The following is a 72,089-nucleotide window of genomic DNA, read 5'->3' as shown; positions in this document are numbered from 1 at the left end:
CCCCTCTGGTCCTCTAGTGGGTGCTGCGCTGGCTGCTTCACGGTCTGTGGGTGTATCTGACTGGGTACTCTGTGCCTGGGCCCGATGCAGCCAGCAGCTGTGTCTGCGCCAGCACAGCATTTGGTGGACTGTCTACCCATGGGTAGTCTGCACTCTGTTGTGACATCACATAAAGCGGGCCATAGGAAGTATGAAAGCCAGGCATCCAGTGGCTATCTTGCCAGAGTCTAGGAGGAAGCAGGAGGTGGGCAGTGTACTGGCAGGTGAAGAGACCCAATGTATATGCTTAAATGGGTAAATCAATCCTTTATAAATGTAGTCTAAAGCCTTGTACACACAAGGGGATTTTCCACAGACAAAACCTCGGACTTTTGTCTGAAGGCGTGTGCCTGGATTCTCTCTTGCATACGAACAGCAAGGAATTGTCTGCCAACAAACATGAATGTACTGACGTACTATATATTTTTTCAGCTCTTTAGGTCCACCCTTTGGGCTCCTTTTGCTAATTTTGCATTAGTAGAAGTTTGGAGAGTGTTGATTCATGCTTTTTATTTAGCGCTTTTCAGTTTGCGCTTTTCATTTCGTGCTTTTCAGTTTGTTTCTAAATGGCCATTTGTCAACCAGACATGTTGCTGAATCAGAGACGATAACGTGTTATGTATTATTGGCCTTGGAGTTATTGCTTTCACCCAAGTCCAGTCCAGGAACAGGAGGAGGAGGAGTTCTTGGACCAAAAATTGGTTGCTTTATTAATCGTGACCAATCATGTCATATGCCTTTGCTGCAGGAGCTCCAGGAGAATAATCCAGATGCTTTTCTGAATTATCTCCCGAAGACGGACCCCTGCTTTCACCAAATCTTGGCATTGTTGACCCCTTTATTAAGAAGCAAGACACATGCACGAGGCTTTTATTTTATTTTTTTGATTGAATAATAATGATTTGATTTGTTATATTTTCTATATTTTTGGATATACAGTGGTGTGAAAAAGTGTTTGCCCCCTTCCTCATTTCCTGTTCCTTTGCATGTTTGTCACACTTAAGTGTTTCGGAACATCAAACCAATTTAAACAATAGTCAAGGACAACACAAGTAAACACAAAATGCAATTTGTAAATGAAGGTGTTTATTATTAAAGGTGAAAAAGTGATTGCCCCCTAAACCTAATAACTGGTTGGGCCACCCTTAGCAGCAACAACTGCAACCAAGTGTTTGCGATAACGTGCAATGAGGCTTTTTACAGCGTCCTGGAGGAATTTTGGCCCACTCATCTTTGCAGAATTGTCCTAATTCAGTTACATTAGAGGGTTTTCGAGCATAAACTGCCTTTTTAAGGTCATACCACAACATCTCAATAGGATTCAGGTCAGGACTTTGGTTAGGCCACTCCAAAGTCTTCATTTTGTTTTTCTTCAGCCATTCGGTGGTGGACTGGAAGGAATGGAACCACAGTCGGTTGGGTGCTTTAAGGTTACTTTCTCTCGGGGCCCACCCAGTGGGTGTGTCACTCTTGCTGTGCTTTCTGGGAGAGGGTACTTAATATGCGGATGTCATGTGGTTCGGGGTTCTGGTCCAGATGTATGTTCTGACTCCATGGTCCTTGTCCTCCTGACCAGCCCCCAGGAAGGCTATGGCCTGGGGTGTGGATCCACCCAACTTTATGTCTCGGCGCTGGCTAGCCTGAGACAAGGAAATGAAAGAAAGGATTCCGAGGGGGTCTGGCGCCGTCTCCGGTTGTGAAGAGGCCCAGCAACTTCGTAGCTATCCAGGGGAGGAATCTTCAGAAGAAGGCCACTTACGGGTTGGCTTCTTAGCAAGACCCTGGTGAGGCTGAGGGACCTAAGGCCGCGTACACACGCGGGGACTGTTCACTCAACTTTGTCCGTCAAACAGTTTCAGCGGACAGTCCGCTCAAAATTAGCATGGACGGACTTGCCCACACACGACGAACGAACAGTCCGCTGAAACCGTGCGCGATGACGTGAACGGCACGTACGACGGGACTAGAAAACGACGTCCTATACACTGCAATGCAACCTTCGGCGTGTAAATTCTTTCTGAGCATGCGCGAGACTTAGTTTGACGAACAAGCCTACACACGGGCGGACTGTCCGCTCAAACCAAGTTTCAGCGGACAGTTTTTCGGAATTTCCGAAAAACTTTGTTCGTCAGACTGTCCGCTGAAACTGTCCGCTGAAAGCCCACACACGAGCGGACTGTCCGCCGAAACACTGTTCAGCGGACAAAGTTGAGCGAACAGTCCCCGCGTGTGTACGCGGCCTCAGTGAATTAAATCTCGTGGGTATCGCCAAACCGGCTGAAAGATCCAGGTATCACACGAGTGTTCTACAAGTTCTAGTTTCCTACATGTTCTACAACAAAGTCGGTGGCAGAGACTTATTTCTACATGTTCTACAACAATGTCTGTGGCAGAGACTTGTTCCTGATTTGAGCACCTTGTTGGTTGCTAGGCCTTGTGAGAGAGGAACTATCCAACTTCAGTGAACATCCAGCTGTGAATGGCTATTCTCTGGATTTAGTCAAAGTAAGAGAGTTCTTTATTACTGACTTTGACACTGAGAGTACCTGAACCTTTCCTCCTAACCCTCTGATCCTATACTAAGAGACTACGTTTTTTGCAAATAAAAATCCCTTTAACCACTTAAGCCCCGGACCAATTGTCAGCCTAAGGACCAGAGGTCTTTTTACAATTTCGCAGTGCACTGCTTTAAGGCTGCTTTCACACTGGGGCGGTATTCAGGCCTGTGTAACGCCTGAAAAAAACCGGCCCCTTTAACTCCAGTGTGAAAGCCGGAGGGCTTTCACACTGGAGCGATGCGCTGGCAGGACGGTGAAAAAAGTCCTGCTAGCCGCATCTTTGCAGCGGTGAAGGAGCGGTGTATTCACCGCTCCTATACCGCTACTACCCATTGAAATCAATGGGACACCGCGGTAATACCGCCGGCAAAGCGCCGCTGCAGCGGCGCTTTGCGGGCGGGTTTAACCCCTTTTCGGCCGCTAGCGGGGGTTAATAAGAGTATATTTATTAGTTTGCGCAAAAGTTATAGCGTCTACAAACTAGAGTACATTTTCTGGAATTTACACAGCTTTTAATTTATGACTGCCTATCTCAATTCTTGAGGCGCTAAAATGGCAGGGCAGTACAAACCCCCCCCCCAAATGACCCCATTTTGGAAAGTAGACACCCCAAGGAAATTGCTGAGAGGCATGTTGAACCCATTGAATATTTTTTTTTGTCCCAAGTGACTGAATAATGACAAAAAAAAAGTTTGCAAAAAGTTGTCACTAAATGATGTATTGCTCACACATGCCATAGTTATATGTGGAATTGCACCCCAAAATATATTCTGCTGCTTCTCCTGAGTAGGGGGATACCATATATGTGGGACTTTTTGGGAGTCTAGCTGCGTACGGCACCCCGAAAACCAATCACTGCCTTCAGGATTTCTAATGCCGCTTACACACGTAGCGGACTATCCGACGGACTTAGTCTGGCGGATTTCCCGCCAGACTGTCCGTCGGACTTTCCGAACGAGCTACTTGCCCACACACGGCACTTTTTCAGCGGACTAATACGGCAGACTAAGTCCGCCGTACTATCCGCCCTATTTTTAAAATGAACGGACTCGCCCACACACGCGGAGGAAAGTCCGCTCATTTTGAGCGCGCCTCCAGGTAGGCGGGGCCCGCGAAGGAGACGCCGCTGGCCCCGCCACCTGGTAAGGACTTAAAGGGGAACCCCAACGCCGAAAAAAATCGGCGTGGGGTCCCCCCCAGGTCCACATCAGACCCTTGTCCGAGCACGCTACCCAGCCGGCCAGGAAAGGGGGGGACGAGAAAGCGCCCCCCCCTCCGAGCCGTACCAGGCCACGTGCCCTCAACATGGGGGGTGCCTTGGGGAAGGGGGCCACGCGGCCCCCCATCCCAAAGCACCTTGTCCCCATGTTGATGAGGACAAGGGCCTCTTCCCGACAACCCTGGGTGTTGGTTGTCGGGGTCTGCGGGCAGGGGGCTTATCGGAATCCGGGAGCCCCTTTAATAAGGGGGCCCCCGGATACCGGCCCCCCACCCTATGTGAATGAGTATGGGGTACAATGTACCCCTACCCATTCACCTGTAAAATAAAGTACAAAAAAAACACAACACACAAAATAAAATAGTTTATTGCACAGCTCCGGTGGTCTTCCGTCTTCATGGGTCTTCTCGCCGGACTCTCTCCCGGCTTTCTTCCTCGCCGCGGCCTCTTCTTCCGACTTCGGGGGTCTTGTCCCCCTCTTCGGTTCTTCTGCCGGGCCACCGCGTCTTCTTATAGCTCTTTTACAGGCGGTGGCCCGGTCTTCTGTCGCCGCCGCCGCCTTCTGTTCTTCTCTTCAGATGTTGCCTCGTCGCTCGCTCCGCTCACAATGACGGGGACCGGGCGTGCGGCGACTTATATAGGGACATCACCGGATGATGTCCCCACCCATTATGGTGTCACAGTCCCATGCTGGGACTGTGACATCATAATAGGCGGGGACATCATCCGGTGATGTCCCTATATAAGTCGCCGCGCGTCGCCCCGGAGCCATTGTGAGCTGAGGGAGCGACGAGTCAAGATCTGAAGAGAAGAAGAGAACAGAAGGCGGCGGCGGCGACGACAGCGACGACAGCGACGACAGCGGCGACAGAAGACCGGTCCACCGTCTGTAAAAGAGCTATAAGAAGGCGCGGTGGCCCGGCAGAAGAACCGAAGAGGGGGACAAGACCCCCGAAGTCGGAAAAAGAAGGGCGGCAGCGAGGAAGAAAGCCGGGCTCCTCCGCTAGCAAAAGAGCTAGAAGAAGATAGCGGAGGAGTCCGGCGAGAAGACCCCCGAAGACGGAAGACCCCCGGAGCTGTGCAATAAACAATTTTTACCCTGTGTTGTGTTTTTTTTTGTACTTTTTTCACAGATGAATGGGTAGGGGTACATAGTACCCCATACTCATTCACATAGGGTGGGGGGCCGGTATCCGGGGGCCCCCTTATTAAAGGGGGCTCCCGGATTCCGATAAGCCCCCCGCCCGCAGACCCCGACAACCAACGACCAGGGTTGTCGGGAAGAGGCCCTTGTCCTCATCAACATGGGGACAAGGTGCTTTGGGGTGGGGGGGCCGCGCGGCATCCTAGTCCCAGCATCCTGGTCCCAGCATCCCCGCCCATTATGGTGTCACAGTCCCAGCATCCTCTGGGATTGTGACACCATAATGGGCGGGGACATCATCCGGTGATGTCCCTATATAAGTCGTCGCGCATCGCGCCGGAGCCATTGTGAGCGGAGGGAGCGACGAGTCAAGATCTGAAGAGAAGAAGAGAACAGAAGAACAGAAGGCGGCGGCAGCGACGTCAGCGACGACAGCAGCGACAGAAGACCCCATCATTGTGAGCGGAGCGAGCGACGAGGCAACATCTGAAGAGAAGAACAGAAGAACGGAAGGCCAGAAGGCGGCGGCGACAGAAGACCGGGCCACCGCCTGTAAAAGAGCTATAAGAAGGCGCGGTGGCCCGGCAGAAGAACCGAAGAGGGGGACAAGACCCCCGAAGTCGGAAGAAGAGGCTGCGGCGAGGAAGAAAGCCGGGCTCCTCCGCTAGCAAAAGAGCTAGAAGAAGATAGCGGAGGAGTCCGGCGAGAAGACCCCCGAAGACGGAAGACCCCCGGAGCTGTGCAATAAACTATTTTATCTTGTGTGTTGTGTTTTTTTGTACTTTATTTTACAGGTGAATGGGTAGGGGATCTGGGGGCCCCCTTATTAAAGGGGGCTCCCGGATTCCGATAAGCCCCACGCCCGCAGACCCCGACAACCAACGGCCAGGGTTGTCGGGAAGAGGCCCTTGTCCTCATCAACATGGGGACAAGGTGCTTTGGGGTGGGGGGCCGCGCGGCCCCCCCTTCCCCAAGGCACCCCCCATGTTGAGGGCACGCGGCCTGGTGCGGCTCGGAGGGGGGGGCGCTCACTCGTCCCCCCCTTTCCTGGCCGGCCGGGTAGCATGCTCGGACAAGGGTCTGATGTGGACCTGGGGGGGACCCCCACGCCGTTTTTTTTCGGCGTTGGGGTTCCCCTTTAAGTCCATACCATGTGGCAGGGCCAGCGACGTCTCCTTCGTGGGCCCCGCCTACCTGGAGACGCGCTCGAAATGAGCAGACTTTCCTCCGCGTGTGTGGGCGAGTCCGTTCATTTCAAAAGTAGGGCGGATAGTACGGCGGACTTAGTACGCCGTATTAGTCCGCTGAAAAAGTGCCGTGTGTGGGCAAGTAGCTCGTTCGGAAAGTCTGATGGACAGTCTGGCGGGAAGTCCGCCAAACTAAGTCCGTTGGATAGCTGGCTACGTGTGTACGCGGCATTAGGGTGCACATTTTTGATTTCACTCCTCACTACCTATCACAGTTTCGAAGGCCATAAAATGCCAAAATAGCACAACCCCCCCCCCAATGACCCCATTTTGGAAAGTAGACACCCCAAGCTATTTACTGAGAGGCATGTTGAGTCCATGGAATATTTTATATTTTGCCACAAGTTGCGGGAATATTACAAACTTTTTTTTTTGCACAAAGTTGTCACTAAATGATATATTGCTCACACATGCTATGGGCATAAGTGAAATTACACTCCAAAATAAATTCTGCTGTTTCTTCTGAGTACAGGGATACTATATGTGGGGGACTTTTCTGGAGCCTAGCCGCATACCGCACCCCGAAAACCAATCACTGCCTTCAGGATTTCTAAGGGTGCAAATTTTTGATTTCACTCCTCACTACCTATCACAGTTTCGAAGGCCATAAAATGCCAAAATAGCACAACCCCACCCCCCCAAATGACCCCATTTTGGAAAGTAGACACCCCAAGCTATTTACTGAGAGGCATGTTGAGTCCATGGAATATTTTATATTTTGCCACAAGTTGCGGGAATATTACAAACTTTTTTTTTTTTTGCACAAAGTTGTCACTAAATGATATATTGCTCACACATGCTATGGGCATAAGTGAAATTACACCCCAAAATAAATTCTGCTGTTTCTTCTGAGTACAGGGATACCATATGTGGGGGACTTTTTTGGAGCCTAGCCACATGTTGCGGGAATATTTTGCCACATGTTGCGGGAATATTACAAACTTTCTTTTGCACAAAGTTGTCACTAAATGATATATTGCTCACACATGCTATGGGCATAAGTGAAATTACACCCCAAAATAAATTCTGCTGCTTCTCCTGAGTATGGGGATACCACATGTGGGGGACTTTTTGGTAGCCTAGCTGCGTAAGGGGACCCCGAAAACCAAGCACTGCCTTCAGGATTTAAATATAAATCGCTACCAAAAAAACCTGTTAGCGATCGCAGAGATCAGGCCTGACTCTGCGAACGCTGCAGTTATGTGTTTAGTAAGTGACAGTTATCGATCGATACTGCACTTGGGTGGGCTGGGCGGAGGGGCAAAACGCAGGTGCTAGCAGGTATCTGGGCTGATCCCGCTAAAAATGCGTTTTTTTTGGAACCCTAAACTGCTGGGGATGCTAGTATAGATCTGATCAGATCAGATATTGATCTGTTCAGATACTATACCACTACGAGAGGTGTATGCTTTGCTCGTGGGTGTTAGCGGTACTGGCACTAACCTAGCGCTGCCTGGGGCGACGCAGACCCTATCTGACCCTAAAACCTAATTGATACCACCCGCCGGGTGATCAGGGGTTAAACCTTTATTGGGTAATAAATGGTGGGTGCCCTGATACTATAAAAAGCAAACTAACCAGAGTCACCCGTAACACTTATACAGTGATCACTGGTGAAAGGGTTAACTAGTGGCAATCAGGGGGTTATAACCTTTATTAGGTAGTATATGGGGGTCCCTGACGCTATATAAAAACCTGACGGGGAACCTAAATAACTAAATAACTAACTGGTGAAATGGATATTTTGATGATAGGCAACTCCTATCCTCATATTGATTAGTGGTTCCAAATTAATAACTACTGCAGTAGGGAACAGACACAAAAGATACGCTCAGCATCTTTCCAAATAACCGTTCTCCTTTATTATGACGCATTTGAAGGCTTTTATACACATGATTACGTAGGTATCACATTAATATTACAATTGTACGTTTATGGTAACAAGGGGCGTTACATAGGCAGGCTTATTCTAATCAGAACTCGAAAGAATGCAAAACATGTACTGAAAACATTATTAGTGCCGTGTGCACAGTGAGGGCAGTGTGCAATACATATAAAATAGAATACAATTATATACAGAACCTACAAATTTCCATTACAGTCTCCTCTCTTTTGATCAATATTTTGATCACTAACCATACCTGCTATCACCTTTAACCTGGAACCTCCACACGCTTAGGTGGAGGTAGTCCTGGCCAAAGAGGCAAAAACTCCATTGTGGAGAAAATAATAGCTGAACAGCTTTTTTCATTACAAAACGACTTTTCACTGTGAAAAACAAATGATTGATAAGACATATTTACAGAGTACTGGCTGTACACTCCTGTGGCCAAAATGTCCTTCTAGCTTAATTGCTGGTATGCTGACTTATCAGCATATGTAAACACAGACAATTTTACATAAAATGGAAGAGGTACAAAAGACAAATATGACTTCAACATGGCTAAACTACTTTTCAAATATATGTATCCCTTACAATTAAAGTAATTGAATCAAAAAATACCCTAGACTGTGATCGCAAGAGGGAAACAAATCAAACACAGAGATTTCTTTCATTTAGTCATAGTACAGTGTCTGGTGTGGATCCAGGTGACTTTTCCTTCAAGTTTTGCAAAACTGTACATAAAATAGATGCTGTATTGAGTCTCCAAACATTTCCTTATATATAAATGTCTCTTAACAATCCACAAGTCAACTGGCTTTAGTTTTAGATCCTTCCAAACTTTTAGGATCTGGAATTGGGGAGAAAACACATAAATGAGTTTGTCAAAAACCTTAAAAGATCAGCAACATTCTCTGTGAGATCCGAATGGAGGACTTCAGCTGCTGAGACAAAATATAAGCAAGTGAGTAACACACTCCCCAACCAAATCCCATAGGGAGAGAGTCCAACATCCCCCTACGGGCTTGATAAAATATAATAAAACATTCAGGCAAAAGTTTTCTAGTGTCTTACTCTACTTTGTCCACTACATTGTAGACAGTAGGGGGTGTAAAAATAAAACCTCAAAACTTCTAGTAAGGACTCTCCTATAAAAAATATTTCCTCTGTTACTCTCTGTAGATTCTGCACTCTGTACTTACAAACTACTTCTGATAACACTTTTTTACTGTGGCCTTTGCAGTAGCATTTGCCACTGGACATCCAGAAAACATGTCCATACAAACAAAATACATACTCGTAAGATCCTGACTTGGGCATCTGGATATATCTTTTTGTTATCTCTGGAAGGGATGTTCAGCTTTTGGTAACACCTTTGGTAACAGGTAAAACAAGAAGTGGTATATTATAAAAACAACTGTGGAGAACCCTGGCTCTATCCCACGCTCATTTACTAAGGCAGCCATAACTACTTGTGACTGATGACACGGTCCATGTGTCAAGCTGAAGGGAAAAGAGTGTCTGGCAAACATAAATGATCACCTTTTCCAAAGTCCTGTTTTGTAAGAAGTTGCCCTCTGTGAACCACTTGTGCTTCTCGTTCTGGGGTCCTTAAAGTTGAATTATTAATCCCAGCTATACTGGGCCAGAACTAGGGTGGAATCTGTGCGTTGCACAGACCCAGCAAGTGTCCAGGGCTGTAAATGCAGCATCCTTAGAGTCGCCTGGTCTGCTTCCATGTGTGAGTTTTACTGTTAGTATGGCTACCTCAGCAAGAACCTGGAAGGCTGAAAACAGCCAATCAAATTAACTTGGCATGCTTGATTGGTTTACCTGCCGAAGTAAAAACAAACTTCTGGCCCTTCAAATGGAACCAAAAGCTCTCTATATCTTGACTATCTATATAAATTTATACTCTTTTTTATAGCTCACAGGCTTTTCTAAAACATGAAGCTCTGCTTCTTGAGCTGGGGAAAAAGGATCCAATGACTCTGAATACAGAGTATCCTTCTGGGTGATAAACTTCATCCTCGGTGTAAAACCAGGAATAACACTACAAAAAAGTAAATACTCGGGTCTTCTGGGAGTGTGTCCTGCACTGGGCTCACAGCAGCTGATTCCCACGTCATCAATTTAACACATGTGTTTTTTCTTTGTCTCCAGCCTCCTCCAATAGAGGCAATATAGCACATTTTTCATTGTTAGATTTGTACATAAACACACAAAACAAATTCATATTTTGAACCTTTCATTAGACAAACACTTAGCTATATATTTGCTGTGCAGAATGTCGGACTATTAAAAATTAAATATTCAACCAAAATAATATCTGTAACTTTGTCTAATAGCAACTTTGCATAAAGCTACAGCTCTGATACATCGGAGTGAACCCTTGATTACTGGGTCCAGCTTGCATAAATATAACAATGGCTTGTTTTCTATCATGCGATTTGTGTAAGAACTCCTGTTTCATGTTTCAAAAAGACAACTTTTTCCTAGCAATATTATAATAAATGATAAGAATACCCTGCAGTCATGCAGAGATGTCCATAAATCCTAAATATTCTTCTACTTATACCCACTGCACTTACAAGGAAAAGGGGCACATCATTTCACAATCCACACATTCTGCTTTGGATTTCAAAAATAAAAATACATAAAAACAAAAGGACCAACAATATGTATGACGGACCAGAAAGCACTTGGCCATCAAAAACTATAAACCAACTGGCTGCAGGCTGCAGCTATCCTAACAGGGTGTGTGGACTTGATGTGATGGGTCTGTTATATTTAAATGTTATTATTACTCTCACATCATGGACCGCACATTAAGTTATTATCAGACTTTAAGATTTAATTTCTGTAGAAAAACTTCCTTATGTATCCCATACATCTTGGCTTTGTTAAACATTATTGCAGCTGTATTCAAATCAACAACCTCATCTTAATCTTTTTTTTTTTTCCACTTAATAAATGTAAAATTACAAAATTGTTATCTTAATCTAAACAAATTCCTTTTTTTACCAATTTCCCCATTAACCTGGATTTCATTTCCAACCAAATGTTGTCTAAACCAGTTTCAATATATCTATATTTATTAATAAAATTGTTAAACTCATATTAGAAATTAATACTCATATGATAATTTCAATATCACACACTAATATATATGCACAGATAAATGTCCTTAAAGGGGGACATATTACTCAATTTTACTCAATTTCTCTCTTTTTTTTTTAAATGCACTGTTTCCACTATCAAAAGATATTCAATTAGTGTAAGACATGGTTAATTTGTAACCTTCAATTTACCATGTTTGGAAAACAGATTCAAAAATAATTGTGATCACATTGTTTATCATTAGATTCGTTAACTCGGCACATTTTGTTATAAATGTTTTGTCTAAAAAAACTGAAATTGGCATGGTGTCCTCCAGCTTATCACTAAACTCTCATCTCAGCTACATTCTTTCAGGAGAGCACAAAGGAGGGGGCCACATCTGCGTACATGACACAAGCGATAGAACTAAAAGTTCCAGCATTCACAAACATACACAAGTATCGCTCTAAAATCGCTTACATTATTCCCATTTGTACACAACACATGCATTTCATTCTCTCTTTATTTTAACGCTTTTTAAATACTTCCTTGCTTAAATTTCTGCTTTCTTTATTTTGTTCTGATATCCTTTGCATCCAATGTATTGTAATTCCATACTTCACATACTGTACCTTCTATGATCAGACGGGCAGCTATAGTGCTCATCCCATCTTCCCTCTCTGACAACATATAAAGCATTCTGTTTTAACTCTCATTACTGTTTCTTGACTTTACTAGTTGTAGTGCCTGACCCCAAATTCAGCCCACAACTTAACATCAAAAAGTCCCTTTCTGTCTAGTGTTAATGTCACTCTTGATCCATCCTGCTCACATAAATAGCTGTTTCTCTAGCTGTATAATCTGCATGATTCTTTGTCCCTGCGGACTTTGGTGGTAACCCAGTTACCCATTGTGGATCCCTGTCCACTTTAACCATTAATCTAGGGGCTCAGTATAGGCGGAACCACATCTTCGGTTCATATATAGCGCTCCTCTTGCGCTGGGCATTTTTGAGGGTCTCTTACCCTTCATTCCCTTACTTAATTTAATGCCCATAATGACTGGCCAGTCTTCTCTACGTGTGCCTATACCCTTTTGCCTCTAAACTACTTCATCTAGCAGATGTACTACATATACTCTGTGAACAGCACTATTCTTCTCTTTCTCTATAACACTCTGATGGACAGTAGACAGTGACAACATAACATATAACCACTAATCAATACAGTTCGATTAAGGGGAGTAAAATAGGTACCCTTTGTCCCGAAAATGCCTTACCGATCAAGGAAGTCTGATAACTCAAATGTAAGCAAAAGGCTTACCTCAGCCGGCTGATTATCAGAAATTCCCGGATCGTCTCAAGCTTCTCGTTTCGGATACTCAGGGTCACCTGATAACCCCTGCTGGGCTGGCTTCGCATCACTGGCTATCCAGCATCACCAGTGACATGTATACGGTGATCGCTGGTGAAAGGGTTAACTCTAGGGGCAATCAGAGGGTTAAAATCTTTATTAGGTAGTATATGGGGGTACCTTACACTATAAAAACCTGGCGGTGAACCTGAAAAATACCTAGCTACCTAGCGGCACCAGTGACACTAATGCGGCGATCAGAAAAATGATCGCTTAGTGACACTGGCAAAAGGGGGTGAAAGGGTTACCTGGGGCAATCAGGGGGTTAAAAAATTTATTAGGTAGTATATGGGGGTCCCTGACGCTATATAAAAACCTGACGGGGGAACCTAAATAACTAACCAGCATCACCAGTGACATTTATACGGTGATTGCTGGTGAAAGGGTTAACTCTAGGTGCCATCAGGCGGTTAAAACCTTTATTAGGTAGTATATGGGGGTCCCTGGCGCTATATAAAAACCTGACGGGGAACCGAAATAACTAAATAACTAACCAGCGTCACCAGTGACACTTATACGGTGATCGCTGGTGAAAGGGTTAACTCTAGGGGCAATCAGGGGGTTAAAACCTTTATTGGGTAGTATATGGGGGTACCTAATGCTATAAAAGCCTGGCGGTGAACCTAAAAAATAACTAGCTACCTAGCGGCACCAGTGACACTAATGCAGCGACCAGAAAAACGATTGCTTAGTGACACTGGCAAAAGGGGGTGAAAGGGTTAACTCTAGGGGCAATCAGGGGGTTAAAACCTTTATTGGGTAGTATATGGGGGTACCTAATGCTATAAAAACCTGGCTTTGAACCTACAAAATAACTAGCTACCTAGCGGCACCAGTGACACTAATGCAGCGATCAGAAAAATGACTGCTTAGTGACACTGGCAAAAGGGGGTGAAAGGGTTAACTCTAGGGGCAATCAGGGGGTTAAAAACTTTATTAGGTAGTATATGGGGGTCCCTGATGCTATATAAAAACCTGACGGGAAACCTAAATAACTAAATAACTAACTGGCTATCCAGCGTCACCAGTGACACTTATACGGTGATCGCTGGTGAAAGGGTTAACTCTAGGGGCAATCAGGGGGTTAAAACCTTTATTAGGTAGTATATGGGGGTACCTAACGCTATAAAAACCTGGCGGTGAACCTAAAAAATAACTATATACCTAGCGGCACCAGTGACACTAATGCAGCGATCAGAAAAACGATCGCTTAGTGACACTGGCAAAAGGGGGTGAAAGGGTTAACTCTAGGGGCAATCAGGGGGTTAAACTTTTATTAGGCTGGCCATACATTGTACAATCTTCTTCTATAGATTTTCCAAAAGCATATAATATGAGGTCAAATCTAAACACTTTCAATTTGTCTGTTGAGCTAATTGCTGCCCGATTCTGCAGCTGTCTTTTATCAGTGTAGGGACTGAGGGACAGTTTGGTGTTTGGAGCAGGGACAGTCTGCAAATCACTAGCTACTAGGTCCACAAAGGTCCTTTTATGGGTGTACAGTGTATAGGGTTGTACACATATAATATAATTTCTTTCAAATATAGAAAGCATATATAGTGCACTGCACTGCTGTGCTGCTGACCAATTCTGCAGCTGTCGTTTCTCACTGTAGGTGCAGTTAATGACTACCTGTACGAAATCTGCAGCAGAACAGGTTCTGGGAGCTTGGTTTTTTTCACCGCGCCAGCGGCTGCTCATGCGCGACGCATGCAGACTTCTGCGGCCATTTGATGAGATCACCAAACTGGTCAGTCGCAGCCATGGCGCCATCAGTGACATGGTACCTTATGCCTTCTTTTTTTTTTTTTTTTAACCAACAAAAGTTTTATTGAGAAAAGGTATGAACATTTACAGCATGAAAAGCCGACATAAAGTACCGCAGGTACTCAATAAGTCATTCAGACATACCACTTCTGAGAGAAGGGAAAATACCTTAAAATGGTACAATACATTAAAACAACTTGAATAGCTTTAAATTCTTGAAACGATCTACAGAAATAAAGACCTCAATGAATGGAACATTTGCGTAACCCAATAATGAAGACAATAGGTGTTCATATACTCAACAATTTTCTTAACAAAAAGACTACATTAGACCAGTTGTTAGACAGTGGAGAAAGAGTTAGGGAGAAGCCCTAACGAATGGCTTAAGTTGAAATAAAAGTGGGAGTACAAGACCCTAGGAAATCAATGCGGAATATTCCGATGAATTTCTGAAATGCTGCCAGCAAGCCCAAATTTTCCAGAAACTGAATGGAGAATCTTTCGATTGGTGTATTAATTCTTCCATCTCAGCCACCTTAGAAATGCGATGGAACCAATCCGAGATGGAAGGAGGAGTACTGGATTTCCATAGGACTGGGATGCACATTCTCGCGGCATTAATGAGGTGCTGCGTCAGTGATCCTCGATATTTTGATCTCGAGATCGAGGAATGATGAAAAAGAAATTGTGCAGGAGTAAAATCAACAGAGAGTGTAGTGATTGTACAGAGAAGACGGTGTACCTCCGTCCAGAAGGGTTGGATATTGGGACATGACCACCAAATGTGTAGGAGAGTTCCCTCTTCCTGGGAGCATCTCCAACAGGTAGAGGGTACTTGGGGGAAAATTTTGTGTAACTGGGAGGGAGTCTTATACCATTTAGCGGCAAGTTTGAAACCATTTTCTTGGACTGACACATTAACAGATCCCTTATGTATATGGAAGAATATAGTTTCCCACTCTTCTTCTGACCATTGCTGATCCAGGTCTGATTCCCAACTGCTGGAGGATTTAAGAGATTTGGGATTACAGTCTGTGAAGAAGAGGGTGTAGATTTTAGATATGAGGTGTCTTTGGGGTTCTATCGTGTCGCAGAGAGATTCAAAAGGAGTGAGTGATCTAGCAAAGTCTGATTGACGCTGGTGTGATAGTAGGAAATGTCTAATTTGAAAGTATACCCATTGAGGAATGGGTTGTCTTGTGTCCAAACACGGTACCGATGAACGTGATAAAAGGTTCCCATTGTTAAAAAAGTGCTGCGCTAGCATCTCTGAATGTGGCCATGTGGAACGGAGAAAGGACTCAGACCGACCAATCGGAAAGTCTGGATTATGTCTGATAGGTGTTAGAGGGCTGCGGTGTGACGAGATACGCTGTGTTTGGCACACTGAGCGAAACACATGTAAGGTAGGAGCAATTAACGGGTGCTGTTTGCAGATCGTGGGAATGTGTTTCTGGTCCAACCAGGGTAAATATCTCGTCGGAATGGGTGTAAGCGTATTTTCCAGCTGTACCCAAGCTTTAGTAGCGTTATGTACTTTCCAGTCTACAACTCTGGAAAGATGACAAGCCCAATAATATTTTCTTATATCTGGTAAGCCTATACCACCTTTTGTTTTAGGAATTGTTAGTCTGTCGTGGCTCAATCTGGGCCTCTTTCCGTTCCACAGGAAATGGGTGCAAATCGATTTGTATGAGTTGAAAAAGGCCATTGGGACCCTAATGGGGATTGTTTGTAATAAATAAAGTAGTCTGGGTAGGATATTCATCTTGACGATCGAGGCTCTGCCAAACCACGAAAAGATTCCCGAGGACCATTTTTTAAGATCGGTTTGAATGGTTTGGAGTAGGGGGAGATAATTAAGCGTATAAAGGTTCTTAAGGTCGGAAGGTAGTTTAATGCCCAGGTATGTGATAGCCGAGCTGTTCCATTTAAAAGGGAAATTTCTTTGACATTGCTCCACTGCAGGTGCGCTAAGGGATATATTAAGTGCTTCCGATTTGCTAAAGTTTATCTGTAAATTAGAGATGTGTTTGAATGAATCTAGATCTTTCAGAAGGTTGGGTAACGTAACATGTGGTTCTGTAAGGAACAATAGGATATCATCAGCGAAAGCTGCTATCTTTTGTACTGTACCTGCCATTGACACACCTCTTATATCACTATTTGCTCGAATACGATTGAGTAAGGGCTCTAACGTGAGAACAAATAGGATGGGCGAGAGCGGGCAGCCCTGACGGGTCCCGTTGGACACGGAGAAGGCGCTCGACAGGTGGCCATTCACTCTTACCTGGGCTTTCGGCGAGGCATATAGTGCCATAACATGTGAAATAAATTTGTGAGGTAGTCCTATACTCAGTAAAGTTTCTTGCATATAATCCCAGGCCACTCTGTCAAACGCCTTCTCCGCATCCAAGGAGAGGAGGAAGCCGTGTGTATTGGAGGAGGAAAGCCAATTATGTACATTAATTACCTTATGCCTTCTTTATGGAGCGTGCATTGCGTCGTGTCATTGATCAAGCCGTGGAGGAGCAGGAAGATGAGGAAGTCGCAATGCTGGATGAATTCCCAGGGGGATACCCTATCTAAGACAAGTCAACAACAGGAGTCTGAAGAGGAGTCAGAGGAGGATGGTGCAAGGGCGGATGAGGAGGAGCAAGAAGAGCATGCTTTAAACCTTTCTGGGATCCCTGTTGTTGTGCGTGGATGGGGAGAGGAGAACGAGGAGGACGACATTATCCTGGATGATGAGCAAGAGCCAGGCCCCCACACCGCTTCCAGTTTAGTGCAAATGGGGGCCTTCATGCTCCAGTGTTTTAACAGGGACCCCCGTATAAAAAGCATAAAGGTCAAGGACCAGTACTGGGCGGCAACGTACTTAGACCCCCCGGTACAAACACAAAATGGCGGAAATGTTACCACCGTCACAGAGGCCTGTCAGAATGGAGCACTTCCAGGCCTTGCTTCGAGAAATGCTGCATTCTGCTTTTGCGTGCGCTGGCAGAGGAGGAATTCCCACTCCCAGAGAAAGATTTGTGGGTACCAATCCAACAGCGCCTGCAAGAAGAGGGCGGTTTGAAGATGTGTTGGTGATTTCTGATATGAGGTCATTCTTTCAGCCGACCCATCGACAGGTCTCAACCGGATCCATCATCAGGGAGCGCTTACACCGACAGGTGTCTGACTACATCGGGTTATCGGCCGATGTGGATGCTCTGAGGAGTGATGAACCCCTGGACTACTGGGTGGGCAGGCTTGACCTCTGGCCAGAGCTTGCCCAATTTGCAATTGGCTTGCCCCTCGTCCAGTGTCCTGTCCGAAAGAACGTTCAGCGCAGCAGGGGGGATCGTGACCGATAAGCGTACTCACCTAGCTCACGACAGTGTTGACTACCTCCCATTTATAAAAAGGAATGAGGCATGGATCTCGGAGGAATTCAACACATGTGACCAGTAGACCATGTATATGCATAACTCTATAAACAATTTATTTAATCGAGCACATGGACCTTTTTTCTACCTTTGGCTCACTTCCTTGTACAAAAAAAGCACACGTACTATATGCCTGTACACTCCTGTTTGAAGAGGTTGAGCGGTGTCATATTTTTGGGTCCCACAGTGAGTTGCTGGTATCAGTGCTGCTGTCAGTTCTCTCTATCTCGGTGCTGGTGTCGGTGCTCTCTCTCTATCTCGGTGCTGGTTTGGTGTCAGTGCTCTCTATCTCGGTGCTGGTTTCAGTGCTCTCTATCTCGGTGCTGGTGTGGTGTCAGTGTTCTCTATCTTGGTGCTGGTGTCAGTGCTCTATCTCTATCTCGGTGCTGGTATGGTGTCAGTGCTCTCTATCACGGTGCTGGTGTCAGTGCTGTCTATCTCGGTGCTTGTGTCAGTGCTCTATATCACAGTGCTGGTGTCAGTGCTCTCTATCACGGTGCTGGTGTCAGTGCTCTCTATCTCGGTGCTAGTGTCAGTGTCTCGGTGCTGGTGTCAGTGATCTCTATCACGGTGCTGGTGTGGTGTCAGTGCTCTCTATTTCGCTGCTGGTGTCAGTGCTCTCTCTCTATCTCGGTGCTGGTGTCAGTGCTCTCTATCACGGTGCTGGTGTCAGTGCTCTCTATCACGGTGCTGGTGTCAGTGCGCTCTATCTCGGGGCTGGTGTCAGTGCTCTATCTCGGGGCTGGTGTCAGTGCTCTATATCACAGTGCTGGTGTCAGTGCTCTCTATCACGGTGCTTGTGTCAGTGCTCTCTATCACGGTGCTGGTGTCAGTTCTCTCTATCTCGGTGCTGGTGTCAGTGCTCACTATCTCGGTGCTGGTGTCACTGATCTCTATCACGGTGCTGGTGTGGTGTCAGTGCTCTCTATTTCGCTGCTGGTGTCAGTGCTCTCTCTCTATCTCGGTGCTGGTGTCAGTGCTTTCTCTCTATCTCGGTGCTGGTGTCAGTGCTCTCTATCTCGGTGCTGGTGTCAGTGCTCTCTCTCTATCTCGGTGCTGGTGTCAGTGCTCTCTCTCTATCTCGGTGCTGGTGTCAGTGCTCTCTATCTCGGTGCTGGTGTCAGTGCTCTCTATCACGGTGCTGGTGTCAGTGCTCAGTCTCTATTGCGGTGCTGGTTTCAAACAGTGAGGGAGATAGCAGCGGAGAAGCCAATCAGCAGGCAGTGCCAGAACCATGGCTGAGGATCAGCAATGGACTGGCACCTCCGGACCACCGCAGTGGAGCCCTGCATCGGTGGAGGTAAGGGCCGGGCAGAGGGAGGAGCTCAAGCACAGGTTGGCACACTGGGACACTGGCACAGGACTGTGCTGCCCTGACTGTGGCACTGATCATCTCCTGTACCCCCTTCATAGCCTGCCCTGACCTTGCCTCTCCTCCATGGCCTTCATGTGCTCCTGAATTGTCAAAATTTCACAGATAAAAAAAGAATGCTTGTTGTTGTCGATCCCAGATTCACTTCAATACTTTTGTTATGTCAGTGTCCATGTTGTGGGACTATGTGTGCACAGCTAGTAAGTATTTTGTGGCTGAAAATATGACCTGGAGGTTTTTAAGGTTTGCCTGCCATTAAAGTCAATGGGGTCCCCCGCAAACTTTGCGGTTCACAAACTTTTGGCTGCGTTCGCGTTTCGCATTCACGAAACATCCTGTTGGAAGTTCGTCCATCACTATTAGACGTGTGTGTATATATATTAATTTTAGTAAGTATTACGTGGAGGAACCTGAATAAGTAATAACATTGCCTTATTTTATTGGTGATTTAATTAATTAATACCATTTGTCATAACATGTATTGTAGAACGTTGAAGCCCTGAGTCCTTGTATCTCCAATTCGGTTGACCCCACATGGGGGAAAGGGGGGGGGGGGGCAGGACAAGAGCCATCAGATTACATACAGTGAGTATCTCCTGCCTCTGTAATAGGAAGTCCCATCTCCTGGACCACCATTGGACCACTGTTCTGTCTATCATAGGAGATTCTCCTGTATGTAATCTGTCATCCCGCCCCCCTCCCTGTCCCCTCTAAGCTGCAGATGAGCATCGATCAGGCTGCACTGATGGCAATGGTGAGGCTGCTGCATTGATGGCAATGTTGAGGCTGCTGCATTAATGGCAATGGGGAGGCTGCTGCATTGATGGCAGTGGTGAGGCTGCTGCATTGATGGCAATGGTGAGGCTGCATTGATGTGGACTAATGAGGTTGCATTGATGGCACTTGTGAGGTTGCATTGATGGCAAAGGTGAGGCTGCATTGATGGGCACTGACCCTTATTTTGCTTCAAAGTTCCTTATTTAAAATGTATTTATTTTTTCCTGAAACTTCCCTCTTAAAATGAATGTGCATGTTATACACCTGTGTGTGTTATACACCAATAAATACGGTATATATATTTTAAATATGGATTGTAATAAAAATGTGGAGATTTTAACTGTACACGTTTGGTTTGATTTTTAAGCACCGTTAAAGGGGTTGTAAACCCTCATGGTTTTTCACCTTAATGCATTCTATGCATTAAGGTGAAAAACCTCCTGTCATGTACCAGCCCCCCAGTGCCCCGCCTTGTACTTACCTGAACCCTGGCTTTCTCTGGCCGGGAACAAGCACACCAGCTCTAACTGGTCCTGATTGGATAGATTGATAGCAGTGCAGCCATTGGCTGCTGCTGCTGTCAATCAAATCCAATGACGCAGGCACCAGGGGGGGGGGGGGGGGGGGGGCTGAGTCCGGCTTTCTATGTCTATGGACACAGGAGAGTGCTTCTCCTAGGTGGTTTCCTGATGCGGGGAGAAGCTACTAGCGCAGTTGAGGCACCCCAGAAAAGGAGGATCGGGGCAACTCTGTGCAAATAAACTGCACAGTGGAGGTAAGTATAATATGTTTGTTATTTAAAAATTTGAGTTTAGTAACCCTTTAAAGTCCTGGCCCTTTTTTTTCCAAACAAATATGTGGAACTTCACTCTCAATCAAGATTGACTCTTTTTAATCCTTATGCTGCAAGCATTATTAAATAGATGTGAAATATATCATATTTACTTATTTTACCTTTTTTTCCCAGCTACATCCTGGTTTCCAAACCTAAGCATATGATATCATTCATCCCAGGAGTCTTCAGGAGAGGAGGGGAGGCTTCTTCTGTCAAATACACCCTGCTGCCTGAATGCCTGAGGTAAGGACAGCTGGATTCTATGAAGTAAATGATACATGCATCATCTGCCCTTACTAAAGTTATCCATGGCTAGAAATGCTAGGCATGTTTTTCAAAGTGATTTTTCAACAAAATGTATCGCCACCCCCGAAGGAGCCACTTGAGAATGTAAGTTTGAATGAATGAATGAATTAAATACTTGTATAGCGCACAATGCGAACTGAATCGCCACTAGGCGCTGTAAGTTTCTATGTTCTGCTTCTCAACCCCAAGAACAGTTTCAGCCCCTCTGGCACACCTGGTAAACAAATGCTATTGCAAACAGTGGTAAAAGGATACCAAACTATAGTAAATCAAAAGAATTTTACTGAAAGACTTTTGCGGCAAACAAACAATAATACCTTTAAATAGGAAGTTACCTATGACAAACTCTGATATTAGGCAATTAGGAACATGCAACACAGCTAGAGCAATTCGCAGGCCCCAAATATGACCTATGTGCTTGGGTATGAAGGGGAATAAAGATTACTTGACACAGATCAGCCTATTCCCCTAAAATCCTGAGATCAAAGGTATCTGGTATAAAGTGTCTCCTGTGAAGCTCTTGGTGAAGGATAACGTAAAGGTGTCTGCATGCAGTGTCTTTATTTAGGTGTCTTTACAAGATGGGCTTCTTCCAGATCAACAGTCCTGGTGACAACAAGGCTCAAGGAAGATGTCCTGAATAGACACTTTTGGAATGCCTGACTGGCAACCTGGCAATGGAAGGCCCAGCGATGTCTGTACAGTTGAACCACACACCAGATTAGGGTTTGCAACTGGTAAAAGGTGTCCAGAGGTGAAGCTTCCTGGCGAAAGGGATGGAGTCACCATGTGATCCACGCTGCAAACTCCTCACCACCAGCCACTGCTTCTCCACCAGCTAGTCTGCCTCTGCTCTCTTCGTGGTCCCATCTCCTCTCCCCCTTGTTACCCCTGCTCTCAACTCCTCCTCTGGCCCTGCATTGTAAGCCAGGGGCTATAGTCCACCCCTAAGGATCCTCTGTGGGTCGCCAATCCTCGGGACCACATATCCCAAGATCCTGTGGTTCTTCTGATTGGTTCCCATCCCTGCCAATGAGGAAGCAGGGGAAAAGAGCAGAGCAGTCGACTGTCCTTTCAGCGCCATCCACACCAGTACAGCGGCTCAGAGAGGAGAGGGACGAGAAGAAAATCCCCAGCAGATGCTTCAGTTCAGTGTGCTTCTCAGCGTGTCTGTGTGTCTGATGGTATCGGCGGCTGGCTGGATGAGCAGAGAAACAGCACCGTCTACAAAAATAAACCATGGAGATATAGATGGGTAGGTGAGTTTGCTTTTAACTAAACACTCCTATCCTTTATAGCCAAGGAAGCTGCCATCTTAGCCTCTGTTTGACCTACACGTGCCATGGTGCTATATATGTGATCAGTTAAGACACCAGACATTTGATGGCTTTACAGTTTCGATTGAGAGCACAAGTAACTATGACAGTTATCATTCACAGCATGCCTTGACTGTAATTGTTTTGGGAAGCAGTTAAATCTATGGGTTTAGTTCAGTTCTAAAAAATATTAGTACTGTGTCGCCAATCAGATTCAAACCTACAATGCAAAATGACAGTTGCAGAATGAAAATGTCAAACTGTCTGGTGACATTAGGCCACCACTGACAATTCTTAAGGCTAACATATTGATACATTAGCTCAGTTGAGTTTTTGAACAGTTTCTTTGGAGTTAACCATTTTTGTTGTCAGAGTAAATGGTAAATAAGAGATTTTTTCTCTACATCTAATGAGAAATAAATAAAACAATAGGTTTCAGGGAACACTTTTCATTATTTACATGGCTTCATTTTTAAACAATTTGTTATATGAGACCCAGTGGTATTTTCAAGATGTATAGTTCACACATGATTTATCTGTGCTTTTTTATGCATTCATTAGTTTAGAACTTTGTCATATACACTGCCCGTATGCCATATCCGATATCTGTTGTATATGTGTTGCAAGAATTACGGTATATTTTTTGTTCACATATTAGGACCATTTGAAGTTTTCATTTGTCCTTTTGTTGCACTGAGCTATGCTTGTGTAGCACTGACCCCCGAAGGAGCTGCTGGTTTGAATTGGGCCTGCACTCTACCAAGAAACCCCACTAACTTGACTCAATCCCCTTGGCACAGCTGTGGTGCAATGTAATACAGTAAATATAAAACAATGTAAAGTACCTGTATAATACCCTCAGGATCCTCTGCCTCCACCTGGTGGGGAAAAACAGCACGCTTAACCAGAAATATTTTTACTGCAAGTATATTAAAGCAGGTGGGTACAGAGATTGCACTGCCATATATATATATATATATATATATATATATATATATATATATGAAAGATATATATATATATATATGAAAGATATATATATATATATTTCTATGTATCTAAACCTGGGAGCTCCTGCTACTTTAAAGTTATAAGTGAGGCCTCACTTAAAGTACTCTCTCCTGTATATTCTTTCTTCGCTAGCTATAGATGACTCTTCTGATATTTGTAATCCAAAGGGTAGGTAAGAGTTAGCCTAAGGTACTCCAGGTATAACTCCAAGAACTTATACACAACGCTTGGGCACTAAAGTGAAGTACGGCTCAAGCCTGCTCAATGTCAGTTGCTCAGTTACGCCTCCGTGGAACAACAGGTTCCAGCGAGGCCTGTAAGTGAGTCTAATTGTGTGCAGCAAATTAACAAATGGTGGGCCGTAACCCGCTCACCAACTGGATCGGAGTTCTGGGTGATGACTTTGATCCGGCAACTGTAGCTTGCTTCTGTAGCAGCTGGGCAGATGCTCTGTGTCACTCCGCTGACTAGATCTGGCCCCCCGATACTCCGATAAGCGTCTCTGGGTCTCGTCAATCTGATCACCAGCTCTCAGGCTCCGTCAAATCACCTTGCAAACAAGCAGGTTTGCAATCCGCGGCGACTGTCTGCAGCTGTCTCCTGAAAACCTCCTCACAGATCCGCACAGGCAGGCAGCGTGGTCCCAAGAGACCTAAAATGGCCGCTGCTGTCCCTTATATCCCCTACTCAGCATGCACTGCGTAAAAGAGTGTTCATAGGTAGGTCACACACGGAGTCCTGGGTAACGAGATCAACCTTCAGAATCCAAAACAAACAGTCACTTCCTGTACAAGTCTTTAGGTTGTTCTGAGGTAAATGATAAACAAGTGCGTTACCCATATTTGGCCACTAAATGGCTCTAGTGTGAAACCACAGTAATGTCCATATACCTCACATTAAAGCATGTATAATCACATCAATAAACCATGATGTCAATGCTACACTTGTTTGAATGCTTGCATTTTAGCTATTGCTTTTTCTGTTACAAAATAATTCAAGAGTCTTCTTGTACACATTTAGCTTTCATTGAAGAAAAATATAACGTGTATTTTATTAATTGATATGTATGCCATGATCATATATAGGGATGAGCCGAACACCTCATGGTTCGGTTCACACCAGAACATGTGAACAGGCAAAAAATGTGTGTGAACATGCGAACACCGTTAAAGTCTATGGGACACAAATATGAAAAATCAAAAGTGTTCATTTTAACCACTTAACAACCGCCCATTGCCGATTAACGGCTTCAGGGCGGTTGTTTAACTCTGAGAGGCCGTTAATTAACGGCCTCCCAGAATTCTGCTCTCGCGCGCCCCCTGGGGCGCGCACACGAGATCATCCGTGACCGCCGGGTCAAGTCGCGGCCGTTTACCACGTGATCGCTCCGTCAAATGACGGAGTGATCACTTGTAAACAAACGGGTGTCATGTTATGACGCCGGTTCCTCCCTCCCCCTCTCTGTACCAATCGGTACAGCGGAGGGGAAAGAGATCGGTGTTAGCAGCGCTGTGGGCTGCATCTGCAGTGCCCACATCGCTGCTCACCGAATTTAACCCCTTCAATTCCCTGCCAATACTCTGCAATACCCTGCAATACTCTGCAGTACCCTGCCCTTACTCTGCAGTACCCCCCATTACTCTGCAATACCCCCCCAATACTCTGCAGTACCCCCCATTACTCTGCAGTACCCCCCATTACTCTGCAATACCCTGCCATTACTCTGCAGTACCCTGCCATTACTCTGCAGTACCCCCCATTACTCTGCAATACCCTGCCATTACTCTGCAGTACCCCCCATTACTCTGCAATACCCTGCCATTACTCTGCAATACCCCCCATTACTCTGCAATACCCGCCATTACTCTACAATACCCGCCATTACTCTGCAGTACCCCCCATTACTCTGCAGTACCCCCCATTACTCTGCAATACCCTGCCATTACTCTGCAGTACCCCCCATTACTCTGCAGTACCCCCCATTACTCTGCAATACCCTGCCATTACTCTGCAGTACCCCCCATTACTCTGCAGTACCCTGCCATTACTCTGCAGTACCCTGCCATTACTTTGCAGTACCCCGCCAATACTCTGCAGTACCCCGCCATTACTCTGCAGTACCCCCCAATACTCTGCAGTACCCCCCAATACTTTGCAGTACCCCCAATACTCTGCAGTACCCTGCCATTACTCTGCAGTAACCCCCAATACTCTGCAATACCCCCAATACCCCCCAATACTCTGCAATACCCCCCAATACCCCGCCAATACCCCGCCAATACTCTGCAATACCCTGCCATAAATTGCCATACCCAGCCATACTCGATGATACCCTGCAATACCCAGCCATAGACGCCCCCCCACCCCTCACCGCCCTCCGGTGCTTCTACCAACTCGCCAGTACGGTCAAAGCCAGAATCTTTTTTTTTTTTGTATTTCAGGCTTCCCAGCCTAGAGGTGAGATGTGGGGTCATATTGACCCCCAGATTTCACTGTAAAGAGGACCTGTCACCCCATATTCCTATTACAAGGGATGTTTACATTCCTTGTAATAGGAATAAAAGTGATCAAAAATTTATTTTTGGGGAAAAAAATGTCAAACTAAAATAAATAAAGTAAAATGAACAATAAAAAAAAAAATAATTAAAGCACCCGTCCCCATGTGCTCGCATGCAGAAACGAACGCATACGTAAGCCCCGCCCACATATGAAAACGGTGTTCAAACCACACATGTGAGGTATCGCCACGAACGTTAGAGCGAGAGCAATAATTCTAGCCCTAGACCTCCTCTGCAACTCAAAACATGTAACCAGTAAAAAAAATTTAAAGTGTCGCCTATGGGGATTTTTTAAGTAGCGACGTTTGGCGCCATTCCACGGGCATGTGCAATTTTGAAGAGTGACATGTTTGATATCTATTTACTCAGCATAACTTCATCTTTCACTTTATGCAAAAATTGGGCTAACTTTTTTTTTTTTAAAACACAAAACAGTTTTTTCCCCCAAAAAAACGCGTTCGAAAAATTGCTGCGCAAATACCGTGTAAGATAAAAATTTGCAACGACCACCATTGCCCAGTGGTCAAGTGGTTAAAGGCTTATATGCAAGTTATTGCCATAAAACGTGTATGGGGACCCAGGTACTTCCCCAGGGGACATGTATCAATGCAAAAAAGTTTATAAAACAACAGTTTTTTCAGGAGCAGTGATTTTAATAATGCTTAAAGTGAAACAATAAAAATGAAATATTCCTTTAAATATCGTGCCTGGGGATCCCTTTAGTTTGCCTGTAAGTAGCACATCTTTTCCATGTTTATAACAATACTGCAGAAAAATTTAATTTCTAAAGGAAAAAATGTCATTTAAAATTGCTTGCAGCTCCCAGCAATACACATAAAAAATCATTGAAAGAAATGGTGTGGGCCCCCCCCCCCCCGTCCATTACCAGTCCCTTCGGGTCTGGTATGGATATTAAGGGAAACTCCACGGCAAAATTAAAAAACAAATGGCATGGAGGTACCCCCAAAATCCATACCAGGCCCTTCAGGTCTGGTATGGATTTTAAGAGGAACCCTGCGCCAAATTTGTTTTAAAAAATGGCATGGGGTCCCCCCAAAATCCAGACCCTTATCCGAGCATGCAACCTAGCAGGCAAGAAAGGGGGGGACAAGAGAGCCCCCCCTCCTGAACCGTACCAGGCCACATGCCCTCAACATGGGGAGCTCCCAAAGCACCCCCCTCCCTGTGTGAATGGTTATTGGATACATTGTACCCCTACCCATTCACCAAAAAAGTAAAAGTAAACGACAGGAGAGAGTTTTTGAAAATTCCTTTATTAAAAAAAAAAGTGTTCCGAGGTGTCCATCCATCTTCAATAATGGCACAGACGGTCCCTAGAAAAGAAAACGGAAAAACTCTGCCTCATCTGAAATCAGAGGACGCAGGCTCCCCCGTTTCCGTCACCGGGTGGCCCCACCCTTGGCTATGTAACAGCTGTCAAAGAGAAAATGATGGCAGTCAGCGGGACGCCTCCCATGGAGGCGGAGTTTTTCTCTTTTTTCTTTTTTCTCAGAACAGTCGGCGATGATGGATTTACACAATTGGTTTTAATAAAGGAATTGTCAAAAACTGTCTCCTATATTTTTTGACACTTTTTTGGTGAGTAAGCAGGGGTACAATGAACCTGATACCTCTTCACACGGGGGGGGGGACAGGATCTGGGGGCCTCCTTGTAAAAGGGGGCTTCCGGATTCTAATAAGCCCCCCTCCCACAGACCCCCACAACCACCAGACAAGGGTTGTAGGTGTTGTACCCCTACCCATTCACCAAAAAAGTGTCAAAAAAGTAAAAATTACAGGAGACAGTTTTTGAAAATTCCTTTATTTAAAAAAAAAGTGTCCTGCGCAGTGGCGGCCCGTCCGTAGGGGGCGCCCGGGCGGCGTCCCCCCCAAAAAAAAGTAAAAAAAAAATGTTTTTTAAAACTTCCTTATGTGCACTGTGTCCCGGCGCCGGGATTGCATGCGAGGCGCTTCATTTGGCTAAAAAGAACTCGCTCTGTGGCGCGGCAGATCCCCCCCGCTTTCAACTACATGTTTTATTTTCTTAGTTTGGATGGCAGCACAACCCCCCCCCCGGTTCTAAACTACATGTATTCTACATGTATTTTTTTTCTTAGTCTGGACGGCAGCACCCCCCCCCCCCCTCCTGGTTCTAAACTACATGTATTTTTTTCTTAGTCTGGACGGCAGCACCCCCTACTTCCGAACTACATGTATTTTTAATTTCTTTTAGGATTTTGGATGGCAGCATGATGATCGTTCTTACAGGAGGGGACATCCAATTCTTCTACAGACGCAGCCATGCTGATAGAGATTTTTGCTAGGCTCTATGGTCGTTCGGAGGCCAGGCGTGATGTTATTGCGTCACGCCCTGCCTCTGCATTTGAAAGAATGCCGCCGCCTCGACTGGGAAGCTGAGATCTTTCTTTTTTTTTTTTATTTCAGGCTTCCCAGCCTAGAGGTGAGATCTGGAGACTTAATGACCCCAGATCTCCCTGTAAAGAGGACCTCTCATGCCATATTCCTAGTACAAGGGATGCTTGAAATGAAAATGAACAAAAAAAAAAAAGAAAACAAACTTTAGAGTGAGAGCAATAATTCTAGCACTAGACCTCCTCTGTAGCTCAAAACTAGGGATGAGCCGAACACCCCTCGGTTCAGTTCGTTCGCATCAGAATCTGAGAATGGACTGAAAATTTGTGCAAACTTTAGAACCCTGTTAAAGTCTATGGGACTTGAAAGTTCAAAATCAAAAGTGCTAATTTTAAAGGCTAATATGCAAGTTATCGACAGCAATTCATATGGCGGACTACAAAATCAACAATATCATCAGATGTTGCACAATTATTTAAGAAAAAAAATCACTGAATTATACAGCCTTAGTTGGGCCTGAGGCTGGACTTATTACAGACAATTCCCTGATGGTCCTGGATACTGGCTGTACTGGCATGGCACCCCAAAGCGCCGTGAAGTTCGGGAGAAATATGTTAATTATTTTACGGGTAGGTGGGCCATTGCAATGCCAGACAATGTCTAGTTTTTATTAATAAAACTACATTTTCAGATAAAACATAGCATTTTCTTTATTTCTTGCTTTTCTTTTTGGCTGTCTCCTAGGTTATCTTATTGCACTTGTAGTGCCAAGTGGATTTTCCTTTAGTAAATAGGCCCCATTGTCACTGTAAACACAAAATTACTTTAAAAAAAATGGTATTGAGCATAGAAAGAAGAAGCCGCGCATTGTTGTATTTCAAAATTTGTACTGTGCACATTCACACATGTGCGTTTAGAAAATTTGTTAAAATTATTTTTTTTTCTCAATTTTTTTTTTTTTTTTTTTTTTTTACAAACACACATGTTTTAAAACATAACATACACAACTCTGGAACTTACAAAGTTCAACATATAAAAACTGAAGGCAATATCAGACATAAGAGACACAGGACACCGGAAATGATGTTTTTACCATCCAAGCTCGCTGCTCGTTTGTATACAATGCACTGTTGCTAGTTTTGCTAGTTGCTGTTGCTAGTTTTAAATGTGAATACCCTATTTTTTGCTTTATGTTGAATAAACTAACATCAAGTGTTAAACATACTGGGAGCAAACCACTCTGCTGAGTACCTATCCCTGGAAACAAGCTGTGGCCCTTTAGGTGATCTACAACTGAGAAGAAAGGAAAGAGGCTCCTTCCCCTCTGCCCCAGAGTGACCCCCCCCCCCCCCCCCGTTTACTATATGCTACTTACCTTGCAGCTGTAAGGTAATAAGTTAGTACACCTGTGGGGGACATTTCTCACCGAAGATTCACCTAAAGTCACTATGTAACCCTACTGATGCTACCCCACATCCTGCACCTTGCACTTTAATAATAAGTGGAATCTATACCACTTGTTGCACCTGTCCTGGAAATTTTGGCCATATGCTCCCATGTGTCCCTCAATGAATCTTGATCTTCTTACACCTGGAAATGAATCAGTCCTTACAGTCCATATGAGTCCATAAAAAGGAAAACACGGCTTGACATGTAGACTCTGTTCCTCAGGAGAGATGACATGGTGAGCTGTAGTAGTCGCTGGTCGATCTGGGATCCTCTGTGTCTTGTTCCTGGGTCGGGCTTCTTGGGCGTCTCATTGAGGAAGATGTGCTCATCTGCTCCGGCTATGGTCACTAATCCAATCAGGCAACAGGAACACCTCATCACGGCATATAGAAGGAATAGAAACAAAAACAACATGAGTAAATATACCCCTACTTCCTTCAACTATGATCCGCTGCAAAAATAAAAATGAAATGCCCCCAGATTCCAAGACCCCTAAGAGGATTCCAACCTTCACTAACTATAGCTTTGCCTTTTAGGTTTCTTAACCTTATCCATATTGGCCTGAACTTTGTCACCAGTGTCCCAATCCAGGTGTAGCAATCTTTACTTATGAAATCCCAGGAACCCCCCTTTGATTGTGGGAACTTCCTTGTAGCTTCAACAGTTACATGAAAACATCCCATCCTCAATGGATGAGAAATTGTTCAATCGTTTCATAAGCTCAAGCCCCCACTGTGTACAAGCAATTCCCTTCCAGCTGTCTCTGCCATTCTTACCTTCTCTCGCACCATCAGATCCTCATAATCGGCTGCAACATAAGATGCTGGGACGAGATTCACCAGCACACATGAACCTCTTGCCTTAGGGGAATTACCTTATAAGCTGTAGATCCACATTAATACCAAACTAAATTTGAAACACGCTTGTGGGCTACCTAGTTATCCCGATACCAAAACTGGCAAGAACCAGAGCGATTGTTAAAATTATAATTAATTTTATCCTCTACAAATGTATCGTTAAATTCTATTGACAAGTGTCTGTTTGGATTTTACTAGTTTGTCAAAACTCCTCATACCAATATGCCTATATATCATACACTGCTGTCATCGCTGGGGCACTTACAGCTCAGTGAAGACTCAGAGTAGACCCAACCTTGTGTCCTGTTCGCTTTTTTAGCTAGTTGGAAAATACACTTTAAAAATATAAAAAAAAGATACTTCTCATCCTTGTCTCATTCTGCAATCTTCTTTACAACGACCCAGTCACCTGTCACAAACTTGGCTAGAATAAGCCCTTGTACACACGGTCGGAGAATCCGTCGGAATGTGTCCTATCGGACCGTGTCATCGGATAATCCGACTGTGTGTGGTATGCATCGGACTGATTCCGTCGGAATATCCGTCGGACCCAATTTTCCAACATGTTGGAAATATTTCCCTGCCAATGGGGCCGATCGGACATACTCCGATCATGTGTAGAGAATTTTGATCGGACCAAGTGCCACGCATGCTCAGATCAAATTCCTACATCAAAGCTATTGGCTACTAGCCTGAATGTAGTCCCATCGTAATGAAATTACGTCATCACGTTCTGAAAGATCGGATTTTTTCGCCAACTTTGTCCGACCGTGTGTATGCAACAGTTTCGGACAAGATCCGACAGACAAAATCCGACGGGCAAAATCCAACAGCTTTGGTTGTGGAAATCTCCGACCGTGTGTACAGGGGCTTGGAGTAGTTAGTATCATTGGTTTGAAAAATTGTCATTCTCACCACTCTCACCCCCCCCCTTTTTCATTACAAACTGGAGGAGGACACACAGGGTTTAGAATGGTGCAGAAAAAAAAACTGTGAAATAGCCTATGATACCCTCTTATACACTTTCAGAAACTCCTTGGACCTGAAAAGATACTTATAAACAAAAGTTATTACTCTGTCCTTCCTAAACAATACAATATTCGTGTACATTGGTAAATTGTCATTGATATTCCTCAAAACCGGTAATAACTAAACCCTCTGTAACCCTTACTTTCACGTTCTTACTAAAATACAACACCCACGACACAAAGTATAATTGTTGCTAAAAGTAGGAGAACCCATAGAAAATATAGGTTTCAGGGAGATAGCCTTAAATAATTATATTATACTTTCCATGCTTTGGTCGGGTAAATTGGGTAACTTATTAAACAAAAATGTTGAAGAGTTAAAAATTGGATTTTTATATACAGCTTACCTGTAAAATCCTTTTCTTGAGAGTACATCACGGGACACAGGAGCTTCATTACATAGTGGGTTATATAGGCACCTCTGGTGATTGGACACTGGTTAACCCCAATTAAGGAGAATTCCTCCCCTATATAACCCCTCCCATATGGGAGGCACCTCAGTTTTGTAGCAAAGCAATAAGAAACCACGTAAAACCCAAGAGGGCCAGGGGTCCTGTGTCCCGTGATGTACTCTCAAGAAAAGGATTTTACAGGTAAACTGTATATAAAAATCCCATTTTCTTGATCATACATCACGGGACACAGGAGCTTCATTACATAGTGGGATGTCCCAAAGCAATGCTCAGATTGAGGGGAGGGAGACACAGATCATAATTATAGACTGCCAGGGACCGGAGGACCTAAACTGCAGCCTGCAGTACACTGCGCCTGAAGGCAATATCCTCTTGCCCTCTGACATCCACCTGATAGAATCTGGTGAATGTGTGGACTGATGACCAAGTTGCAGCCTTAGGCCGCGTACACACGGGCGGACTGTTCGTCCAACTTGGTCCGCTGAACAGTGTTTCAGCGGACAGTCCGCTCGTGTATGGGCTTCAGCGGACAGTTTCAGCGGACAGTCTGACGAACAAAGTTTTTCGGAATTTCCGTAAGACTGTCCGCTGAAACTTGGTTTGAGCGAACAGTCCGCTCGTGTGTAGGCTTGTTCGGCAAACTAAGTCTCGCGCATGCTCAGAAAGAATTTACACGGCGAAGGTTGCATTGCAGTGTATCGGACGCCGAATTTCTCGTCCCGTCGTACGTGCCGTTCACGTCATCGCGCAAGTTTTCAGCGGACTGTTCGTTCGTCGTGTGTGGTGAAGTCCGCTCATGCTAATTTTGAGCGGACTGTTTGTCAAACTGTTTGACGAACAAAGTTGGGCGAACAGTCCGCCCGTGTGTACGCGGCCTTACAGATCTGAGCCAGGGAGGCCTGGTGATGCACTGCCCAAGAAGCACTTACAGCCCTAGTAGAGTGCGCTTTCACTTGAAAAGGAGGAATCTTCCCCTTTACACTATAGGCCTGAGAAATAACCTGTCTAATCCACCTTGAGAGAGTGGATTTTGACGCCACCTGGCCCTTCCTAGGGCCTTCCAGCAAAATAAACAAGCAATCAGTTTTCCTTATCTGAGCAGTTGCCCGAAGATATATACTGATTGCTCTAACCACATCCAAAGTGTGCAAAGATTCTTCTTCTGCGGACTGTGGGTCCGGAAAAAAGGATGGTAGGATTACGTCTTGATTCAAATGGAATCCCGAAACCACCTTAGGTAGAAAGGACCTGTTGGGACGCATGACCACCCGTTCCTTATGAATAATTAGATATGGCTCCTTGCTGGAAAGAGCTGCTAGCTCTGATACTCTTCTAGCCGTAGATATGGCTACCAAGAAGACCAATTTTTTAGTCAGGAGAACTAATGAAGCCAGATGCAAAGGTTCAAATGGTTGCCCCTGCAAAGCCGAAAGAACCAAATTCAGATCCCATGGGCATACCGGAGGTTTGACTGGTGGTCTTATCCGCATGGCCCCCTGGATGAAAGCCCACACCAGGGAATGCCATGCAAATGGCTTCTGAAAAAATACTGACAGGGCCGAAATCTGCACCTTGATAGTGCTTATGGCCAAATTCATTTCTAGGCCTGACTGGAGAAAGGCCAAGATCCTGCTAATGACATACTTTCTAGGATGCCATTTCCTGAGTTCACACCAGGAAACATATGCCCTCCAGATTTTGTAATAAATAAGCCTGGAGGCCGGCTTTCTGGCATTGACCAGAGTAGAAAGGACTGGCCCCGAAAGGCCACGGTCTCTCAGAATGTGGGTCTCAGCAGCCAAACCGTCAAATTCAGACTGTGTAAAGCAGGATGGTAAATTGGACCCTGTGAGAGCAGATCTGGCCGAAGAGGGAGGATCCATGGTCTGCCTACTGCCAACTTCATGATCTCTGCGTACCACGGTCGCCTGGGCCAAGCCGGGCCACCAAAAGGACCGATTCTGTCTCCCTCTTGACTCTTCCCAGGAAACGCGACAGAAGCGGGCTCGGGGGGAAGGCATAGATCAGATTGTACTGATCCCAGGGAACTGTCAGAGCATCTGACCCCTGAGCAAGTGTATCTCTTGTCCTTGACACAAAATTGTCCAGTTTCCTGTTGAACCTGGATGCAAACAAATCTACGTCTGGAGTACCCCACCTGTGACATACAGTGCCTTGCGAAAGTATTCGGCCCCCTTGAACTTTTCAACCTTTTGCCACATTTCAGGCTTCAAACTTTTCAAATTTTTGTGAAGAATCACCAACAAGTGAGACACAATTGTGAAGTGGAACGAAATCTATTGGATTTTTGAAACTTTTTTAACTAATAAAAAATGAAAAGTGGGGCGTGCAAAATTATTCGGCCCCTTTGCATTAATACTTTGTAGAGCCACCTTTTGCTGCGATTACAGCTGCAAGTCGCTTGGGGTTTGTCTCTATCAGTTTTGCACATCGAGAGACTGAAATTCTTGCCCATTCGTCCTTGCAAAACAGCTCGAGCTCAGTGAGGTTGGATGGAGAGCGTTTGTGAACAGCAGTTTTCAGCTCTTTCCACAAATTCTCGATTGGATTCAGGTCTGGACTTTGACTTGGCCATTCTAACACCTGGATACATTTATTTGTGAACCATTCCTTTGTAGATTTTGCTGTATGTTTGGGATCATTGACTTGTTGGAAGATAAATCTCCGTCCCAGTTTTTTTTGCAGACTCCAACAGGTTTTCATCCAGAATGGTCCTGTATTTGGCTGCATCCATCTTCCCCTCAATTTTAACCATCTTCCCTGTCCTTGCTGAAGAAAAGCAGGCCCAAACCATGATGCTGCCACCACCATGTTTGACAGTGGGGATGGTGTGTTGAGGGTGATGAGCTGTGTGGCTTTTACGAAAAACATATAGTTTTGCATTGTGGGCAAAAAGTTCGATTTTGGTTTCATCTGACCAGAGCAACTTCTTCCACATGTTTGGTGTGTCTCCCAGGTGGCTTGTGGCAAACGTTAGACTAGACTTTTTATGGATATCTTTGAGAAATGGCTTTCTTCTTGCCACTCTTCCATAAAGGCCAGATTTGTGCAGTGTACGACTGATTGTTGTCCTATGGACAGACTCTCCCACCTGAGCTGTAGTTCTCTGCAGTTCATCCAGAGTGATCATGGGCCTCTTGGCTGCATCTCTGATCAGTCTTCTCCTTGTCTGAGCTGAAAGTTTAGAGGGACGGCCAGGTCTTGGTAGATTTGCAGTGGTCTGATACTCCTTCCATTTCAAAATGATCGCTTGCACAGTGCTCCTTGGGATGTTTAAAGCTTGGGAAATCTTTTTGTATCCAAATCCAGCTTTAAACTTCTCCACAACAGTATTACGGACCTGCCTGGTGTGTTCCTTGGTCTTCATGATGCTCTCTGCGCTTTCAACAGAACCCTGAGACTATCACAGAGCAGGTCCGTTTATACAGAGACTTGATTACACACAGGTGGATTCTATTTATCACCATTAGTCACTTAGGACAACATTGGATCATTCAGAGATCCTCGCTGAACTTCTGGAGTGAGTTTGCTGCACTGAAAGTAAAGGCGCCAAATAATTTTACACGCTCCACTTTTCAGTTTTTTATTTGCTAAAAAAGTTTAAAATATCCAATAGATTTCGTTCCACTTCACAATTGTGTCCCACTTGTTGGTGATTCTTCACAAAAAAATTTAATTTTATATCTTTATGTTTGAAGCCTGAAATGTGGCAAAAGGTTGAAAAGTTCAAGGGGGCCGAATACTTTCGCAAGGCACTGTATGTTCCGAAACATGTCGGGGTGCAGAGCCCATTCTCCTGGGCACAACTGCTGGCGGCTCAGAAAATCCACCTGCCAATTTTCCACTCCTGGAATGAAGACTGCAGAAAGACACAGAACATGCCTTTCTGCCCAGACAAGTATGCGATTCACCTCTTTTTGGGCCACCAGACTCCTGGTACCGCCCTGGTGATTGATATAGGCCACTGCTGTGGCATTGTCAGACTGAACCCGAACAGGGATACCTCGTAGTCTGTAAGACCACTTTATGAGAGCCATATAAATTGCCCGGATCTCCAGGACATTTATGGGCAATAGCTTCTCGATCGCAGACCATTTTCCCTGCGAGCACGTCTCCTCCAACACTGCTCCCCAGCCTGTCAGGCTGGCATCTGTCATGATAATCTTCCATGGAAGAGGAAGAAAAGTTTTGCCCTTCAGCAAATTCTTGGTTTGTAACCACCAGATGAGACTCCTGCGTGTCCCTGGGGATAGACGCATAGGAACATCCAAGGATTGGGGCTTCCTGTTCCAAGCCGCAAGGATGCATCTTTGCAGAGGCCTTGAGTGGAACTGGGCGAATGGGACAGCCTCGAAGGAGGCGACCATTTTCCCTAACAGTCTCATGCACAAACGAATGGGGGAAGATCTCCTGCCCAGAATTAGGAGCACCAGATCCCCAATGGCCAAGGCCTTTGGCCTTGGAAGAAACACCTTGCCCTGAGCGGTGTCGATGATCATACCTGGTGGCAGGCTGTAGGGACGACTTTTCTAGGTTTATGATCCAACCTAGGTGTTCCAGGTGTTCTAGCGTTCTGGTGACGCTGTGGTTCAGGCACGCTACTGTTTTCTCCATGAGAAGCAAATCGTCTAGATAAGCCATGACGGCTATACCCTGAGCTCTTAGGTGCCCGGCCCTGAGCCTTTCCTGTAGAGGAGGGTTGAGAAGGCCGTCGCCACTGCTTAGAGCTTGATGCTCCGGGAGAGAGAGCATGCCTGAATGAAGGACACTTGCTCCTTTTGACTAGAAGGAGAGTAGATTTACCCTCTGGAATATTTTGGACGAATTTGTCTAATTCTTCTCCAAACAAATGTTCCCCTTTAAACGGGAACCCAATCAAATGCTTCTTGCATGACAGCTCAGCTGCCCAATTCTTTAGCCACAGGGCCCTTCGCATGTGTACCAACATGAGGGACAAACGTGATGCTTGTTGGACAGAATCCAAAATCGCATCAATCATGAAACACAGAATATGAGGCATCTCTGCATACTTCTCTACTTCCTCGCTGGGAAGGAGCCCAAGCATCTGCTTAACCTGTTCCTTGAGGAACTGGCACAACCCCACGGCTGCGACTGTAGGTTGCACTACAGCGCTAGCGATGGAAAAGGAGGCTTTTAATAAGGTTTCCAGCTTCTTATCAGTTGGATCTTTAAATACCTGCGCATTATCCAAGGGACAAGTCAGGTTTTTATTCACGCAAGAAACAGCCGCATCAACAGATGGGACCCCCCACTTCTTGGTGAAACTTTCCTCCAGAGGATAATGCATAGAAAACCTTTTAGGAGGAGCAAACAGTTTATCGGGATGTCCCCAATCCTCATACAACAATTCATCCATAAAGGGATGAATTGGAAAGGAATAGGCAGTCTGTGGGGCTTTCCTGACTCCTAGGGAAGAAACAGAGGACGTAGCGACTTCAGCAGCAGGCATTCTGAATGTGGTACGCACCAATTCAGTATAATACTGCACCTGTTTTCTGAGCACCTGGGAGGAGGGGACTCTCTCCTCTTCCTCTGAATCATCCGACTGCTCCTGATCCCTGTCCCAAGACAGGGATCTCTCCTCATTGTCAGAAGAATCATCTGAGAGAGGAATTTCAGCAGAGGAAGGGGATCTACCCCTTTTCCTGCTATCTTTCAGGGAAGCAGAAATAACATTCATTATTCTCCCTTCAAAACCCTCCAATGTAGCCCTAAGGGAGTCCTCAGTGACATAAACCGGGGCTGGGACATTAGGAGAGGCTGCAAAACCTGACAGGGGCACTGACTCGTCTTGAGAGGCTGGCTCCAGTCTTGCAGGGGGGATGGTAACTTACAGGCACTTTTAGAACCCCTGGACCTAGGCGGTGATTTACCAGTGCCTTTGCTACCTCCCCCTGAGACCCTCTTATGAGGAGACATAGTCCTAAGCTACAAAGCAGAGGTACTAGTACCAGTGCAATCACGGTTGTGCTTAAAGTCTCACAATAAATACATATGCTTAAACTGCACAACCTGATGCTGAGTAGGTGTCTAAGTTTTGCCTGGATCCAATCCCTTCGGATGCTTACTGCCCACAGCTCCTGTGTCTCACACTTACAGCCCCCTGACACTCTGGGCTTTTTAAATCTGCCGCCTGGTGCCTGCGCAGTACAGCGCCGTGCACACTGACGTGCACGGCTCACAACAGCGATTCAGGTGATTCAGTTTGCATTGTGCGCTATTCAAGTATTTCATTCATTCATTCATTCACAACCACACTCCCCCCTCCTCCATTAGGCCGGGAACGCGCCCGGCGAGCATGCACGCACGCACACGCGCATGCATGAGGACCGCGGGATCCAGGGGGGAAGGAGAACTCCACCGGAGCTGCGTGGAACCCCCAGACTACGTGAGACCCCTGTGTTACCTTGTTGTGGCAGGGACTGCAGTGGAGACGTGAGACAGCTGGAGAATCAGGCTTCACTGAGCATTTGTACTGAAAGGCATGTAAGTATGCATCAGGCTGCTCTTACTCCCTCTAGTGGTGGAAACCAGGTAAGACATACAACTACTCAAAATGAAGAAATCCATCATATAATTACATATATAGGATTAAATTCCCTTACCTGTCCTCGCCGCAGGAATTGCTGAAACAGACAAATTCCAGCCTTCACCCATCACAGCGGGCAGTGTTAGCCAACCTTCAGGTTTATCTGGGGCTCTTTCTCGGAAGAGCCTCCTACCTGGACCATGTAAAAGACTCTGCCAGAAACTTTTGTGCGCTCTGTATAAACAGTACACCAAGTCTGGTTTTCCCAGAGCCCAGTCTTCCAATAGGAGAGGACTTACAGGCCAAACCTCGTTTCTTCGGCTGACGAGGCCCGGGTACCATACCATCTTGGGAGTCAAATATCGGCCCCGAGGTATGGATCCGGTTTGTTGTAGCCCTTAGGCCCCTGCAGGGACCTGCACAGAGCTAAAGTTTTACGTGACCAACCACCATAGACACTGGCAAAAAAAAACTGAGGTGCCTCCCATATGGGAGGGGTTATATAGGGGAGGAATTCTCCTTAATTGGGGTTAACCAGTGTCCAATCACCAGAGGTGCCTATATAACCCACTATGTAATGAAGCTCCTGTGTCCCGTGATGTATGCTCAAGAAAAAAGTTTTCATTAGTATAATTGTACCTGTAGAGTTGAGCTACAGCCAGGCATTGTTTGATTTTTTTTTACTATTGAGTTTTTACAAGGTAAAAAACTTTACAAAGTCCACAAATCTGTGGAATCCAGAATATTTTTGTAAATCCACTTCCCAGGAAATACCTTTCAGTTCCTTCCAGCGATTATCAGGGTGGTTTACATTCCAATGGACATTCCTGGCCAATATTATAACATTTAAGTAGATATACTGTATAAATCATGGAGAATCAGGCTTGTTATTTTGCTTTGCTTTAGTGAAGGATAATAAAACCAATTCTGTGAGCTTTTTTTGTTCCAAATAAATCTTTTCAGGATTTTGTAAGTTTGTTACATAAAAATAATAATAATCGGACTTAGTCAGGTGTGGAATTTAAACTGTAGTTTAGTTTTGAATCACTTTACTAATGTTACTTTTCCCACCCTAATAGAGGGGTATTAAAGATCAGGTACTCAAATTGTTAGTAAAATTATTCTAGTATCGAGGTTTATTTATAATTATTCAATACAAAAAGATTGTGAAAGTTGTTTGAAATAAGTCTACTGACATATTTAATATAGGTAATTCTTAACCTCTTCAGCCCCGGAAGATTTTACATCCCTTCCTGGCCAGAGCACTTTTTACAATTTGGTACTGTGTCGCTTTAACTGATAATTACGCAGTCATGCGATGCTGTACCCAAATGATTTGCGTCCCTTTTTCCCACAAATAGTGCTTTCTTTTAATCGCCTCTGCAAAAAAAAACATAAACAAAAAAAAATATTTTTTACTTTTTGCTATAATAAAATATCCCCAAAAATGTTTTTAAAAAACAAATTTCTTCATCAGTTTAGGCCAATATATATTCTTCTAGATATTCTTGTTAAAAGAAAAATCACAATACGTGTATATTGATTGGTTTGCGCAAAAGTTATAGTGTCTGAAAACTACGGGAAAGATTTATGCCATTCTTATGGCATGTTTTTTAATAGTAATGGCGGCGATCTGCAATTTCTATTGGGATTGTGACATTGCGACGGACAGTTCAAGAACTTTTGAGAAATTTTTGGGACCATTGACATTTATACAGTGATCAGTGTAACCAGTCAAAATTCACTGATTAAAAGGTAATGGTAGGGACGCTGAAAAAATTATAAATATGAATGTCAATTACAAATGTGAAAATTAATAATCATAAAAACACCTCAAGTCATAGCCAACCTATCACCATGAATTGCAAAAAAACAAATAATTGCAAAAAAATAATATATATGATATAAACAATAATAAATAAAGTCCCAATTGGATACTAGAACAAAAAATATATCCACAGTCCACGACAGTGATTCATTCAGTAAAAAACTCCATTTAAATCCATATGCCAGAAGGTGGTTGAAATCTTCTACAAAGTTGTGACACGTCCCTTCGCCAAACTTTTTGACACAGAAAACACCCCAACTGTGAAGATAAAGTTGTCTTCTTACCAGATGCTGTTGACTACTTTAATTAAAAAGATAGTCAAATAGGCTTATGCAGGTGAATTCCCTGCTCACATGGAATAAGGTGGACCTCTTATGGAAAGAACCTTCTCCTCATAGACTCAGACAGGTCATAAAAAAAAGGAGAGCAAACAAAATCCATAGCGTGAAACCGTTTAATAATAAAAATAAATTAAAAAACATAAAGCCAAATGGCTGCTTACATATACCGGTGCCCGACCTGGCACTGGGGCTGCTCGCTTAAAACAATCGTTTCGGAATGGATGCGTAGTTCCTCGTTGTGTAGGGCATGCGTTCCACCAAGAAACAGCCGACAACCAAAAACAACCGGAACTGTACGTGTACGAACGTGACTAGGTACCGCCTTGACGTACGTTTCGTTTGACACGTCATCAGGAAGTGTACCTAGTCACAGAGTCAACGTTCTTTATGGTGTCTCGATCGATCGAATAGACCAATAGAGAAACACTTAATTTAATACGCAGCCTCAGTCCCACTCAAAGGTTAATAGAAATCCATTGTTTAAAAAACATAACTGGCAAATAAACACTAGACATAGTTCACCCTAGATCCTGGGAAAAAACTATACATACCAGAAAATTTTAATTAAAAAATAAAAATTAAAACAATATACATAATCATCCTGTGGGATATTCCTTTTAAAGGAAAGGAGAGGGAGTTGTTTTCTTGTAATTTACAAGATTACCTCTAGATGTCAGTCTATAGGTGAAAATATCTGATACCACTTATTAAACAGAAAATGGTTTTTGCACCTAAATAATTAGTTACACTTTTTATAACATATATTAATACTATTCCTAAAAATTTTTTTTTAGCAATAATCTTATCTATATATGTAAGGAAAAAACAAAAAACAAAACCCTACATCATAAGATAGAAAATTCCTAAAAAATTAGAAATGGGAAAAAAAGGGGAGAGACTCTAGAGCAAAAAAAGGAGGCGATATCAATCATTGGACAAAAAACAATTTAAATCAAGCTCTATGTTCATTCCTAAAGGCTGCATTGTCTTTAATTTATATATCCATTTTGTTTCATTCTTTGATATTTCCCTTTTCATGTGTGTTCCTCTCCAATGTTTCGAAATCTTATTGATCCCATAGAATTTGCAAAGTGAAGGATCGCTATCATGATGTGATTTAAAGTGTCTTGACACACTATGATTGGGAAAACCTTTCTTGATATTTGTGAGATGTTCATTAATTCTAATTCTTAACTGTCTAGTAGTTCGACCTACATACTGTATAGAGCAAGGGCATTCTAGCACATAGGTTACATGATCCGAATTACATGTAATTAATGGTTTAATTTTGTACTCCATCTTAGTGACTTGAGATTGAAACTGAGTAACCTTTCTTGATGAGCCGGGTCTTCTAGTTAACTTGCAGGCTTTACATCTAGTACAATAATGAAAACCGGATCCATCAAGAAAGGTTACAAGCTTTTTAGGGGGATCGGGAACATTACGGGCTAATTGATTTCTCAAACCCGGTGCCCTTCTGTAAATGAATTTAGGGTTCTGTGGAATTATAGATACCAAATCTCACAAATATCAAGAAAGGTTTTCCCAATCATAGTGTGTCAAGACACTTTAAATCACATCATGATAGCGATCCTTCACTTTGCAAATTCTATGGGATCGATAAGATTTCGAAACATTGGAGAGGAACACACATGAAAAGGGAAATATCAAAGAATGAAACAAAATGGATATATAAATTAAAGACAATGCAGCCTTTAGGAATGAACATAGAGCTTGATTTAAATTGTTTTTTGTCCAATGATTGATATCGCCTCCTTTTTTTGCTCTAGAGTCTCTCCCCCTTTTTTCCCATTTCTAATTTTTAGGAATTTTCTATCTTATGATGTAGGGTTTTGTTTTTTGTTTTTTCCTTACATATATAGATAAGATTATTGCTAAAAAAAATTTTTTAGGAATAGTATTAATATATGTTATAAAAAGTGTAACTAATTATTTAGGTGCAAAAAACATTTTCTGTTTAATAAGTGGTATCAGATATTTTCACCTATAGACTGGCATCTAGAGGTAATCTTGTAAATTACAAGAAAACAACTCCCTCTCCTTTCCTTTAAAAGGAATATCCCACAGGATGATTATGTATATTGTTTTAATTTTTATTTTTTTATTAAAATTTTCTGGTATGTATAGTTTTTTCCCAGGATCTAGGGTGAACTATGTCTAGTGTTTGAAAGAAAGAGAGAAATCTGCGCTACAGTAAAAAAACCAGAAGGTTGTGTAATGCGGCAATTCAAAATATATACCAAAAATTACTATATATATATGAGTTAGAGAAAAAGGGAAAAAAGAACTGCGCAATCCCTAATGTTTGATATTAAGGTGTAAATATCCCAACAGTGAAGTACAGGGGTGCTCAATGTTGCATAAAATTAGTCATGAACCCCAACATTAAAAATACATTAACAGCATATACTTAATACAGTGCAAAAAATATATGTGTAATAACACCAAAAAATTTGTGTAAACAAACCCTATTAACATAAATACTATAATCTCAATAGTTCTGGTGCTCCAAGAAAAAATATAACAAAAAGAGCTAAAAAGATTACATAAACAATTAATATAGCAGCATTATAAAGTCCTGGTGAATGAATTCAAAAACACCATGTGTCCACAGTGACTTGTCCAAATTCTAGACCAAGTGTAGACGTAAAACAAAAGTAAAGTGCACCACCACCGTGTAGATAACAGTAGCTCCTTACCAGATACCCCAGTAAGGAGTGCGTATCTTAAAGATCAGGTCAGAGTATGCGTCAAACTCGGATCATCAAAGGATTGAAAACCTCGGGAGCCGGACTCAAATGTATTCCAACCAAGAGGAAAATGGTCCACCTTAAGAAGGAAAAAACACTCCAAATAGTGTAACACCATTTATTATAAAATAAACATAAAAAGAAGTGCACTTACAAGAGTAAATGAACATAGGGCATATCATCAATGGAAAAGCGTCGGCCGATCGCGAACTCCAAACGATATCCTTATTCTGGTACAATTTCTAATGAGGCAAAAAGCGTGTCACGCCACCCAACGCGTTTCGTGAAAAGATCACGTCGTCCTGGGGTGTGGGTGACACGCCAAAATGCCCCAAATTTATAGTAGATTATGGCCTGAGTCACCTCCTCCATTAGACCACTCAGCCGCACTTCCGGGTGTAGGCCGGAAGTGACGCATATGGGTCATTCATTATTGATATTAAAAATTACCCTAACACACCACAAAATAGGGAACGAAAAATATAATAAAAACGGGAATCACATGCTCGTGGTAGGGCCATTAATATAACATTAAATATACTAAGAAAACGAGGCAACTAAGCTCCGTTATTCACGAGGCAGAACCAAGCCTCCATATCGACGCCAATGGAGTGCGGGGTCATGGGTCGGAGCGACGGAAGTGACGCGCATCAGCGCCGTCACCCGTCCCTCTCCAGTAAACCAACGACCCGATCCCGCCCCATCCTATAGCGCGATTGGGTGAGCGCACCACATCCCCGCCCACCGCGGACGTGTGAGCGCTTCACCTCGGCCAAGCCTCGCTCTTACTGAGCAGGTGGAGCGATCGCACGTACGTGTGCTCCACCGCAGCCAAGCCTCGTTTCACTATGTGAGTGGAGCGGCGGCGGAGCGATCGCACGCACGCACGCCCCACTGTAACCAAGCCTCGTTTCAACTATATGAGTGGAGCAGCGATGAGCGTACGGAACTCCTCCCCTCAATAACGAAAAGAAATAGGGGGAACACCTATCGACCACCTGACTGATATGGACCTATCCCTAACTCTTAAAAGGACAGGACCTCTGGTGTCCATATGCTCAAAACACCCAAAGAAAAAACAAAGGGAGGAGGGGACTTGTTCCAATGCTAATATCAAATAGTGGTCAAATTAGATACAGTCCCCAAAAAAGCATGTAGAATTTGAGTCTAGTATTCCATAATAAATCCATATACATATTCCCCCAGGTTGTACAGTTTACAATCTGAATACTGAACCCAGATATGAGAAACTATCATGCACCCACACAGTGGGTGAAATGTGCACAGATTTAATCACATATAAAACGCATAAAAACGCATAAACCCAAATAAAAAAGAAAATTACATAAAACCTAATTAAAAGTTAAAATAAAATCTAAGAGAAAATTCCTCATTGTAATACACATTATGCGTTATTTATGAACGCATTCACATCGGTGTCAATATTCATGCCAAAAGGTGCGTAAGTTTTCAGCTTGTGTATCCAAAACATTTCTAACCGTGAGATCTCTCTCACCAAAGCCCCGCCCCTCCAGTGCGGTTTATACTTATCGATCCCCATGTACAGCGTATTGGACAGATCTCTACCATGTTTCTCATCATAATGCCTTGATAGGGGGTGCTTATCGAAACCCCGTTTGATGTTGGCAATATGCTCGTTCAATCTAACTTTTAGGGCTCTCTTAGTTCTCCCTACATATTGAAGTCCACAAGGACATTGAATGAGATATACAACTGCTTCCGAGGAGCAGGTAATGAACGGCTCAACTGTATATCTCCTCTGGGTACTGGTGGAAACAAAATCGAGAATCTTGGAGTTTTTGTTTACATTGTGGGAACTTGACAGTTTTTACACCTATAAAACCCTTTAAGGTTCTGGAAAAAGCATCTGTTTTTTTCAGGAGGGTTCTGCACACTGGGGGCAATCTTACTGCCTAAAGTGGAGGCCCCTTTGAAAATAACCCTAGGGACTTCAGGTAAAACAGTTCCAAGAATTTGATCACCGGTCAGGATATGCCAGTGTCTGCGGATCAGTTGTTTAACCTTCTAATGTTGCATTGAGAAGGTAGTAACGAAGGGAAGAATCATCTGATGCTTATCTTTATTGTCCTCCCTTTCCATTAGCAAACTAGATCTCTCTCTATTTCGTGCTTTAAGATACGCCTCAGTCAGTAGGTCCGCTGCATAACCCTTATCACGGAACCGTTGAGACAAAATTCTGGCCTGTTCATCGAACATGGAAATGTCCGTACAATTTCTCATTAAGCGTAAATATTGCCCCAAATGGACCGATTTTAACCAGGAATCCTGATGACAAATTCCTAAAGGGATATAGGAATTCCTGTCCGTGGTCTTGAAAAAGGTGGAGGTGATGAAGTTATCTCTATCCACCCTGATGTTTAAATCTAAGAAGTTCACCCCTTCCTGACTGGCTTCATAGTTGAATTTGATGCCTCTGGTGTTATTATTCAACTCCTCCATATATCCACGGAGATCATGCTCATCGCCATCCCATAGGAGGAGGACGTCCTTGAGCCCACATAGGGAGGAACCCAACCTGGAGGGTTGGCTCAAATTTTTTAATGATTCAGGGCTTTGTCTATTGCGATTTCTAGCCCAGAGAAAGAGCGAGAAATTAGCCCGCCTGGATGAAGAAATCAAATCCATCAGGGAATCATTACTACCTTTAAGTGCAAGCGAAGAATATAAGGAATATTCTAAGAACCTCCTCAAGCCTCTTGAGAAAGAGGATAAAGATCAGAAATTAAAAAAGAAAAAAAAGTACATTAGGGACAAGGAGGATTACCATTCTGGTATGGTTTTTCTATGGCAGAAAAAACTGGCCATGGAGAAGGAACAGATGGATACTTTCCCCCAAAATGCCCCTAATAACATCCAGAGGGGCTCCTCTGATGATGCTTCAAGGGGGAATATGGTTCATTATCCCACTGATTGGTTGCAGGGACCAAGTGATATGCCGAACAATCAAACTAACTCTGGTAGATTTCTACAGCAACCATCAGGGGGTACTCCCCTATGGCCATCCCCAAGACCCTTGGGAGGATCTTTGGGGAGGGGACCTAATAATGCCCAAAAAAATAAAAATAAGAATAAGAACTATAATGCCCCGTACACACGAGCGGACTTAAGTCCGACAGACTTCCAAAGGAGTTCCGTCGGAGTTCTGCTGGAATTCCGACGGAGTTCTGACAGACTCTTCGGCCGAACGGACTTGGCCACACACAATCACACTAAACTCCGACGGATTCGAACGTGATGACGTACGACCCGACTCGAATAAGGAAGTTCATAGCCAGTAGCCAATAGCTGCCCTAGCGTCGGTTTTAGTCCGTCGGAGTAGCATACACACGAGCGGAGTTTTCGAAGGGGACCGGGTCCGACGGAGTTCCTTCGGGAAAATTTGAAGCATGTTCCATATTCTAAAGTCCGTCAGACTTTGGTGAATCAAAAGTCCGTTGCAGCCCACACACGATCGGATAGTCTGACGGACTCGGTCCTTCGGACTTTGGATGTTGAAAAGTCCGCTCGTGTGTACGCGGCATTAGGGTTCTTATCAGAATAATAATCAGAGATCCACTCTGAGTCAGGGACCAGGTAATTATGGAACTTGGGGTCCCATCCAGGGTTTTGACCAGGAGAGATCGGTCTATTCCAATAGAAGGAACCCGACCTACGAAGTCCCGACTCAGAATCGTTTTTTTCCATTGTCCGATTTTGAAGCTCCCGATCGAGGGAGATTGAATGAGGACAATTTTCAACAAGTATCCTTTTCAAACAGGCCTCGTGAGGTGAATTATGGTATAGGATCCACACCCTCCCAGTTTAATCATGACCCCAGGAATAACCGTAGGTGGGATTTTCCCAGGGACAACAGAGGCCTGAAAAGGCCTATAGGACCAAGAGGGGAGTCAGAGGGGGGAGGCGCGTACAATCAATTAAAGCGAAAAAGGCCCTAGGTGAGGGCATCTTTAATCTTAGTACGCAAGCACTTTCTGATTCCGAAAAACGACTTCTGGACAAAGGTCTGAAATTTGCTCCACCTAGAAGTATTAGCAAGTTTCAGACCTACATGGATGTGCACAAGTTTGTACGCAGACTCAACATCAAAAGGTACATGTTGGGTAACCCCATCCGAGAGATGAATGGACCTAGTCCAACTTTTCAACACTCTGGCCTTGCCAATGCTTCACTCTTCAATCCCGCTGGGACATTGGCACCTAACATCAAAGTTTTTAAGGACATGGTGTTAAAAGATCTTGAAAAGATGGAGGTGAGGACATTTAAATTACAGGGCGATCTACAAAAGGGTTTGGATAGCCTTTGTAATAATAAGTCCCTTGTTATTAGACCTGCGGATAAAGGGGGAGGGATTGCTGTCCTCGATAGAAGTGACTATTTGAAAGAACTACATCGGATCACTGACAATAGGGAGACCTATACCGTACTTAACAGGGATCCAGTGATCAAATACAAAAAAGTACTAATTGGAATAGTTGAAGAGGGCTTCCGCAAGGGGATCCTCACGGAGAAAGAGAAGTTTTTCCTAGTACCCATAGCCCCGAGGACACCAGTCATTTACTCTCCCCAAACTGCATAAGAGTACTACTTGCCCCCCTGGACGCCCAATAGTCAGTGGTATTGACTCGGTGACGTCCAGGGTGGGCAAGTATATAGACTATTTTCTCCAACCCCTTGTGCGAAAAATCCCATCATTTGTGAGGGATACTAAACAAATTCTTAATATGTTGGATACTATCAAACCAAAACAGGGCGTGTGGCTTGTGACGGCTGATGTCACATCGCTATACACTATTATCCCTCATGACCTGGGTTTTGAAGCTGTCAGATATTATTTGGAACGAGATTCCAATCTGACCCAGACTCAGATTGATTTTATTTTGGAGCTTTTAGAATTTGCTGCAAGGCACAATTATTTCTGGTTCGACAACCAGTTTTTCCGTCAGGACAAAGGAGTTGCCATGGGGGCTAAGTATGCCCCCAGTCTGGCTAATCTGTTCATGGCCAAGTGGGAGGAGGATGTGGTCGATGCTCCTAGAAGGTTGGAGATAGTGCTTTGGGCACGATATATCGACGACGTCCTCCTCCTATGGGATGGCGATGAGCATGATCTCCGTGGATATATGGAGGAGTTGAATAATAACACCAGAGGCATCAAATTCAACTATGAAGCCAGTCAGGAAGGGGTGAACTTCTTAGATTTAAACATCAGGGTGGATAGAGATAACTTCATCACCTCCACCTTTTTCAAGACCACGGACAGGAATTCCTATATCCCTTTAGGAATTTGTTATCAGGATTCCTGGTTAAAATCGGTCCATTTGGGGCAATATTTACGCCTAAGGAGAAATTGTACGGACATTTCCATGTTCGATGAACAGGCCAGAATTTTGTCTCAACGGTTCCGTGATAAGGGTTATGCAGCGGACCTACTGACTGAGGCGTATCTTAAAGCACGAAATAGAGAGAGATCTAGTTTGCTAATGGAAAGGGAGGACAATAAAGATAAGCATCAGATGATTCTTCCCTTCGTTACTACCTTCTCAATGCAACATTAGAAGGTTAAACAACTGATCCGCAGACACTGGCATATCCTGACCGGTGATCAAATTCTTGGAACTGTTTTACCTGAAGTCCCTAGGGTTATTTTCAAAGGGGCCTCCACTTTAGGCAGTAAGATTGCCCCCAGTGTGCAGAACCCTCCTGAAAAAAACAGATGCTTTTTCCAGAACCTTAAAGGGTTTTATAGGTGTAAAAACTGTCAAGTTCCCACAATGTAAACAAAAACTCCAAGATTCTCGATTTTGTTTCCACCAGTACCCAGAGGAGATATACAGTTGAGCCGTTCATTACCTGCTCCTCGGAAGCAGTTGTATATCTCATTCAATGTCCTTGTGGACTTCAATATGTAGGGAGAACTAAGAGAGCCCTAAAAGTTAGATTGAACGAGCATATTGCCAACATCAAACGGGGTTTCGATAAGCACCCCCTATCAAGGCATTATGATGAGAAACATGGTAGAGATCTGTCCAATACGCTGTACATGGGGATCGATAAGTATAAACCGCACTGGAGGGGCGGGGCTTTGGTGAGAGAGATCTCACGGTTAGAAATGTTTTGGATACACAAGCTGAAAACTTACGCACCTTTTGGCATGAATATTGACACCGATGTGAATGCGTTCATAAATAACGCATAATGTGTATTACAATGAGGAATTTTCTCTTAGATTTTATTTTAACTTTTAATTAGGTTTTATGTAATTTTCTTTTTTATTTGGGTTTATGCGTTTTTATGCGTTTTATATGTGATTAAATCTGTGCACATTTCACCCACTGTGTGGGTGCATGATAGTTTCTCATATCTGGGTTCAGTATTCAGATTGTAAACTGTACAACCTGGGGGAATATGTATATGGATTTATTATGGAATACTAGACTCAAATTCTACATGCTTTTTTGGGGACTGTATCTAATTTGACCACTATTTGATATTAGCATTGGAACAAGTCCCCTCCTCCCTTTGTTTTTTCTTTGGGTGTTTTGAGCATATGGACACCAGAGGTCCTGTCCTTTTAAGAGTTAGGGATAGGTCCATATCAGTCAAGTGGTCGATAGGTGTTCCCCCTATTTCTTTTCGTTATTGAGGGGAGGAGTTCCGTACGCTCATCGCTGCTCCACTCATATAGTTGAAACGAGGCTTGGTTACAGTGGGGCGTGCGTGCGTGCGATCGCTCCGCCGCTGCTCCACTCACATAGTGAAACGAGGCTTGGCTGCGGTGGAGCGCACGTACGTGCGATCGCTCCACCTACTCAGTAAGAGCGAGGCTTGGCCGAGGTGAAGCGCTCACACGTCCGCGGTGGGCGGGGATGTGGTGCGCTCACCCAATCGCGCTATAGGATGGGGCGGGATCGGGTCGTTGGTTTACTGGAGAGGGACGGGTGACGGCGCTGATGCGCGTCACTTCCGTCGCTCCGACCCCGCACTCCATTGGCGTCGATATGGAGGCTTGGTTCTGCCTCGTGAATAACGGAGCTTAGTTGCCTCGTTTTCTTAGTATATTTAATGTTATATTAATGGCCCTACCACGAGCATGTGATTCCCGTTTTTATTATATTTTTCGTTCCCTATTTTGTGGTGTGTTAGGGTAATTTTTAATATCAATAATGAATGACCCATATGCGTCACTTCCGGCCTACACCCGGAAGTGCGGCTGAGTGGTCTAATGGAGGAGGTGACTCGGGCCATAATCTACTATAAATTTGGGGCATTTTGGCATGTCACCCACACCCCAGGACGACGTGATCTTTTCACGAAACGCGTTGGGTGGCGTGACACGCTTTTTGCCTTATTAGAAATTGTACCAGAATAAGGATACCGTTTGGAGTTCGCGATCGGCCAACGCTTTTCCATTGATGATATGCCCTATGTTCATTTACTCTTGTAAGTGCACTTCTTTTTATGTTTATTTTATAATAAATGGTGTTACACTATTTGGAGTGTTTTTTCCTTCTTACGGTGGACCATTTTCCTCTTGGTTGGAATACATTTGAGTCCGGCTCCCGAGGTTTTCAATCCTTTGATGATCCGAGTTTGACGCATACTCTGACCTGATCTTTAAGATACGCACTCCTTACTGGGGTATCTGGTAAGGAGCTACTGTTATCTACACGGTGGTGGTGCACTTTACTTTTGTTTTACGTCTACACTTGGTCTAGAATTTGGACAAGTCACTGTGGACACATGGTGTTTTTGAATTCATTCACCAGGACTTTATAATGCTGCTATATTAATTGTTTATGTAATCTTTTTAGCTCTTTTTGTTATATTTTTTCTTGGAGCACCAGAACTATTGAGATTATAGTATTTATGTTAATAGGGTTTGTTTACACAATTTTTTTGGTGTTACTACACATATATTTTTTGCACTGTATTAAGTATATGCTGTTAATGTATTTTTAATGTTGGGGTTCATGACTAATTTTATGCAACATTGAGCACCCCTGTACTTCACTGTTGGGATATTTACACCTTAATATCAAACATTAGGGATTGCGCAGTTCTTTTTTCCCTTTTTCTCTATGTCTAGTGTTTATTTGCCAGTTATGTTTTTTAAACAATGGATTTCTATTAACCTTTGAGTGGGACTGAGGCTGCGTATTAAATTAAGTGTTTCTCTATTGGTCTATTCGATTAATCGAGACACCATAAAGAACGTTGACTCTGTGACTAGGTACGCTTCCTGATGACGTGTCAAACGAAACGTACGTCGAGGCGGTACCTAGTCACGTTCGTACACGTACAGTTCCGGTTGTTTTTGGTTGTCGGCTGTTTCTTGGTGGAACGCACGCCCTACACAACGAGGAACTACGCATCCATTCCGAAACGATTGTTTTAAGCGAGCAGCCCCAGTGCCAGGTCGGGCACCGGTATATGTAAGCAGCCATTTGGCTTTATGTTTTTTAATTTATTTTTATTATTAAACGGTGTCACGGTATGGATTTTGTTTGCTCTCCTTTTTTTTTATGACCTGTCTGAGTCTATGAGGAGAAGGTTCTTTCCATAAGAGGTCCACCTTATTCCATGTGAGCAGGGAATTCACCTGCATAAGCCTATTTGACTATCTTTTTAATTAAAGTAGTCAACAGCATCTGGTAAGAAGACAACTTTATCTTCACAGTTGGGGTGTTTTCTGTGTCCAAAAGTTTGGTGAAGGGACGTGTCACAACTTTGTAGAAGATTTCAACCACCTTCTGGCATATGGATTTAAATGGAGTTTTTTACTGAATGAATCACTATCGTGGACTGTGGATATATTTTTTGTTCTAGTATCCAATTGGGACTTTATTTATTATTGTTTATATCATATATATTATTTTTTTGCAATTATTTGTTTTTTTGCAATTCATGGTGATAGGTTGGCTATGACTTGAGGTGTTTTTATGATTATTAATTTTCACATTTGTAATTGACATTCATATTTATAATTTTTTCAGCGCCCCTACCATTACCTTTTTTTCAGCACGACAAGTTTTTTCTTGTTTCTAGGGAGCAGCTACTAGTGTTTCACTTAGTTTATTTGATGCACTGACTATTAGTTTATTTTTCTTTTTACATTTGCATAAGTGGCACGGAGTTTATTAGCTGCTGTTTTTCAGCTATATTTTCACAAAATTCACTGATTACTGTGTAAATGTTGTAGGGAAAGGGTTAACACCAGGGGTGATCAAGGGGTTAAATGTGTGTTCCCTCAGTGTGTTCTAACTGTATGGGGATAGGACTGAGTAAGAGAGGAGACATATCATTGTTCCTATTTACTAGGAACAAAAAACATGTCTCCTCTTCCCTGACAGCACAGGGATTTGTATGTTTACACACACAAATCCCCATGCTGGCACTCGTGCATGCAATCACATGTGGTTGGCAGGCTGGCCATGCGCATCAGGTCCCCCGCCGCACAGCAGGCATGTGCGCCCTCTGGCGGCTCTTAAAGGGCTGATGTACCCATACAAGATTTTGCGCACCCGTGCCACTTTGCCAGCGTATATCAGCATGAGCTGGTTGGCAAGTGGTTAAAGTATAACAAAATACTTTTTTTTTAGGTTTTAAAGAGAGTAGGGAGGGATTAAAACACTTTTTTATATATATTTATATATATTTTTATAGCTAACTGTGTCCCCATTATGAAAAATCACCATTTCTCTTTGTCCTGCTTATCACTATCATCAAATGCGAAAGCATAAAAAAATAAAATAAATATTGGTTGTCCCCAACAGAACAGTAATAGATGGGAAATTTTCTAATATGGACATTAGTTCTGGTGACCCTGGGGACAACGAGGGATTCATTGATTTTGGAGTGATTAACTCCCACTTACTGCTTTTGCTATGGGATAGAAAGTAAAGGTTAATCTCTGCAAGGGGCACAGATGGCAAAAAAATAACTGACAGGGATAATATCCCTCCCTTACTCTATCATAAAAAAAAATAAAACTTGCCTTTGCCTTTGGTTACGGCAGCAGCCTCCTATATGAGGGGGAGCGATATTAGCTGATTAGAATTATACCAGGCTATTGAGTTAATTGGAGGTAGAGGTCTCTCTTTTGTTCGTCTGGTGTGTATGCAACACCAGTTTCGGACATAATCCGTCTGAAAAAATCAGACGGATTTTGTTGTCGGAATGTCCGACCGTGTGTACGGGGGCTAAGAGTACCTGAACTTTCTTCCTAACCCTCTGATCCTATACTAAGAGACTGTTTGTTAACTACGTTTTTGCAAATAAAAATCCCTTTAAGTGGATCTGTTCCCAGTCTCTAAAGTTTCTGGGCCATCTACCAAGGGAAACCCCTAGACGCAAACCGAAGTGAAGAAGGTAACGTTAAGCCCAATCAAACCAGCAGCTCCTTCGGGGGTTAGTGCTACATAAATATTACTAGTATTTAAGTATTTGCTCAGTATTTATATGTTTAGTTCACCTTTTCAGAAAAAAAGAAAAGGTGTACTAACACCCTGCACCATCCACACCCCCAGACCCACTGTACTTACCTCTGTGGGTGATGAGCTGTCAGTACCCACACAACTGATGTAGAAGTCAGGGGATTTGAAATTCCTAATCTTCTCCCCTTCTTTCTTCAGGGCTTTTGGGATAGATAAGAATGATTCTGTGTGCCGGCGCTTACCAATCAGCTTTACTATGATCTATCCTGGAAGCCCTTCAGAAAGAAGGGGGAGAAAAGTGGGGATTTTTAATTCTCAAACTCCTAATCAGGATGTACTGACAACTTATCACTCTAAATACAGCAAGGATGAAGGGGGTGGGGAGAGTGTAGGGTGTTAGTTCCCTTTTTCACTATGCCACTTGTAATCAAGAAATCAACATTACAGTGTAATTCCTTTATTTATAGAATGCCGGGAAAATATTGTACTAGCTCCAGACACAGTATTTAAGCAGCTTTCAGTTTCAAAAGTTAAGAAGAAAGAAGGCGCAAAGAAGTGCAATAAAAAAGAGCTTTTAATAGCCCAAGTCAGTTAAAAACACATACAAGAGGGAACAGGTGTACAGGCTCATCATATAATCTGAAGTATCCAGTGGGACACCTCTGGCCAGCCTAGAGACACTGGATTGTCCTATCAACGTGTCTCCAGGCTGGTCAGAGGTGTGGCGCTGCATTTCAGGCCCCCTAAAGGATCCTTCTCGTTATTGGAACCAGATATAACATCAGAAGCGGGCGGTAATGTGTTTTGGAACATGTACACTGGCTCCTTCTTCATGACCGACAATGAAAGGCAGATGGAAGACTTATATGATAGTTGGGGCGGGACTATGGGCAGTGACACAGGCAGCAATGTCAAACTAAGATGTTATATTGATGAATGCTAATAATAGGATAGAATACTTATAGTCGGGAAACAAATATAAAACATCAAATACCATCTTGGATAAAACTATAAATACAGACACAAAACGAGCAGATGTAAGACTGAGATGCAAAAGACAACAAATATCAAATTATCTATGCTCTTGGAACTACAAGTGTCAGCTGGACATTTGGAGATAACAAGTGGCAATAATACTAAAAGGAGAGGAAAACAGGGACGTAAAGATGTAATTCCCAATGCCCATAGTCAGATAAGATTTTGGTGTGTGGGCACCCTAATGCAGAACCACTAAACATACAGTTAATATGCTTATATATCATATACTGTATATGTTTGGATAATTTGATACACCTTCATCACAGTACGTCCAAGATCAAATGTATAGTGATGTATATATATATATAAGAAAAAAATAATATTGTATTGACTATGAGTACAGAATTTTACTACTTCACTATGCCCCATTTTGATTATTAGAGATTCTAATAATAAATAAAATACTACTACTACTACTACTAATAATAATAATAATAATACAGTGTATCTAGTCCCTTCAAAGGGCCCTGCAATATTGTAATGACTAAATGCAGAACAATTAGTCAATTAAATAGGCCCCTTTCTGAACAGGACAGACACTAGCCAGATTTGAATAGAAAACATTACAATCTATTTATTTTGCGGAAAAATATTGTAGTGACTACATTCGCAGTGTTTAAACACTTTGATTAGAGTGCATTTTCAACAAGAGAGGCATCAGCCAGCTTTTAATAAAAAAAAAAAAAAAATATATATATATATATATATATATATATATATATATATATATATATATATTTATTTAATTTTTTTTTCTGAAAAAAACAAACATGAAAATATTATAGTAATTATGTCTACAATATCTAAACACTTTCATAACCTACACCAGCCTTTTGAGTTCTTTCATAACCTACACCAGCCTTTTGAGTTTAAGAAATCAACATTATGGTGTATTTATTTCAGTACAAATAGCCTTTTCAGTAAAATAAATACATTCTAATAATTGCCAAAAATGTTTTAACTCTGCATTTTTAACTACAAAGACTCTTACCCTCCCCCCCCCCGAACATTATATGTGCAATTTTCTGAAAGCAGAAGACCTGTAGAAAAAAAGATCTTTGTTACATTTTGTTTATTTCACAGAAAAAAATATTGTAGTGACTCCATGCACAGCATTTAATTACATTTACTAGGATGCATTTTCAAAAGAAGAGACAACAGGCAGCTTTAAAGAAAAAAATATATATTTTTTTTAATATCTGAGGTTTACATATTTGCTCTGTATTTTATTTGATCTGTAGGATGTAGCCTTGAGTTGGGCTATTAATTTATTTATTACTATATTTCTGTTTTTAGCTGTATTAGTGTGCGTGTTACAAAAAAGTACTGTCTGTGATACTTTTTATTTTGCACTAACATCCAGTACTGCTTGGACCTTGAAGAAGGAGGTACACCTTGTAATCTTGTCCTGAAAATTTGGATGTTAGTGCAAATAAAAAAAGTATCACAAACCGTACTCAATTGTTTTTTGTAATGACACCAGTATCTCTCAATACAGGTTTGCGCACTACCCATTTTATTTAGAAACTGAAACACTACCAGTTTTGTTTTTACAATACTCCTATAGTGTTATAAACCTACTTCATTTTAGTTTCTGATGTTGGGGAATTGATTCATTTTCAGGTTATATGTTTTTAGTTATTACAATTAGTTCTTATTTTTTACGAAAATGATTAGAATGTAGTATAGGGCCTATGTGGAACTCTAATAATCGAATTGTGAATTCAAAAATAATAATAGGTATACTCCATTGCTGAAGGAATTACATTTTCCATACAGTATACTGTATCAGTTAATTGTAGTTGGTACACCCTGTTCTTTATATTTTACAATACAAATTTTGAAAGTTGCCTAAAGACGTGTCAATAACTGGATTGAAGGCAAAGTTCACCTTTGTTCACTTTTTTTCTAAATTCCAGCCCCCTAATGTACTTATTTTGCAGAAATAATAAAGCTTTTTATTTATTCTACACACTCACCTCACTGTCCTCATAGCTGATTAAAAAAAGTTTCTCTATTACTTCTGCCTTACTTCCTGGACAGACTGCGGGTCATGACACAGGAAGGAGTTGACCAGCTAACCTCATTAGCACACACCCTGCATCATTTACCCTCCTACCCAGTGGCGTAGGGTGGGTTGTCAGCGCCCGAGGCAAGGCAAGCAAATTGCACCCCCTAACACGTGGACTTTTAGCACTTAATGAGTCCCTTCGATTAGTACAGAATAATAACCCTTACCCCCACAGATCAGCTGCGGAGCTGATCTGTATCTTACCTTTACTGCTGTAGGTTAATTGGCACCTGTGACACTACACTGACCACTATGCTACACTGACCACTATACTACACTACACTGACCACTATACTATGCTACACTGACCACTATACTACACTGTCCACCATACTACACTACACTAACCACCACACTACACTAAACTGACCACCACACTACATTGTCCACCACACTACTCTGTCCACTACACTACACTATACTACACTGTCCACTACACTACACTGTCCACTATACTACACTATCCACTACACTGTCCACTACACTACACTGTCCACTACCCTACACTGTCCACTACACTATCCACTACACTGGCCACTGGCCAGCCCTACACCTCACATGACCCCCATATGCCCAATCACAAGACGCCGGACATTGAACATGGCGGCCAGAGCGTGGGGTCACAGGATCTTTAAATTAGGAGGTGTGAGGAGGCAACCAGTAATGACACATACTGGTGCCCCCCTAATTGTCACGCTTGGGCCACGGCACCCCCTGCACCTCCCACGCTACGCTACTGCTTCTACCTACCACCCATTTCCAGGTGCACATTTTTTAAATGAAAAGCAATCAATAAGTGATCACTGCTCTCACTAAATACACAGGCATCAAGTTTTTTTTTCTACCTTAACTTTCATCTTGAATAGATTGTTCATTTGGAGTGTGCTGAGTGATCAGATAACAGTATACGTGGGTAGAGCTGTAGTATTGAAAACGGGAGAAGTGGTTTCTGGGTTCTGTAAAGCTCACCATACATCATATCTATACACCATATCTCCTTTGGATCTACCATCAACTATGTAGTGCATACTGATTGTATACAGAGTGATTGGATAGATGGAGTGTCTTCCTATTATATACAGCGCCTTGAAAAAGTATTCATACTTCTCGTAAAAATGAATGTATTTTATTGGGATTTTATGTGATAGACCAACACAAAGTGGCACATAAATTGTGAAGTGGAAGGAAAATGATAAGTGGTTTTCCAAATTTTTTGACGTGCATTTATATTCAGCCTCCTTTACGCTGATACCCCTAACTAAAATCCAGTGGAACCAATTGTCTTCAGAAGTCACCTAATTAGTAAATATAGTCCACCTGAGTGTAATTTAATCTCAGTATAAATACAGCTGTTCTAGGAAGCCCTCAGAGGTTTGTTAGAGGACTTTAGTGAACAAACAGCATCATGAAGGCCAAGGAACAAATCAGACAGGTCAGGGACAAAGTTGTGGAGAAGTTTAAAGCAGGGTTATATTTAAAAAAAAATATCCCAAGCTTTGAACATCTCACAGAGCACTGTTCAATCCATCATCTGAAAATGAAAAAAGTATAGCACAGCTGCAAACCTACCAAGACATGGCCATTCACCTAAACTGACAGGCCAGGCAAGGGGAGCATTAATCAGAGAAGCATGGTAATTCTGGAGGAGCTGCAGAGATCCACAGCTCAGGTGGAAGAATCTGTCCCCAAGACAACTATTAGTTGTGCACTCCACAAATCTGGCCTTTATAGAAGAGTGGCAAGAAGAAATCCATTGTTGAAAGAAAGCTATAAGTAGTCCAGTTTGCAGTTTGTGAGAAGCCATGTGGGGGACACAGCAAACATGTAGAAGAAGGTGCTCTGGTCAGATGAGACCAAAATTGAACTTTTTGGCCTAAAAGCAAAACACTATGGGGCTGATTTACAAAGCATTTGCGGCATGAGTTGCGGCACATGCCGACGCGCAACGGGCGTTTTTGTATTCACGAAACATTTGCGCCTGTAACACAGCACAATTCCCCATTTACTATCATGTTGCCAGCGCACGGGCTCCGCTATAGACCTGGCACATGGCATCTTCAACTCAGAATTAAAAGAAGCTGAAAGTGTGAATATTATGGGGGTGATGTGAGGCAGTATAGATATGACTGTCCAAGTAACAAATATGGCCAAAATAGGATGGAATATAAACTTTCTCTAAGCAATCCTGCTGCGTCTGCAAATACACCAGAACTATGTGAGATCATTTTATGCACTGTGCATGCACAAATGGCATTTGCGCCCATTCAAGTGCTCTGGTTCACTGTGCCGGCAAAATCTTAGTAAATGTCAAGTAGGGATGAGCTTCGTGTTCGAGTCGAACATACGTTCGACTCAAACATCGGCTGTTCACCCGTTCGGCAAATTCCGAACATTATGGGCCGTTCGCGCCAAATTCATGTGGTGCTCACGGCCCACAATGCACTGCGATGGCGCAGTGCATTGCTGGCTCATGATTGGCCAAGCATGCACTGTGACCCCGCATGCTTGGCCAATCACAGCGCCGGCAGCAAGGAGAGCCAGCTCAGGCTGTGTAGTACACGCCCCACACTATATAAGGCCGCCAGCGCGGCGGCCTTGTGTAGTGTGTTGGTGTCTGAAGCAGTAAGTGGGTGTTCTGTGTACCTTCAACACAGTATACACCGATCGTTATCGGCCGATTTTTCGATCTTGCTCTTCTGTAGTGGTTGTTGTCTGCGTGCCCTGACCGCAGTATACACCGCTATATTCACCTATATAGCTAGCGATATATCTGTCTTTTATAATAGAGCTTGCAGTCAGTGTTAGGAGCTTGTGCGTGCTGTCTGCGTGCTCTGTACCCAGTACACACCGCTTTAGCCACCTACATAGCTCTTCTCTATTTGAGCCATCTGCTATCTGCAGGAGTTATTGGAAGTTGTGTGTGCCTCCAGCACAGCACAGTATACATCTGTATTTACCCTTTATCTCTGGTGTTCTATAATAAAGGCATGTGCAGGAGTTAGTGGGTGTTGTGTGCCTCTAGCACAATATACACTACCCAACTGCTTTTTTACCCAACTCCCTTCAGGCCATTACCATGTCTGGAAGGCCAGCAAGGAGAGGCAGACAGGCGCGAGCCGATAAAAGAGGGCAAGCAGGCTCTGTGTCTAGAGACAACAGTGCTGGTCGTGGACGCGGTGCATTGTCATCAGCACGTGGCCATGGGACACGCTTGTCCTTCTTTTCGGCAGCTGGACATGTTGAACCGCAACATGCCAACGACTTGGTAGAGTGGATGACCAAGCCCTCTTCATCCTCCTCATCCTCTCTCACCCAGTCTCAGGGTACTAGCAAAGCAGCTGCCAACGCATCGTCTTCCCTCCTCTCAATGTCATCATCAGTGACTCCTTCCCTAGACCCACCTCGTCCTCCTGAGGAGTCTCCTGAACTCTTTGAGCACAGTGTTGGGTACATGCTCCAGGAGGATGCCCAGTGTTTTGTGGGCTCTGATGATGACACTCAGCTAGAGGAAGGCAGTATCGTGAGCGCAGAGAGAGGGGATGCTCAAGAAGGACAGCAATCTGGCAGTCATGTTCCACAAGCTGCAGCATACTGCCAGGTTTGCTACAGCGATGAAGAGGGAGGGGATGATGAGGGCACTGACTCCACGTGGGTGCCTGGAAGGAGAGAGGAGGAGGAGGAGGAGGAGGAGGCACATGTCCAACGAGGCAGGATGCCCTCCAGGGGCCAGCTTAGGGGCAGCACACTGACTGAATCACACCGCAGAGCTCCGCCTGTGCAGAGCGCTGCCTCTGCGCGTTATTCTAAAAGTTCTTTGGTGTGTGCCTTTTTTGAGACGAGTGCATCAGATCGCACCGCTGCTATTTGCAACATATGTCTCAAGCGTATCTCACGTGGCCAAAACATCAGCCGCTTGGGCACCACATGCTTGACCAGACATATGTTGACCTGCCATGCAGCTCGTTGGCAAGCGTACCTCAAAGACCCACACCAAAGAACAAAGCGGACCTCTCCTTGCTCCTCATCAGCTGGCATCTCCAACCCCACTAGACCTTCAGTCCTCTCTGAAACCTGCTCTGAGTGGAATGAAGGTGTAGAATTAGGTGTGTCACAGCCAAGTGCTTCCGGGAACTCTGCTAGCGGTACACCCACGTCCGATTATAGCAGGCAAATGTCCCTGCCCCAGCTGCTGGACCGGCGAAAGAAGTTCACTCCCAGCCATCCACATGCCCAGCGGTTGAATGCTAGCTTGGCTAAATTGCTAGCACTTCAACTGCTGCCTTTTCAGTTGGTAGACTCGGCCCCCTTCCGTGAGTTTGTACAATGTGCGGTTCCTCAGTGGCAGGTCCCCAAACGCCACTTTTTCTCACGGAAGGCGATTCCGGCTCTCTACCGGCATGTGGAAGGCAATGTCCTTGCCTCGCTGGACAGGGCGGTCAGCGGTAAGGTGCATATTACCGCTGACTCATGGTCCAGCAGGCATGGACAGGGACGTTACCTGTCTTTCACGGCCCATTGGGTCACTCTTCTGGCAGCTGGGAAGGATGCAGGACAAGGTGCAGTAGTGTTGGAGGTTGTTCCGCCACCACGCCTCCAAAATGCTACTATTGGTTGTGACACACCTCTCTCCTCCACCCCCTCCTCTTCTTCTTCCTCCATGGCCTCTTCCAGTGCTCTGTCCTCAGAACCAGCGGTGCTCCGTAGGCGTTCCAGGGGCTACGCAAGTACGCAGGCAAAACGATGCCATGCCGTGCTTGCGCTGGTTTGTTTGGGGGACAGGAGCCACACTGGGGCGGATGTTTTGTCAGCTCTGCAGGGGCAGGCCGAGAGGTGGTTGACGCCACGCCAGCTTAAGCCAGGAATGGTGGTTTGCGACAATGGCACCAACCTCCTCTCCGCCCTCCGACAGGGACAACTGACCCATGTGTCCTGTGTAGCTCACGTCCTTAACCTGGTGGTGCAGCGGTTCTTGGGCAGGTACCCCGGCTTACAGGATGTCCTGAAGCAGGCCAGGAAAGTCTGTGTGCATTTCCGCCGATCATTTAATGCCTGTGCTCGGCTGGCTGAGCTCCAAAAGGAGTTGAACCTGCCCAAGAACCGCCTTATATGTGACATGCCCACCAGATGGAACTCAACATTGGCCATGCTGCAGCGGCTGCACACGCAGCAGAGGGCCATCAATGAGTACCTGTGCGACTACGGCACCAGGACAGGGTCAGGGGAGCTTGGTTTTTTCTCACCACGCCAGTGGGGCATGATCAGGGATGCATGCACTGTCCTGTCACCGTTTGAGGAGGCCACAAGGATGGTGAGCAGTGACAGTGCATGCATCAGTGACACTGTACCTCTTGTCCACCTCTTGGAGCATACGCTGCGTGGAATAATGGACAGGGCACTTGAGGCAGAACAGAGGCAGGAAGAGGAGGACTTCCTTGCCTCTCAAGGCCCCCTTTATCCAGACAGTGTTCCTGCTGTGCCACCCATCACACAGGAAGAGGATGAGGAGGAGGAAGAGGAGGAGGAGGATGATTGTGTCAGCATGGAGGTGGAGGCTGGCACTCAGCATCAGCATCAGCAGCAGCAGCAGCAGTCTTGTAGGGATGATTTACAGTCCCAAGAAACACGTGGATTTGTACGTGGCTGGGAGGAGGTAGCTGCGGATCATGTTGTCCTTAGTGACCCAGAGGACTCCGGACCGAATGCCTCAGCTAACCTACGCTGCATGGCCTCCCTGATCCTGCAAAGCCTGCGGAAGGATCCTCGTATTCTTCGGATCAAGGAGAGGGACCATTACTGGCTGGCCACTCTCCTTGATCCACGGTACAAGGGTAAGGTTGCCGACCTTATCTTGCCATCGCGGAGGGAGCAGAGGATGAGACATCTCCGGGAGGCCTTGCAGAAAGGTCTGTGCAACGCGTTCCCAGAGACTGGGAGGTTACAAACTCCTGGTCCTGGACAACGTGTTGCTGAGGCATCGGTCAGAAGGAGCGGTGGAGAAGGTGGCCGTCTGACTGATGCTTTCAGACAATTTTTTAGTCTGCAGCCCCAAGGTATGATCGGTTCCAGCACCCATCGCCAGCGTCTGATTTACATGGTGCAGGAATACCTAGGGGCAAGGTCAGACTTGGACACCTTTCCCACCGAAAATCCTCTGGCTTACTGGGTCTTGAGGATGGATCACTGGCCAGAGCTTGCACAGTATGCAATTGAGCTACTGGCCTGTCCTGCATCCAGCGTTCTTTCGGAATGCACCTTCAGTCTTGTCCACCGGCCTGTCCACCGAATCAGTTGATCGACTGACCTTCATCAAGATGAATCAGTCTTGGATCACCCACAGCTACCAAGCACCTGAAGCTGATGTAACAGAATAATTTTTTTTGAAATATCACATCCCTTCAAGACTGCCTATGCTGATGCTGAGTGACTGTCCTGTTATGTTGATTGTCTATCCTCTTCCTCCTCCGCTGATATGTTGGAAGAACATTTCTGGTTCTGGTTGATGCCATCAGCCCAATTTTTCTGCCCCTGTTTAACAGGGGCGTTTAAGTACAATTTTTGATGCAATGCTTTGCAACAGGGCTAATTCCTGCAATAAAACTAGAGTATATGGAAGAGGTTGCAGTGTGGTGGCACCAGCAGCAGTGCCTAAGGCCAAATTTTTCTGCCCCTGTTTAACAGGGGCGTTTAAGTACAATTTTTGATGCAATGCTTTGCAGCAGGGCTAATTCCTGCAATAAAACTAGAGTATATGGAAGAGGTTGCAGTGTGGTGGCACCAGCAGCAGTGCCTAAGGCCAAATTTTTCTGCCCCTGTTTAACAGGGACATGTAATTACAATTCTTGATATAATATTTCACAGGAGGGCCCCTTCCTGTGCCCACCCAGAGTAACGGTGAGGACTTATAGTGTTGTGGCACCAGCACCACAACCACCAAAGGTCAATTTTTCTACCACTGTTCAACAATGGCATGTAATTACAATTCTTGATATAATCGTTCACAGCAGGGCGCTCCAGCGCCCACCAAGAGTCACTTTGAGGGCTTACAATGTTGTGGCAAAACCAACACCTTGTTCCGCTATTTCTGCAGAGCATATAGGGACAGGCCCCTACTTTCAAACATCCAACTTACAAACATCTCCTACTTGCAAACGGAAGGAGACAACAGCAAGTGAGATGAAAAAAGATGGACGACAAAACAAATTATACAGGGGTGATAACCCTTCCCTATGTTTTCCAAAAAGCTTAAAAATAGTTTTTGACTGGAGCTACACTTTAAAAATGTACCAGTTGAAAATTACAAACAGATTCAACTTAACACAACAAACCTACACAGTCCCTGTCTTGTTTGCACCGCCTGTATACTGCTGTTCTGAGTATATAGGGCCTTGGGGCCACAAGCATTTCCTTTTTTTAACCACTTGCCGACCGCCGCACGACGATGTACGTCGACAGAATGGCACGGGCAGGCATAAGGGCTTACATGTACGTCCTTGCCTGCCCGCGGGTCGGGGGCCCGATCGGGCCCCCGCCCGGTGCCTGCGGCGGTCGGTATTCGTTCGGGAGCGATCCCGGACGAGGGGACGGCCATTCATTCATGGCCACCCCCTCGCGATCGCTCCCGACGAATGAAAATGTCCGGTGACATCACTTCCTCTCCTGTAATGTAAACACAGGAGAGGAAGTGATGTATTCTCTCCTCCGTGTCGGTATTTTTCGTTCCGGCACCGAGGAGAGAGCATCAGTGAGTTGCACAAGCACTACACTACACAGTAGAACATGCCAGGCACACTCACACCCCCCCTTTACCCCCCGATCACCCCCCAATTACCCCTGCCCCCCCAGTCACAGTGACACCAATTGCTTTTTTTTTTTTTTTTTTTGCATTGGTGTCATTTGTGACTGTAATAACTGTTAGGGCAGTTAAGGTTGGCCCCCTTTAGTTCTAATGTGCCCCCCTAACCCCCCCAATAAAGGTTTAACCCCGTGATCACCCCCCCTCGCCAGTGTCACTAAGGCTGGGTTCACATTGCAGCGGTTTATGAGAACGAATGTGATTCGCACCGCACTGCAGTGCAAATCACATCCGATCTCTGTGTGATTCGAGTTCAGCCATACAGATAGTATGGCTGAATTCGTGTCGCACCCGCCGCACCCGGCCCGCAGCAGAATCGGATCGCATGGGTGTTCACACCATGCGATCCGAGTTTGCAGATCGCACTGCGATATGCAAACTGATCTGGGGGTGTCATTAACATTTCACTGACACTCCCAGCAGTTCGCATAGGGCAGTGTGAACTGCCGCCGGGAGGCATGCGATGCGGGAACCCGCCGCTTATTCATGGCGTTCCCGCATCACTCCAGTGTGAACCCAGCCTAATAAGCGATCATTTTTCTGATCGCTGTATTAGTGTCACAGGTGACGCTAGTTAGGCAGGTAGGTATTTAGGTTCGCCGCAGCTTTTTATAGCGCCAGGGACCCCCATATACTACCGCATAAAGCCCCCTGATTTCCCCCTAGTTAACCCTTTCACCAGTGATCACCATATAACTGTTACAGGTGACGCTGGTTGGTTAGTTATTTTTTTATAGTTTCAGGGCACCCGCCATTTATTACCTAATAAAGGTTTAACCCCCTGATCACCCGGCGGGTGTCATTTGTGACTGTAATAACTGTTAGGGCAGTTAGGGTTAGCCCCCTTTAGTTCTAAGGTACCCCCCTAACCCCCCCAATAAAGGTTTAACCCCGTGATCACCCCCGTCGCCAGTGTCACTAAGGCTGGGTTCACATTGCAGCGGTTTATGAGAACGGATGTGATTCGCACCGCACTGCAGTGCAAATCACATCCGATCTCTGTGCGATTCGAGTTCAGCCATACAGATAGTATGGCTGAATTCGTGTCGCACCCGCCGCAAACTCGCACGGGACCCTTTTTTTGGTCCGCAGCAGAATCGGATCGCATGGGTGTTCACACCATGCGATCCGAGTTTGCAGATCGCACTGCGATATGCTAACTGATCTGGGGGTGTCATTAACATTTCACTGACACTCCCAGCAGTTCGCATAGGGCAGTGTGAACTGCTGCCGGGAGGCATGTGATGCGGGAACCCGCCGCGCATTCGTGGCGTTCCCACATCGCTCCAGTGTGAACCCAGCCTAATAAGCGATCGTTTTTCTGATCACTGTATTAGTGTCACAGGTGACGCTAGTTAGGCAGGTAGGTATTTAGAAGTAGGGATAGGGGGAAAACACTGCGCTAGAATCAAATATACATAAAAGAGCACAGCAGCCAACACTCAAACAAACAAAGTTCAACAAACAAAAGTAAAAAATAGTGTAGCGCTTCTGAAGTGATAAGTTGAAATCAACATGTGTTAAAAGAATGATCATATAACAAAGATCATATAGATATGTAGATTAGCAAAATAAAGTCCAAAAAGTGGGTGTAAACTTCCGTGGAAGAGCCGGCACAAAGATGGTCGGACCGTATCAAAATGAGAGGCAAATCCTATTAAACGAATATGTCCATGTACAACAGCTTGTCTGGAAACATTAGGAAGAAATAGATGGATACTTCTTACCAAATCTGTTGGACTCACACAGTCGTATGACGGTTGAGTCAATAAAGCTTGGGGTCACAATCTGGGACCGAGGGGTGGATCGAAGGAGGTCCGTCAGCCTGGTGGGGAAACTCCAAAAGACCGTATGCCCAATGATGAATCTCACCGATGGAACTTCAGAATGGTTTGGAAATCCAACTCAGATATGGCCCACTGCACACCGATACTCCAAATGCCCCAAAGTGAAGGGGAAGATGTTTTAAGGGTTTAGACCAAAAAAGAAAAAAGAAAGAAAGAGCTCCACATGGTGCGGGTCAGGCGATAAAAAATAGTAATTTATTAAAAGTCAAAAAGATAACTAATGACTTAGTGATCACAGAGCAATAAGGTAAAAGTAAAAGTAAAAGCAATGTAGGGTGCCAACAGCTAGCCCGACGCGTTTCGACATATATGTCTTCGACAGGGGCATGTTCGACATGCCCCTGTCGAAGACATATATGTCGAAACGCGTCGGGCTAGCTGTTGGCACCCTACATTGCTTTTACTTTTACTTTTACCTTATTGCTCTGTGATCACTAAGTCATTAGTTATCTTTTTGACTTTTAATAAATTACTATTTTTTATCGCCTGACCCGCACCATGTGGAGCTCTTTCTTTCTTTTTTCTTTTTTGGTCTAAACCCTTAAAACATCTTCCCCTTCACTTTGGGGCATTTGGAGTATCGGTGTGCAGTGGGCCATATCTGAGTTGGATTTCCAAACCATTCTGAAGTTCCATCGGTGAGATTCATCATTGGGCATACGGTCTTTTGGAGTTTCCCCACCAGGCTGACGGACCTCCTTCGATCCACCCCTCGGTCCCAGATTGTGACCCCAAGCTTTATTGACTCAACCGTCATACGACTGTGTGAGTCCAACAGATTTGGTAAGAAGTATCCATCTATTTCTTCCTAATGTTTCCAGACAAGCTGTTGTACATGGACATATTCGTTTAATAGGATTTGCCTCTCATTTTGATACGGTCCGACCATCTTTGTGCCGGCTCTTCCACGGAAGTTTACACCCACTTTTTGGACTTTATTTTGCTAATCTACATATCTATATGATCTTTGTTATATATTCATTCTTTTAACACATGTTGATTTCAACTTATCACTTCAGAAGCGCTACACTATTTTTTACTTTAGGTAGGTATTTAGGTTCGCCGCAGCTTTTTATAGCGCCAGGGACCCCCATATGCTACCGCATAAAGCCCCCTGATTGCCCCCTAGTTAACCCTTTCACCAGTGATCACCATATAACTGTTACAGGTGACGCTGGTTGGTTAGTTATTTTTTTTATAGTTTCAGGGCACCCGCCATTTATTACCTAGTCTCACTAGTGTACCCCTAAATTTAGGGGTGTCTACTTTCCAAAATGGGGTCATTTGGGGGGGGGGGGGGGTTTGTGCCATCTTGGCATTTTATGGCCTTCAAAACTGTAACGCCCTTAGAAAGCCTGAAGGCGGTGCTTGGATTTCGGGGCCCCGTACGCGGCTAGGCTCCCAAAAAGTCCCACATATGTGGTATCCCCGTACTCAGGAGAAGCAGCAGAATTTATTTTGGGGTGTCATTTCACATATGCCCATGGCATGCGTGAGCAATATATCATTTAGTGACAACTTTGTGAAAAAAAAAAAAAAAGTTTGTAATTTTCCCGCAACTTGTGGCAAAATATAAAATATTCCATGGACTCAACATGCCTCTCAGCAAATAGCTTGGGGTGTCTACTTTCTAAAATGGGGTCATTTGTGGGGGTTTTGTGCCATCTTGGCATTTTATGGCCTTCAAAACTGTAATAGGTAGTGAGGAGTGAGGTCAAATATTTACGCCCTTAGAAAACCTGAAGGCGGTTCTTGGTTTTCGGGGCCCCGTACGTGGCTAGGCTCCCAAAAAGTCCCACATATGTGGTATCCCCGTACTCAGGAGAAGCAGCAGAATTTATTTTGGGGTGTCATTTCACATATGCCCATAGCATGTGTGAGCAATATATCATTTAGTGACAACTTTGTGAAAAAAAAATAAAAAAAACTTAAAGTTTGTAATTTTCCCGCAACTTGTGGCAAAATATAAAATATTCCATGGACTCAAAATGCCTCTCAGCAAATAGCTTGGGGTGTCTACCTTCTAAAATGGGGTCATTTGTGGGGGTTTTGTGCCATCTTGGCATTTTATGGCCTTCAAAACTGTAATAGGTAGTGAGAAGTGAAATCAAAAATTTACGCCCTTAGAAAGCCTGAAGGCGGTGCTTGGTTTTCGGGGCCCCGTACGCGGCTAGGCTCCCAAAAAGTCCCACATATGTGGTATCCCCGTACTCAGGAGAAGCAGCAGAATTTATTTTGGGGTGTCATTTCACATATGCCCATAGCATGTGTGAGCAATATATCATTTAGTGACAACTTTGTGTAAAAAAAAAAAAAAAAAATTATTTTTTGTCATTATTCAATCGCTTGAGGCAAAAAAATAAAATATTCAATGGGCTCAACATGCCACTTATCAATTTCCTTAGGGTGTCTACTTTCCAAAATGGGGTCATTTGGGGGGGTTTTGTACTGCCCTGCCATTTTAGCACCTCAAGAAATGAGATAGTCGTAAACTAAAAGCTGCGTAAATTCCAGAAAACGTACCTTAGTTTGTAGATGTGACAACTTTTGCGCAAACCAATAAATATACAATTATTGACTTTTTTTTTACCAAAGACATGTGGCTGAATACATTTTGGCCTAAATGTATGACTAAAATTGAGTTTATTGGATTTTTCTAATAACAAAAAGTAGAAAATATCATTTTTTTTCCAAATTTGCGGTCTTTTTACGTTTATATCGCAAAAAATAAAAATCGCAGAGGCAATCAAATACCATCAAAAGAAAGCTCTATTTGTGGGAAGAAAAGGACGCAAATTTTGTTTGGGTACAACATTGCATGACCGCGCAATTACCAGTTAAAGCAGCGCAGTGCCAAATTGTAAAAAGACCTCTGGTCATTTACCAGCAAAATGGTCCGGTCTGAAGGTGGTTAATATGGGTACAGGGTTCCCCTTAATATGCGTACAAGACCCAAATAGGCTGGTAATGGGCAGGGAGGGCTACCCATGCCATTTTTCTCAATGATTTTCAACCATATTGCAGGAACCAGATATAACATTAAAACCGCAAGCAGTTTTAAATGGTGTTATTTCCGTTTAAAGAGGAAGTAAACCCTGATGAGTTTACTTCCTCTTTTTTTCCCTGCAAAGGTAAAGCATAATGGACTACTATGCATCGCATAGTAGCCCATTATGTGTCACTTACCTGACACAGGAGCCAGCGAAGTCGCCGCTGTCCCCTGTAGTCTGCCGCATCCATCTTGCTTGTGGCGTCTCGCAGCTCCGCCTAATGACAGCGGCGAAGCTGCGATGACGTCACTCCCGCGCATGCGCACGGGAGTGGCGTCTCGCAGCTCCGCCGCTGTCATTCGGCAAAGCCGCGATGACGTCACTCCCGCGCATGCGCACGGGAGTCGACAAACGCGGCAGCTCCATTCTTGGAACTGCCGCGTTTAGTGCGCCTGCGCGCCGCTGTCTACGGCGCATGCGCCGTAGACAGCGGTGCCCGTTTTCGGGCAAATATCTCCTAAACCATATCGGTTTAGGAGATATTTCTTGGACCTACAGGTAAGCCTTAATCTAGGCTTACCTGTAGGTCAAAGTGGTTTGTAAGGGTTTACTTCCTCTTTAATGTCCTTTTGTGCAGGGACTGTTCTAAACACGGGAAACACGTGGCACTTCACAGGCATACTACAGACACCCCCCAGGCACCATATTTAAAGGAATATTTCACTTTTTTTTTCACTTTAATCGTCATTAAAATCAGTGCTCCCGCCAAAACGGCCATTTTTAAAAACATTTTAGGCATTGACCCATGTCCCCTGGGGCAGGAGCCAGGTCCCCAAACCCTTTTTAGGACAGTATCTTGCATATTAGCCGTTAAAATTAGCACTTTTCATTTCGAACGTTCGAGTCCCATAGACTTCAATGGGGTTCTAAAGTTCGTTCGAATTTGGGGTCCGTTCGAAAGTTCTGGTGCGAACCGAACCGGGGGGTGTTCGGCTCATCCCTACTCCTGAACTCTATGAGCACAGTGTTGGGTACATGCTCCAGGAGGATGCCCGGTGTTTTGTAGGCTCTGATGATGATACTCAGCTAGAGGAAGGCAGTAGCGTGAATGCAGAGAGAGGGGATGCTCAAGAAGGACAGCAATCTGGCAGTCATGTTCCACAAGCTGCAGCATACTGCCAGGTTTGCTACAGCGATGAAGAGGGAGGGGATGATGAGGGCATTGACTCCACGTGGGTGCCGGTAGGAGAGAGGAGGAGGAGGAGGAGGAGGCACATGTCCAACGAGGCAGGATGCCCTCCGGGGGCCAGCTTAGGGGCAGCACATCGACTGAATCACACCGCAGAGCTCCGCCTGTGCAGGGCGCTGCCTGTGCGCGTTATTCTAAAAGTTCTTTGGTGTGGGCCTTTTTTGAGACGAGTGCATCAGATCGCACCGCTGCTATTTGCAACATATGTCTTAAGCGTATCTTGCGTGGCCAAAACATTAGCCGCTTGGGCACCACATGCTTGAGCAGACATATGTTGACCAGCCATGCAGCTCGTTGGCAAGCGTACCTCAAAGACCCACACCAAAGAACAAAGCGGACCTCTCCTTGCTCCTCATCAGCTGGTATCTCCAACCCCACTAGACCTTCAGTCCTCTCTGAAACCTGCTCTGAGAGGAATGAAGGTGTAGAATTAGGTGTGTCACAGCCAAGTGCTTCTGGGCACTCTGCTAGCAGTACACCCACGTCCGATTATAGCAAGCAAATGTCCTTGCCTCAGCTGCTGGACCGGCGAAAGAAGTTCACTCCCAGCCATCCACATGCCCAGCGGTTGAATGCTAGCTTGGCTAAATTGCTAGCACCTCAACTGCTGCCTTTTCAGTTGGTAGACTCGGCCCCCTTCCGTGAGTTTGTACAATGTGCGGTTCCTCAGTGGCAGGTCCCCAAACGCCACTTTTTCTCACGGAAGGCGATTCCGGCTCTCTACCGGCATGTGGAAGGCAATGTCCTTGCCTCGCTGGACAGGGCGGTCAGCGGTAAGGTGCATATTACCGCTGACTCATGGTCCAGCAGGCATGGACAGGGACGTTACCTGTCTTTCACGGCCCATTGGGTCACTCTTCTGGCAGCTGGGATGGATGCAGGACAAGGTGCAGTAGTGTTGGAGGTTGTTCCGCCACCACGCCTCCAAAATGCTACTATTGGTTGTGACACACCTCTCTCCTC

The sequence above is a fragment of the Lithobates pipiens genome, unplaced genomic scaffold (genome assembly GCF_037356315.1).
Source record: "Lithobates pipiens isolate NorthernLeopardFrog02 unplaced genomic scaffold, aLitPip1_a1.2 Scaffold_22, whole genome shotgun sequence".
Taxonomy (NCBI): Eukaryota; Metazoa; Chordata; class Amphibia; order Anura; family Ranidae; genus Lithobates; species Lithobates pipiens.
This window is presented reverse-complemented; position numbering follows the sequence as displayed.